The sequence below is a fragment of the Macaca nemestrina genome, chromosome 5 (assembly GCF_043159975.1).
Source record: "Macaca nemestrina isolate mMacNem1 chromosome 5, mMacNem.hap1, whole genome shotgun sequence".
In the NCBI taxonomy this organism is placed as follows: domain Eukaryota; kingdom Metazoa; phylum Chordata; class Mammalia; order Primates; family Cercopithecidae; genus Macaca; species Macaca nemestrina.
Window position 1 is genome coordinate 128,244,422 of NC_092129.1, and position 72,089 is coordinate 128,316,510.

Sequence of the window (72,089 nt, forward strand, 5' to 3'; positions counted from 1 at the left end):
AGTATATCTAGAAAGAATAATAAGATAACTCTAAAATAAGAGGTCAATTAAATGTTATTCTACCTTCTAGTTTAAAAGGACTAAAAGCTGTCCTTAACTTTGGAGGGGATTACAATTTATGCTATATTTTTAGACTGATAAGAATTTTGCTTAGGTATATATTCTCATAGGCTTTATTTCTAACTTCTATTCATTTTTTTTTGAATTTAGAATTCTTACCACCTTCTATTCCATAGAGCCAAGCATTCATGGAGAAGTGTGATGACCTGGGGTGAAGATGTGGTCCATATTCTTCATGTCTAATTCATGAGAGAAATCTACCCCTGCCATATACAGGTGTAGTATTTAGTCAGCTTCCATAAAGAGGTCTCTAAAACCTTTAGAAAGAACCTACATTACATTTTGGATAAAGTGAGGCAATATTCCAGAACTTTCAATATGTTTTACCCAGATCAAACTTGGAGAAACAAAAGAGAGCTTATAGAATCACCATACCTGGAAAATCTTCACTGGTGATTAAAATCTTAAGAATTTGGAGGGAGAAGGAATATTATTTTGATTAAAAATTTCAGATAGGAGGAGCACCAATGGCATCCTCCTGGTAATGAACATCCTAACTCCATTATCATTTACTACATAGTTAGAGAATCACCAGCTTGATTTTATTTTTAATTACTAAATATCCTTTCTAAGTATATACTCCTAAATTTGGGATATAACTACATAAAATATGTACCACTTGTCCCACCTATTGTGAGATAACCTCAGTCTCAATTCTTTATTGCTTAACAATATTAGCTTCCAGTGAGCCAGTGTGGTCAATATCTGAAAACTTTTAAAATGTTCTCTATAGAGTAATCATATTCTTTTATAATTTTTTGACCTTTTGAAGAAGACAAAGTAAATAAGTCAAGGTAGGTATAAAGCCATTATAGTAGTCTTTATCATGGGATCTTCATTTTCTGGCCTTCAATCTTCAGTCTGATTGTAACCAAGGAGACCAAGTGTCCTCATCATAACAACAAAACTTAATATTTCCTATTCTTAGAAGTTTCCTGAGTATTTTTTTACGCATTATCTTTAATCTCACAACAACTGTTTTGAGTAGTGTTCTTATCTTTTTTTCACAACTGAAGAATCTGAGATCCCAAATCCCACAAGTAGAAGATGGAGCCACACATGTGGCCTGAACCAATGCTGTGTGTCTACACTGCTGAGGTCATATCTTGTTAGTATGAGAGAAGCACAGCTCCCACTTTTATCAGTCATTGCAATTTCTCTCATACAGATCAAATAGAATCTTAAGGAATACTTTTTAATTTTCTTTTATGCTTTGTAAGTCATAACCAAATGTCTCCAGCATTGTCATTCCCCAAAACTGGATTATCTCCACTTTCTGCTTTTGCTGATAGTCACTATCTGTGTCTACTGACTGTGACCATTTCCACTATAATCAACAACTCTCTTGTGATTATAGCCTTCCCTGCAAGTGGAGAATGGACAAGAGGCCCATTTAGCTCTTCAGAGTCTTTCCTTTATAAGCCTCTCCTTCTAGCCACTAACAGGATGGAAACATTTTGGAGGAAACATAATGTGGCTCCAGCAGCTAGATTCAGTAATAAATCTACTATAGAAATCCTTTCCCCCAAACCATTGAATCTCTTTGCCCAAATTATGCCAAATGCTGGCTCTTCACAGTAGTCATGAACCAAGGCTTAGTATAATTGTACATCATTGCTTAAACCAGCAACCTGTTAAAACTCTCGAGATCTGCCAATTGTGTTTCAATATGTATTTCCGATGAGTCCAAAAAAAAATGCAGCATACTCCATATTACTCCAAATATGTGCTCTTGTCTCCTAGACAAAGCATCTTTAAAATCCAAGCCCATTCCATCTCTTCTAGCTTGTCAATATACTGACAGCTTGTACAACTCATCCTGGAAACATTTTCACTCCTTCTGAGTATGGTTTTGCACAGTGATTCTAAGGTCAGTGACAACCTTCCACTCTAGTTACGGGATATGTCTCATAACTGGGAAGATAATTATAACTGCAAAAAAGGAAGATACGGTGGTAGGTGGGGTTAGGTGGTAAAACAAATGATTAGAAATGTCCTGATGTGTCAGACATTTCAATCATAAATCTCACTTAAGGCTTCTAAAAGTTTATATTTAAGTGATCAAAATTCTAAATTTCTACCAGTCAGAGCCCTATCCATGAAAAGTTAAGGCAACTGGGAATTCAGCTTACCTGTACATGGCCCTCTATGCATTATGCTATTGCACTGCCTGGAGTACAGCAGTGCCAGCACTAAATTCAAGTTGAAAGTGTTTTCTTCCACAGAGTGACATGGTTGTACCAGTTAGGATACCTTTGAGTACAAAGGTCTGACACTTAACTAAATGAGCTTCCATAATGGGACTTTGCCTCTTTATACAACCAAGGTCTGGGGTAAGGGAGTTTCCAGTGTTGCTCCGAGAGCTCAGCAGCGTCACTGAGGAAGAAGTGTCTTCCCATCTTCCTTTGCTATCATACTCAGCACAGCTTTAAGCTTGCCCCTTAGGGTCAGAAGATTGTTCCTGCAGTTTCAAGCATCATGACAATCAATATAGCATTCCGTCTAAGGAAAGGGATATTAAGCATTTATATAATTGTGGATAAGAAACTTTCCCATAACCCAAACAGATAGCCCTTCACATCCCAAACCAGACTTTAGCTACAATGAGTTAAGATGCCTGGCCATAACCTAGTCACAGATAAAGCAGGCAAAATGATTCTCTCACATTTTAATCTTTGGCTAAAAATGTCCTAAAAATGTAAAAACAGAGAGGTTGTTTGTTGGGTAATCAATAAGCATATCTGACACAATAATGGTCCTCGATTTTGTTAGCTGTCTATAATTAGAATGTATTCATGTAGGTTACATAGAGTTACCATAAAATTTTAGTGTATCCTGTTATTCTTTCACATTATAATCTCTCCAAAGCATTCTAATATGTCAACTCTGTGGCCCAAAGCCTTGATTTTGTTGGGTATGTCCTCCTGAAACAACAGCATAATTAGGTGATAGCCTTATTTTTTATTTACTACCAAAACCTAAATTACGTATTTCCATTATTAATGGGATTACCTCATGTTCCCCATTTTGTTCCACCCAATCCCATTTCACATCTGAAGTCTATTCTTTAAAAACCTAACTACCTAAGTACTACATACCAATATGTTGCAAAAAGCTGTAAGGTAGAGAAGAGAGCAGGGTTTGGTACAGGACAACCATTATAAGAGTGCCCCCAAAATGTTTTATGGCTCTATGCTGTCATCCTGCATTCAGGTCTCAGTTTGGATGAGTGAAATATGCATCAAATTATGCAGGATGAGATCAAGTGACTTCCTTTCTCTTTATTTAGTATAGATCCTAAAAATGATGATTTTGTCACCATTCACTATGCAGACAGATGCTGGGCAGAGTTTTATCTTGGCCACATCAGCATGGATTGGCCTCTTTCCAGAGCAGATACTGGTGGTTATCTTCAGATCATGAATTTTAATTCTGATTCAATCAATTGTGTCTAGGCTGTCAGAGTTAGTTTTATTCAACATAGGTGGCATAATCTCATCAGTTTATTATTAAAACAATATTTTTAGAAGAATATGGTGAATTTCAAATGCACTTTAGACTTTATTTCTGAACCAATTCGAAGCACTAAGGGCAACCATTTAGTGAATAGTTGTTTTATACTAGACAACATGCTAAGTGTGTCACATAATTCATTAGCATGGAGGTAGTAATAGCACCACTGTACAGGTGAAGAAACAAAATGAGAGGAAGTGAATTCCCCAGGATCACATAACAGATGGACCTGTCTATACTCACTGAAATCTTTGAGTGGCTTGAAAGACAGTGAAAAGCTTAAAAAAAAAAAAAAAAAAAAAAAAGAGTCTTTTAAATTCAGCTACCCTTCAAATCAGAGGCATGTAAACACAAATACATGTAAGAGGCAGCAATGTATTCACCAGGTAGTAAATGTGTATGTTTAATATTGTTTCAAGCAGTCTTCAATTATTAAGTAAAAGAAAGTTAATATAAAATATGTCTAAACTTTAATAATCTCCCTCATAATAGAATTCTATCTATAACCTCTGCTTCTTAAACACATTTGGTGGTTGCTTTGGTTTTAGATGATTTTTGAAATGCTTTCTCCATCTGTTATACAAGAAGGAAATTAACTCTATTGTGACTACTGCATGATGGGCATGAGGTCAGGTGCTTTATGCAGTGGGATGCTGAGTCTTATATTTCTGTTTGAAATATGTACTTCTCCATTGATTAAAGAAGTGAATTACAATAGCATACATGAGATTTCTTAATATATGCCTTTAAATACACTGTATCATTTATCTGAGCCATCTCTGAAATATCTCCTAATCTATAAATTATGGTTTTCCTAAGCGATGCAGGTATTTGTCATTTTTATCATGAGTACGTGTAATTTTTTCTCTGATTAAAATCATGTCCTAAATGGAACATTAAAAACTAACCTGGATAATGGTTTTGATCTATATTCTGATGTTGTATAAATGCTTCCCATTTTTAATTTGTATTCAGATATTCACATCAGGAAGGAAGAATCTAATTGATTGTTCTGAAGACACAGTACATACCACATCTAAATAATTGGAAATTTGGGATGCCGCCTTGTATACATAATGCATTTTTCTCTAGTTAATATTTCTTTTGAATTTGAGGTTGTGCAGTCAAAATGCAAACATTTTGAAAATGATTAAACTATTATGAATCCTCTTTAGTTCATAAGCACATGTATTTGAAACACCAAAAAAGTATTAGGGGCTTGCTTTGTGGTATTGAACTAAATTAAACTTTGTCCAAAATTTACATTTTTCTTTACTAGACAAGTTAATGTGGATGACCTGAATTCAGATTCTCTCTCTTCTTCTGTGTGTTAGTTTAACCTCAAGCTCAAGCTCTTTAAGTCTCTTTTTTAATCTAGAAAAGACCCACGATAATTTAGAGTCCTTTTGTGAGGATTATATGAGATAACATATGAAAATGTCTACCTAAGATAGGCTTTTTTTCCATGTTAGTTTCTGCAAAGTATTAACCTGTTTAAATGCTATACAAACTCTGTAAATCACCAAGATCAAGGGAAATTAGAGTTTATGAACAAAACCTAACCTTTTTTTTTTTTTCACTCTGAATGTATAAAAATGGTAGATTTTGAGTTTAGAGGAGAATTATGGTAATCAAGTGGCAAGATACAGCTGTTACTCTACTCTCTCCTTATTTAATCAAGTATTCAAGTCTCTATGGAGTGAGAAGGACTAACCCCTTCCCACCAACCACTAAGGACATCTTACCCAGTAAAAAAGTCAATTTCCAATTGTTTTGCAATCACCCCCTTCAATCTAACCTCAACCTTGCAGCTCAGGTTTTCTTTCTCAACTGAAAATGTGAATGTTCTCACCCCCACACTTTTGAAATGCTATTCCGTTTGCCTTGAATCACCTATTATCCTACTACCTAATTCCTCCACTTCACATCTCAACCTAGATAATACTTGCTCTTGAAGGCCTTGCCTGAACATCATACCCTTCCTAAACAAAACTAAATGTTTTACAATTTTACTTTCTATTCTGTTATAACTGGGGAAAGTAGGTGCTCAGTAAATAAGAACATATATGTGGTACTCAACACTTATTAATTAAATCCATCCCTATAGTGCTATTGACCTCTTCCTCTGTTCTCCTTGTATGTTCGTAATGAAGGGAATATGCTAAGTCAGCAACCCAACTTGAAACCTTACCAGGATTAATCAATGTCATTTTACTAGTTCATCTGTATATTTTGGAGTCTAACTTAGCTGTCAAGTCTACAACACTGATAAGTTCAGAGTAGCAAAAAGAGAAGTTGGAGAAACAACTTGGTCTACATCATGAATTTACCTTGGTCTGCTCGTGAGTTTGGGGAGGAAAGAAGATGGAGTAGTTGGCAAAGGACAATGAACTACTAGAATTTTGCACCTGGAATTCAGTTCTCATCACACTCCTGATGTGTTATTGGGCACCAACCCTTGATATTCATGTTGGAATTATATCAAGCAATTTTGATTGAGCAATTTAAAGCCTTTATCCTACAGATCTCATAGTAATAAATACAAAAAGGAAATCAGAAAATTCCAAAAAGTATGAATACGACTAAATATTGTGATTACATTAAAAGTAAACATTAACTTGCAAGATATGTGTAATAGTGTCCCACATTTATTCATATTATATTCAGAAGCACAAAGAAAACACAGCTCTTTATTTTCAATGTACAGATATGATGTTCACCTAATCCCCTACCTCTGGGGCAGCTAGGAGGGGGAGAGTGGTGAAAACAAGTAGAGAAGAGCACATTCATTCCAATATAACACTGGTCCACTAGAATAAATTGGAAGTATTTTAAACGTTTCTTTTTTAGATAATTTAGTTTTCTCAGAATGCCCTGTTCTTTTGCTCCTCTCCAAATTTGGGGGCTCCTCTCCAAGACAGACCTAGAATGACTGGGAAAATCACATAAGTTTATGCCTCAGAATCTCTCTTTGCAGGGACTCTGGAATCTCTTCCAGTGATCTGAAATCTAGTCACAAGCTGATACAGCTCTATAAAATTTGCAAAATTAATATATATTAACCTCAACCGATGAAAATGACTGTCCATTTCCACTCTGATTTCCTCTCTGTCATAGTCTCCCTTTTGTTTAGTAGCACTGGAGTGGCCATGGGAAATTCTGCAATTAGCCTATGGGGACTTTTAGCTGAGAATATATGCAGTGTAAGTTTGGAGTAATATTTTTGTATTTTGCAGTCACTGCTGTGTAAGTTAAATTATTGCTGGCAGTCTTGAAAGGCTTCTAGGAATAATGTAGTCAGTGTAAAGAGTATTTAAGGAAACTTGAAATGTCCTGAAATTCTAAAGCTCACATAGGACAGAAGCTTCAGAGGGCCTTCCAGACTTGACAGCAATGGTAAAAATGCACATGGCATTACTAATTATAAGTTGTAAAGCTGAAAGAAACTTTTCCTAAACTGATAGTTTAAGAATTTTAAATTGATAATTTCATAAAAGATCTCTATTAACCTTGCCAGAGGAAAGACAGAGTTTCTTTTGCATTCTCTGTAGAGGGGTATTCCAAAGTCATGACAAAGCAATTAAAACGTAAGCATCCAGTAATGTAGAGAAAAAATATAGGGTTGAGTCAGGCAGCTAATTATAACAGTTAGTTATATCCATTCCCCCTCTATTTTCTAAAGCATTTGACAACTTTTGAAACCTAATTTTTTGTAAATTATTTTTTTCATGCTGAATGTGTGTTCATTTTCATTCCTAATTTTTTACCCCTAATGTTCTTATTTTTCTAAAAATGCTCCAAAAATCTTTACATTGCAGGCAACACAAAAGCTAAATTCATCCTGGATGTGGCTAATGTGAATTTGCAGCTCTAGTTGGGGTGGAGGCCTCAACTCTCTGTGGTGTTTTCAGGATGCTCTGCCACAGAGCTCCTGGGGGTGCATTGGTGTGAATGGCTCCAGCTGGCCTTTGGGAGCAACTTGCCCCCATGCAAGAGTATTTGTTCCTCAATACTGTGGCTGTTTTTCTCCCTTTGCTGCAACCTTAGGCCTCTGCTTCCCCACCAGCCATCTCTGCATCCCTCTGCATTTATCAGTGGGGTATGCAGTGCTTTGGGATCTGTACCACACACTAGCCCTGGGGAAGCAGGAGTGGTGCTCCAGAGTCTCTTGCATAGCTGCCTTCCTCTAATACCACTAAGTTCCTGCACAGAAATGGGAAGGACTCCCACCCAGGGCTTTGCCTGGAGGTTGTACCTCCCCATAGAAAATGCAGAGAAGTGTGCTTTTCAAATCACTCTTAACAATCTGTAAGTTTTTGGAGACCATTATCCTATAATTTAGCCCAAATGGTGATAATCCCAACATTTAACCAGTTTTTCTACTTTCTCAATCCATTGAGACCATGATTTTATTTTCTCTTTGACCATAACCTTCCTTACATAAAATTATGTTTCAAGTCTATTTCTTGATGTAATAGATGGGAAGTTGTACTCACAACCACGGAATCCAAGTCAATTTCTTGGAGGTTTGAAAACCCTATTTTGGGTGTCCGAAGCTGACAATGAATTATGTCTTTCGCTTTGCATTTTTCCTGAAATAAATTCTAGTTTCTATCCCCAATCCACTAACCACACAAAATAATGGGTCTCATGCTGATTAAGGAAAAGGTCATGTACACAGTAAAACAAAGGAACAAAAAACACAGGCATTACATGGTTTTTCCAGGCTTCTCCCCCTCACTTCACATGAGGAGATGAAAAATAAGGAAAATAATTTCGGAAGTAAAATCTCAGAAGGCATTACATGGTTTTTCCAGGCTTCTCCCCCTCACTTCACATGAGGAGATGAAAAATAAGGAAAATAATTTCAGAAGTAAAATCTCAGAGCTAGTAGGAAAAAGAAAGTGAGAAAGAAGAAACTCTAATACATTATAAGCACCAAACTTTCTTCCACTTGATCATATTTACTCTATTTTAAGGGCTTTTACCTGAACTACCCCTTTGATGAGAGAAAAAGAGGGGGAAGCATATAGAATCAGCTCTACCATAGGAGGTGACTTCCCTACATCCACTCATAGAGCTATGACACTGAGATTCTCCCCCTTGGAACAGAACAGAAAGTGCTACTTAAGGTTAGGATTTTAATGAGCACAGAAGATGCTTAAGGTTGTTTTTAATGGCAACAATACAAAAAATAGAATGAACATTCACTTGGATAATTTATCCTATTTGTATTTGTATCTTTTCCCTAGAGTAACTGGAGGAAACCCATGCATTATGAATTTTTAATTTCATAATTGCTAATAGCTTTTCTGACAGACGTGGCACAATCTGACCACTAGATTTCATTTATTTTTTATATTTGGCCAATTTGTCACAAGGCTGAAGAAACATATTTACAGTAAATATGAAAACCTAGAGAAAGTACAATCCAATTGGCCATGCTGTTTGTTGAAATATAAACTCAACCCCTAAAGTGTTGAAAGCTGTTTTCCCTGTCTATTGTTCATCTGTTTCATTTATCCAAACATTCCACAATGATCACTGAAGCACGCAATGCTGTGAACAGTTATTTTGCCACATTTCCAAAGATATTTCTAACCTGCTTAGCTTACCATATTTTAAATATTTCCATTTATTTTAAATTGGAATAAATGGACACTCTAAAAGGAATAAAGATCTTTTCTGAAAATGCACACCAACACAGTTGGAATTAGATGACCTATCTTGTGACTCTCAGTCTATCACCCTTCATAATATATAAGATCCTATTTCTGTATTTGGCTATACTTGAATGCATCCTTTCTATTTTACAAGAGACTCGTTAGGTAAAATCATAAAATTTTAGGTCTTGAGATATATCTCAATGGAAATACTGTTTATTTTTCTTATTTTACAAATAATAGAACCAAAATCCTGAGAAGGTAAATGTCTTACTGAAAGTTACATACCTAAATAGTGACAGATACAGAACTTCCCTATTACACATCATGTAATATAATCAGCTGAAACAAAGAGTTGTAATTTAGGATAATGAAGCTTGTATTTGACACTGAGTGAAGTAAAAATATTAAATTTAGAGCATTAAGATTTTGTTCAAGTAGACCGCATGGAGCAAAATATTGCTTTGTGCAAGTTTTCATATATTAAAATATGCCTAGGAAAGTTATCTTTAAAAAGGATCCCAAATAAGTTTCAGTTTAACCGAAAGGCAAAATTAAATGTAAAAAATCTGTTATTGGTGTATAGGAATGCTTGTGATTTTTGCCCATTGATTTTCTATCCTGAGACTGCTGAAGTAAGCAACTTAAGATTTTGGGCTGAGACAATGGGGTTTTCTAAATGTACAATCATGTCATCTGCAGACAGGGACTATTCGACTTCCTCTTTTCCTAATTGAATACAATTCTTTCTCTTGCCTGATTACCCTGGCCAGAATTTCCAACATTATTTTGAATAGGAGTTGTGAGAGAGGGCATCCCTGTCTTGTACCAGTTTCCAAAGGGAATGCTTCCAGCTCTTGCCCATTCAGTATGATATTGGGTGTGGGTTTGTCATAAATAGCTCTTATTATTTTGAGATATGTTCCATCAGTATGTAATTCATTGAGACTTTTTAGCATGAAAGCTGTTGAATTTTGTCAAAGGCCTTTTCTGCATCCATTGAGATAATCATGTAGTTTTTGTCATTGGTTCTGTTTATGTGATGGATTATGTTTATTGATTTACATATGTTGAACCAGCCTTGCATTCCAGGGATAATGCCGACTTGATCATGGTGGATAAGTTTTTGGATGTGCTGCTGGATTCAGTTTGCCAGTATTTTATTGAGGATTTTTGCATCAATGTTCATCAGGGATATTGGTCTAAAATTCTTTTTTTGTTGTGTTTCTGCCAGACTTTGGTATCAAGATGATGCTGGCCTCATAAAATGAGTTAGGGAGGATTCCCTCTTTTTCTATGGATTGGAATAGTTTCAGAAGGAATGGTACGAGCTCCTCCTTGTACCTCTGCCAGAATTCAGCTATGAATCCATCTGGTCCTGGACTTTTTTTCAGTTGGTAGGCTATCAATTATTGCCTCAATTTCAGAGCCTGATATTGGTCTATTCAGAGATTTGACTTCTTCCTGGTTTAGTCTTGGGAGGCTGTATGTATCCAGAAATTTATCCATTTCTTCTAGATTTTTTAGTTTATTTGCATAGAGGTGTTTATAGTATTCTCTGATGGTAGTTTGTATTTCTGTGGGATCGGTGGTGATACCCCCTTTACCATTTTCATTGCATCTATTTGATTCTTCTCTCTTTTCTTCTTTATTAGTCTTTCTAGTGGTCTATCAATTTTGTTGATCTTTTCAAAAAACCAGTTCCTGGATTCATTGATTTTCTGAAGTGTTTTTTATGTCTCTCTCTCCTTCAGTTCTACTCTGATCTTAGTTATCTCTTGCCTTCCACTAGCTTTTGATTTTGCTTGCTCTTGCTTCTCTAGTTCTCTTAATTGCGATGTTAGGCTGTCAATTTTAGATCTTTCCTGCTTTCTCTGGTGGGCATTTAGTGGTATAAATTTCCCTCTAACATTGCTTTATATTGTGTCCCCGAGATTCTGGTATGTTGTGTCTTTGTTCTCATTGGTTTCAAATAATATCTTTATTTCTGCCTTCATTTCATTATTTACCCAGTAGTCATTCAGGAGCAAGTTGTTCAGTTTCCATGTAGTTGTACAGTTTTGAGTGAGCTTCTTAATCCTGAGTTCTAATTTGATTGTGGTGTGGTGTGAGAGACAGTTTGTCGTGATTTCTTTTCTTTTACATTTGCTGAGGAGTGCTTCACTTCCAAATATGTGGTCAATTTTTGTGTGATGTGATGCTGAGAAGAATGTATATTCTGTTGATTTGGGGTGGAGAGTTCTGTAGATTTCTATTATATATGCTTGGAGCAGAGCTGCATTCAAGCTGGATATCCTTGTTAACCTTCTGTCTCATTGATCTGTCTAATATCGACAGTGGAGTGTTAAAGTTCCCATTATTATTGTGTGGAATTCTAACAGAGAGACAAATCATGAGTGAACTCCCATTCACAATTGCTACAAGGAGAATAAAATACCTAGGAATCCAACTTACAAGGGATGTGAAGGACCTCTTCAAGGAGAACTACAATCCACTGCTCAACAAAGTAAAAGAGGAAACAAACAAATGGAAGAACATTCCATGCTCATGGATAGGAAGAATCAATATCATGAAGATGGCCATACTGCCCAAGATAATTTATAGATTCAATGCCATCCCCATCAAGCTACCAATGACTTTCTTCACAGAATTGGAAAAAACTACTTTGAAGTTCATATGAAACCAAAAAAGAGCATGCATTGCCAAGACAATTCTAAGCAAAAAGAACAAAGCTGGAGGCATCACACTACCTGACTTCAAACTATACTACTACAAGGCTACTGTAACAAAAACAGCATGGTACTGGTACCAAAACAGATATATAGACCAATGGAACAGAACAGAGGTCTCAGAAATAACACCACACATTTACAACCATCTGATCTTTGACAAACCTAACAAAAACAAGAAATGGGGAAAGGATTCCCTATTTAATAAATGGTGCCGGGAAAACTGGCTAGCCATATGCAGAAAGCTGAAACTGGATGTAAGTCTGTTTAAATTAATTAATCTGCTCCACACCACTCTCCCAGCTTTCAGTGATTTGCTGGATTCAATGCCATCCCCTCAACAGAGACAAACATGTACACAAGGAAGACTCCATGTGAACACATAGGCACAGATGGAGGAGTGGAGGTGGTGATGTATCTTCAAGCCAAGTAACATCAAAGATTGCCAGCAAATCACTGAAAGCTAGGAGAGCGGTGTGGAACAGATCTTTCTTTCACAGCCCTTGGAAGGATCCAAACCTGCTTACAACTTGATCTTGGACCTGAAGCCTTCAGAAATGTGAAACAACAAAGTTCTCTGGCTTAGGCTGTCCAATCTGTAATAATTTGTTAGGCAGCCCTAGCAAACTAATATAGACTCCAAATCATAAATGGGCAAGCAGCAGATAAACTTTAAAATTAATTATATAGTTAATAAATGTTTTAAAATTAAAATTTACTGATAATTTGAAAATGTATGTTTAAGTAATACACTTTTATTTTTCCACAAAATAAATTGGCAATTAAAATGTTAATACTGAATGCTCTTGGGTGTGTATGAGGAAATAGCATTTTTCAATGTGAATTAAGGGACTTAAAAATGCTCATACATTTGACTATTTTCCATTTCTCTAAATATCCGTTTAATAGGCAAGCAAAAGTTCACGTACATGACAATACTTATAATAGCAAATAAAATTCAAATTTCCAAAAATAAGAATATTTTTCAGATGGCTGCTAAAAATCTTGTGCTGCAATGGGAAGCTATTCCAAAGGGATTGGCAAACTACAGCCTGTGGGCCAAATCCAACCTATGGCCTGCCTTCCAATAAAGTTTTGTTGTTAACACTCATACACGTGAATGAACACACACACACAACTGGTCCCCAAAGCATTTGAGATGCTCAATATTAATAAGCAATATTAAGATAAAATTGCTGACCTAAAAACTAGATGAATTTCAAAAGGCCATAAACTATAAGCTTTGAAATTATTTACTCTACCAGACAGAAATAATCTGATCTCTATAGGATAAAAATCAAAGTTAATATGTAACTTAGCTAAATGTCAGGCTTTTAATCAATAGTAAACAGTGAATTGAACTAAATACATTTCCCTAATACTTCTATAACACTGAAAACAATGAGTTGCATAACGAAAAGACGTACAATTTTATTTTTATTTTTCGTTGTTATTTTTGAGACAGGGTCTCTGTCGCCCAGGCTGGAGTGTAGTGGCCCAGTCTCGGCTCACTGCAACCTCTGCCTCCCAGGCTCAAGCAATTCTCACCTCAGCCTTCCAAGCAACTGGGACTACAGGCATGTGACACACCATGCCCAACTCATTTTGGTATTTTTAGTAGAGATAGCATTTCATCACGTCGTCCAGGCTGGTCTCGAACTCTTGAGCTCAAATCAATCTGCCCCACTGTGTATCTCAAAGTGCTGGAATTACAGGCATGAGCCACTGTGCCCGGCCAAGATATACATTTTTAAAAAGGAAAAATGTGTTATTGTGTACTGAAAAAATCCAAAAGTTGTAATGATATTATCAGAAAAAATTGGTCATAAAATAGTTAGAAGGTAGGATTGAAAGTGCCTACCATTTATTGTCAATATAACTAATGATTCCATATGTAATTTCAATAACAAGGATCTTGTGATTATACTGAAATTCTTGAGGTTATTTTGAGTAACAAAAAAGTACTATGAATCATTAATTTCTATTCAACAAAACTAAACTCAAGCTCATTTACACATCAGGGTTTTTTGTTTGTCTAAACGGTTCAATTATAAATAAAATTAAATGTTGACTGCATAATTTGTGAAGTAAGAGTTATATAAAAAATAAAACCATTAACACAATATTCCTTCTCTATATTACATATATAAATGTGTATTTTATGTATACATATATAACTATGAAGCTTTAAAATCATACACACACATATACACATATATAGGTATATAACTATATATGTAGCTTTTAAAGCTAGTTTTTTTATACCTGGTTTTTTAAAAGATGGGACAAAATCTGTCAATGATTAAAAAGTTTTCTTTGCTCAATAACCTTGTAGATTTTTTTTATAACTCAAACTAGGCACAGAAATTTTTCAAAATAATTTTGGCTATATATATGTGTGTTTCACTACAGGTTGTAATAACCTGCTTAGATTAAAAATGTTTGAATCTTTTGTTCCCCAAAGACTATCCAGATTTTTTTAATGAATACTTTTTCTTTCCGTTCTACTACAGTTATATTCACCTACAATGCCAATTTTCATTAACCAGTTCAGAGTGACGTATGTTTCGGTTGTACCTTAACCACTTCAATATAAAGTATGATTCACAAGTAGAGATCCGGAAAGAAGCCAAAAAAAATTTTTAAATAAACTCACTGGAATATATGTCAAAAACATTATTAAACTTCTTAATATTAACTACTTCATTTAAATACAAGCAAATAACAATTGAGTATCTTAATGAGCCTGGTACTTGTTGGATACTTTAGGAGAAATGAAAGTTATACTCACTTTTAGAGCTTTCTGTTTCCACTACTGTAAAATTCTCTCAGCCTGAAAGAGCTGCTAATTATATTATCTTCTCTGGCTACTACCTGGAAAGCTGTTTGTTTTTTGTTAGTTCACAACCTAAGAGCCTGAATGATACGTCAGGATTAGTACATCAAGGTTGACATCAAAAAGAAAAAGCAATCTGGCTGGGCACAGTGGCTCATACCTGAAATCCCAGCACTTTGGGAGGCCGAGGCAGGTGGATCATCTGAGGTCAGGAGTTCAAGACCAGCCTGGCCAACATGGTGAAACCCAATCTCCACTTAAAAAATACAAAAATTAACCAGGCGATGGCACGCACCTATAATCCCAGGTACTTGGGAGACTGAGGCAGGAGAATCACTTGAACCCAGTAGGCAGAGGTTGCAGTGAGCTGAGATTACACCACTGCACTTTGGTCTGGGTGATGGAGTGAGACTCTCTCAGTTAAAAAAACCAAAAAACAAACAAACAAAAAACAAATATCATTCATCCGTTTAGCAAGTAATTACAGTGTCTACAAAGTGCCACACACTGTGTTAGGAGATTGAGGCCAATCCTATTGAGTCCTCTCTTTCAGGATGCTAGCTATATCATTACAGATAAATATCTATTCACATAAAACAATTTGAATTCTATAAAAGAGCATATAACCAAGTACTAAAGCAATGTTAGGATTTGCAATCTGTTGCTGAAACATTGGAGCCATTTTTGACATCTTTTTTTTTTTCAAATTCCATATCCAATCATCAGGAAATCCTGCATGCTCTTCTTTCAAAATACCTAAAATCCAAGTGCTTCTTGTGACTTCTCTTGTCTGAGCTAGCATCTTCCCTAGTCTGGGTACAGCAGTAGAATCTATCCAGTCACCTAGCCATCATCTTTGTCTTCCTGTTGCCTATTCTCAACACAGCTATGACAGTGATCTGCATAAAATTTAATGTAGGTCCTATAATTCTCCCACTAAAAACCTTCCAGTAACTTCCCATTTCATTCACAATAAAAGCCAACATGTTTACAACGGTCTTTAAAGCCCTGTGTGATCTTTCCTTGGCCACCTCTCTGATGTGTCTTTTATGGCTCTCCCTCCCACCACTGGGCCAGTCATTCTATAGTTCATTATTTTTCAAACATGACAAACTTATATCAAAGATTTTATATTTGTTCTGCCTTGAGTCTATTAAATGAGTGTTCCTGAATGTCTCCCTCTCTTCCTTCTTTTTAGGTCTCTACTCACACATCAGTTTATTAGAGACTTCTTCACTGACTACAGTATATAAAATAATAAAGTACCTCTGCCCCATTCCACCTTACCTTGTTTGTTATTCTTCATAGATGTCAATTGCTATTGATTGCTCTAGATGTTGACTTTTTTTGTGTGTGTGTGGTTTGCTAAAGAAGAGGGAAGAGCATCCTGAACATGAGAAAGTGGAAGTGTAAAGACTTTCAGTCAGCACAGATCTGCGTTCTGGGCCAGTGAAGCTGGAATGCAGTGTGTGTATGTGTGTGTGTGTGTGTGTGTGTGTTCGCAAGCATGTGAAAAGAGAGGGAGAATGGACAGATTTAAATGAAAGAGAAGCACAAGGTGGCATGGTAAAATATTTAATTTCATTGTAATTGCAATGAGATTTTTAGGTATTTGATTCACAAGTTCTGAACGGTATTTTTTTAATTGCATGTTTTTAATTTATAGGAAAAGGATTGTGGTAGAGTATGTTGGATATTCCTGGCCTTCCCAATCTACTTTCCCCCTTTATCCATCCAGGGAGGCTGATCATTTTAGACGGTATCAGACACCCTAGCCATGTCTCTTACCATTGGATTTGGCCAATGGCAGAATTCACAGAGTGAAAGGAGAAAGAAATGGAAGCAACTTTTCCTTTTAAGAACACATCTGCTGAGCTGAGGTTTGACATTACTCATGCTCCCATAACTAAGGCCTCAGATGCTATCAGTGGCCCAAGTTGGGAGGACTTCCTATCATCACTGCTCATGCCAGATTTCAGTAACTACCTCTTTGCCTTGCTCCATATGGCCTTGGGCTGGCCCAGACACAGTTTTCTCATCCCTTGTTCATTCCTCAACCACGTCCTCATCTTGTGATGTACCATCTATTTCTTACCAGGACCCTGACAGCAAATAAGTGGAGGAGTTACGAAGCAGCTGCAGGTGTCCAGAAGAGAGGTGACTTGAATTCGCATGGCATCAGCAGAGATAAATAGGTAAGAGATGTATTTTGAAGGTAAAATTAGAGGACTTTGCTATATGATTGTCACTAGGAGATAAGAAAAAGGAATAAATGAGAATGACTCCTGTGTTTGTGCTTGAGCCTCCAGCTAGATCAAGGTGTTGTGTAAAGAGTCAGAGAAGAACAGGGATGGTAGAGAACGGTATAGAATATGAAAATATCAAGATATCTTTTCTTGACATGTTGAGTTGAAGTTGCTTCCTTGGTTAAAACTTGATTATGAGGCTGGATACCAGGGAGATACAAGGGATGGCCACAAGTGTGGAAAGTCATGTGCTCAGAGGTGGTATTTAGTATCACATACTGGATGAGGGAATCATGTAGAAAGCAATAATTTAATTGAAAAAATATCCTGGGCATACCCCTTCCAAAGGTGAGAAACTTAAATGTTTAGAAACTTAATAGAGAAGGAGGAGTCAGCAGAAATGACTGGGAAATATGGGATGTAGCATGTGTGTGCATAGGAAGGAAAGAAGCAGGATAGAGTGTCCCAAAGGCAGGAAGGCGTGATAGTCATCGTCTTGAGAGCACTTTTGGTGTAAGTGTGGAGTAGGAGTGGAAGTTAAATGAAACAAAGGTTTTCATTAGAATTCAACATCGCTCATTAGAGATCTATTCTGAGGATAAAAGTTAGAATATCAGCTGGTAATAAAATGTTCTTTCTTTATTTGACAGCTGAGGATATATTTTTCTTGGCACCATTTAGATAGACTTTGTTACTCATTGGCAGGATTCAGGTGATCAGTTCCTTGCCCCAGTTGCTATATGTCCATTCTATTACTACCCAATCTTAATTGAATTATAAAGCTTTACAAACAGAATAACAACAATAACAGCAAAACAAATATGTTTAGGTTAGTATAATAATGAACTATCATCCAGAATTCTACTTGCAAAATTTTGATTATATCAAAGATCTTTATTAACATTAAAAGACATTAAAAGAGACTTTCAAATTTTAACTTATAAAACTACACTAATTATACGATTTATTTATTATTATTATTTACTGAGACAGAGTCTCCCTCTCCCACGCTAGAGTGCAGTGGTGCGATCTCGGCTCACTGCAACCTCCACCTCTGTGTTCAAGCAATTCTCATGCCTCAGTCTCTGAAGTAGCTGGGATTACAGGTGGCTGCCACCATGCCCAGCTAATTTTTGTATTTTTAGGAGAGACAGGGTTTCACCACATTGGCCAGGCTTGTCTCAAACTCATGACCTCAAGTAATCTGCCCGCCTCGGCCTCCCAAAGTGCTGAGATTACAGACATGAGCCACCACACCTGGCCATTATTCACTTTATTGATGGGTTCCATGAAATGTACTGATATGAAAAAGAATTCCACTGCAATAAGGTGACTATACAGGTAATTTTGAGAAAAAAAGTGGCAGACTTACTTTTCAATAACTCTACTTTTTTTCATTTTTGAAATTGCATTGTTACTCCAAATATTTTTTTGCCAATATTAACATTTTCTTTGCTATTTCTCTTGCAAATATTACATGTTCTAATAAATAAGATGATCCTACCTCAGCATTAAGGTAGACTTTATATTGTCAAAAAACATGATAAAAGCTTTAAAAAAAGCATGAATTACAGAATGCACTTTAAATTTTAAACTAGAATTTATTATATATGAAATATCCATATTTGTTACTAGTTATCCTATTTTTAGATGACATTTTAAACATGACATTCTATAAAGTACTGTAAATAAGAACACAAATGTGTAAAATAATCATTAAGCTGGCCTCTAATTTTTCCATTCTGTATTTTAAGACTTCTAATGTGCCAATTCTCTTATCTTTTTTAAAAAAAATAGAATGCAAACTAAGATTTTTAATCTAATATGAAAATGAATCTTTCAAGCCAAGATATGGACAGATGGGTAATGTAGTAATAAATTGAAACATGGATCTTTGTTTCACAGTTAGATAAACAATTCAACAAATAACCTCATTTTATACTTAAAGATAGCTGTATTCCTTAAACTGCCTTCCCAGCTTCAAAATTATATTTTAAAAACCAAAATATAAGCAGATTAAAAGTGGATGTCTACAACTGCACATAGTTGTTACGATTATTATATTCAAGATAGGATATTGAAATGGAACAAAACCAACTCAGAACAAGAAGAAAGGAACAGAAGACTGGATTTAACACAAGACTTTACCTACTGGCTCTTGGGAAAGTCAAATTTCTCTTATGTTAACTTCCTTATGAGTAAAATGAAGGGAATACTGCTCCAGTTTCAGGGGAGATTTTTGTGTGTGGGGGGGTCGGGGGGGAAGATAGTTTTTTTCTTTTTTAGTTAGGCAAAACTCCTGTGGAAATAAGAGATATAAACACAGCTTATAGTCGTAAGATAAGTGATTACATTTATTATTTGAATAAATGCGTCCTTAAAAGATTCATCCTTGATGAAAGATTACATGCCTAAATTTTAACAAGGTGTCAAATTTTCATGCTGTGGATTTGGTTTCTCTGTGAAGGAAAAAATTAATGAATGTTTGATAAATTGATATTACTTAATATAGACTATGTGGATGACTGTTATAGTAGCAACTACTATTTTGAGCAGGTTATCAATTGTACATAAGTTTAGAAAGGGTTTCCCATTTGATATTACTCTAGTGACAAATGTCAGGAATGACATGTACCTGGTATCTATCTATTTTTTTGTAATCTAAATGCAACTTTTTGTATTCTACTGTTTGCCTAAAATTTATTCATTAGAGAAAGTTTTTCTCTGCTGAAAGACCAAACTGACAGGATCTATGATTTTCTGGAGACTTGCAGGTAATAGAAAACTCTGTGGTTTGAGTTATGAACAATCTTGATGAAGAAATTATATTGTCAAGACTAATATATTAAGCAATACTTCAATCTGTACTCAGAGGATGTACCTTTGCCAGCCTCTTCACTTAGAATCTGTAGTAGGCAGGCTACTTGCTTTCAGGAGAGGATGGTGAAGAAAGCTGACTTTTTTTTTTTTTTTTTTTTTTGTAACAGATATCAAATGTACAAAAAAGTTACAATAGTACAATAGTATAAAAATTTTCCTGTGTCCTTCACTCAGGTTTCACAAATGCTAACATGACTATTTTATCATATCTCTTTTATTCTGTTTTCTCTATCCGTATCTATATTATTTCTTTCTGAGCTATTGAGACTGACTTGCAGCCATGATGCCTCTTTATTCTTAAATTTCTCAGCCTGGTTTTCCTAAAAACAAGGTCTTTCTCATATAGTTAACAGAATTATGTTCAAAATCAGGATAATACTATTGATACAATCCTATTATCTAATCTGTAAACCTTACTCTGAATTTTCTGATTGTCTCAATAACATCTTTTATAGCAAAAGAAAATATCAGGTCCCACATTACATTCAGTTGTCATGTTTTTTAGACTGCTAAATTAATCTTGAACCGTTCAGCAGTCATTTAGTGTGTTTCAAGACACAGGCCAGTAATTTTGTAGAATGTACTTCAATTTCAATTTGTCCGATGTTTCCTCATTAGTAGCATCAGGCATTTGGCAGATATCCTGCAAAAGTGATCTGATGTTCTCAGTGCATGCTATCAAGAGGCAAATGATGTTGATTTATCCCATTTACTGGTGATGTTAACTTTGATCACTTGGTTAAGATAATGTTTGCCAGTTATTTTTACTATAATGGTACTACTAATTCCTTTTGTAACTAGTAAGAACTGTGTGAAAAGATACTTTGAGATTATGGAAATCCGTGTTACTCAAACTTTCAATCTAATTAAACCATCTGCTGATGATCCTTGCCTGAATAGATGTTTGCTAAATGGTGATTTTTAATTCCATAGTTTTGCACATTTACTTTTGCCATTGTACTGTAACAAAAGGTTTTACCTGCCTTCCTTCCCACCCTTCCTTCTTCCCTTCCTCCCTTCCTCTCTTCCTCCCTTCCATCTATTCTTTCTATCTATGTGGACTTATGAATTCTTATTTGGTGAGTTATATTTTTAAAATATTATTTATTATATGCTCAAATTATCCAAGATTTGGCAAGTGGGAATTCCCTGAAACTGAATCATAAATGCTTTTACATCTCTTCATCATTCTTTAAACATTTTGCTCTGTTCTGGCAAATGAAAATATTCCAGGTTCATCATGAACTTCCCATTTGCCAGCACTAGAATCAGCCATTTCTCCTAAGAGTCTCGTTTTTTTTTTTTTTTTTTTTTTTTTAATAGAAAATGATGTTTGGAAACTAGGTCTGAGATCCAGGTAAATTGTACTCATTGCTTCTGGAGCATTATTGTTTCTAAATCCTCTCCACAGAGCACCTGTAAAACACACACACACACACACGCACACACACACACACGATACAAACAGACATACATATCTATGTCTACATTTATGTGTCTGTTAAAAGTTATGAGTAGATTTTGATATCTCTAATTTTAATCTATCATCACTGGGTTCACTCTATCTTCTCCTTTCCATGTTTGTAAATCCTTTTACCAACAATGAGAAAACTGTCTTCTAGTCTCAAGATATCCACTTGTTTAATTCCAAAGTATATGGAAAATAGTTCCACAATTACTAATCCAGGCCTCTGCATAAAAAGAAGCCTACCAGTTAGACTCCAATAATTGTTTAGAGTTCTTTTTTCTTTAACCTGAGAGAATATAACCCCAATATTGTGTTAAAATTTCCTAAATGTTAGTTCTTTTTTTCAGCTTTTCAGCGTCAGAGTGGCTATACTATTCATTTGTTTATACAGCCCAATTTATTTGTTTCTATTTGTAGAAACAGAGTTACTGTAGCCCAAAAGTAATGACTACTTTACATCCAGCCTAACAACTCAAATGACGTTCAGAGAGATCAAGCGTATCCATCAGTAAAATAAAGGGTTACACATCTGACCACAAGATGTCCATGCATCCCTTCTTCAAACCTGTAGAAATCTCTTCCCAGCAAGAAAAGTCATGCATATTCTCATCCTGTCTCTGAACCCAGTTCAAATCCTAGATCTCTGGGTGATGTCAAATGTTAGCCCTGAGGTCTAGATATGGTGATCTATGTATTATATATACATTTAATTATATTATTTAATTAAATGTGTATGTTTAATATAAATATATGTGTGTGTGTGTGCGTGCATGTGCATGTGCGTGTGTGTATTTTTTAATCTTTGTGTGGTTCTTAGCTCCATTATCTGGAAGATATTTTTGTTTGTTGTTCATTTTTCTGTTTGACCACAATTGCAACAATCATTGGGAATATGATTTTTTTAATCCTTGCTCATGTAAATATGGGGGCCTCTGTGTTGCTTTGATGCTAGAATAGTTAGAGATTTTTTGATGTTATTGTTATCTAGTTTGGTTTAGTTTGGTGTTTACCTAGGCTTGTGATTTCTTTAGCAAAATGATTCTCTAAAAAATTTAGTAGGCTTTTACTCTATTTGCTTCCAATAAGTTTCTGGTGCCAGCAGACATACTGAAAATATTTTTCTTAGACATCATCTGCAAATTTGATTTATTCCTTTTGCTTCCTCGCCTCATACCTCTTTTTCTCAATTATAGCAGCCTTAGGCTGACACTGTGAAACATGTAACTATTCCACTATTAGACTGCAAACAAATCACTGACTTCATGTTTTCCTTTTGCATGCACACTAAAATTCTCCCTCCCTATAGAGATTGTACGGATCATATTTCTATCTCTTGTCTATTTTATTAAGGAAATACTATGAGTACTATTGATTATCACCTGATAAGAGCATTTTTTCTAACAAAATATACTCAGTTTTTTCCTTGACCCCGGTCATCTTTATCAGCACTTACCTACTTTGGATTTTTAGTTATTCATTTTCAACCCTACAAGTTTCCTGCTGCCCCCCAAAATGTAAATAGCATGAGGGAAGAGCCAAGCACAATGTCTAGTATATGGGAATCCATCAATGATTATGAACCAAATTGACTTACGGAGAAGTGAGCAAGCATATACTTCAGTTAAAATGTGTGGTACAACATTTTAGAATTACAGTGTTTAATGCCTCTTGAGTCATTACTTTTCAATGGTTCACAAGCACAATACACACAAAAAATGGGAAGAAAATTCTAACCAGACCCAAAGTTATATATTTACTTTGAGTCATGCAAGAACACTTAACATAGAACAGAGCACCCTCTGTGTAAAGATAAGCATTACGTTGATGAATATCTTGCCCCCACATTTCGCCTGGTAAGCCAATTTCAAATGAAGTTCAAGAGTCTCCTTAATTTGCTGGTTCTAGTTTACCATACCTTCCCTGATGTCTGAGAATAATCTGAAATAACAGTTCATTCTACTACTGTCAACAATATAAGGAATTCAGAAGTGGCCTTCCTTCATATGAAAAGTTGGCAAAAATATATGAACTCCTTAGCATTTTTACAATTTTATAGGGTGTTGTCAGAATTAATAATGAAGCAAACCTAGAAATCCAAAGAAAACAGTAAATTAAAAAAAAAAAAAAGTATGTTACACTTTTAGCAAGTTCAGTGGAACAGAAAAGTTGATATATTATCTAAATGTAAAGTTCAAGACATTGATTATGTGACACACTGTTGTGACACATCTGGTGACCTTAAAATTACTATCTTAAATTTAAATTATTATAAAAGCAGAAGCGAGAGATCCTTCAGGTTCTTTGTTCATGGTTTAAAATATTTGACATGCTAATACACTCTTACCCTACAGGGATGACACTTAAATTTTACTGAGCCATGGAATATAGAGTGAGTTCAAGGCTGAGGGAAGCTGCCGTTTTCAAAACGATGCCAATTCTGGGCAAGTAGTCAATTTCTGGGTAAGTTGTCACAGGGAGTCACCTGGAGTGAGCAATGGAAACCTGAGAACCTCCTACTATGCTTATCTCTCTATATATGTATCATCAATCTGGATATATATGAGAAATATTTCAGACATTTTATATAATCAGACATTTTTATATATGAACGTATATATGAATATATGATTTTTAATATTTTATGCATTTCTCTAAAATATATTTCTAGATATCTATATATTATCTTAAGGAGTCAGATAACTTCTGAAATGATGAAGTCGGTCAATCATTCACTCCTTTGTAAATTATAATATTTTCAGTCGATTTTTCACAGGAAATGAGAGGATGCCTTATGTGTGTGTTTGTGAGGGTCTACGGGTAAGCATTCATGTGTGTCTTTCTAACAAAAGAGCCACTCTCTCACTTAACTATAGAAGTTATTTCTCAATTTGATTTAACATTTATATTTTCCCTAATCTCTTGCTAATTGGAAAAATGTATCTATGCTTTTCAATGCTCCAGTTCAATACTTCATCCCACAGAGTTCTCAAGATAACTGTTAGGATTCAATGAAAGATATAGTTTTTCCCCAAAAAGCCGGCACTTTCTTCAAACTGGATTCAGACAGCAGGTAAGGTCAAGGAGTCAACCAATACTTAGTTCTGGAGCCTCCATCAACCTAATCCAACCATATAAGAAAATGCTCATGCTGGCCTTGCACGGTGGCTCACACCTGTAATCCTAGCACTTTGGGAGGGTGAGGCAAGTGGATCACTTGAGGTCAGGAGTTTAAGACCAGCCTGGCCAATATGGTGAAACCCCATCTCTACTAGAAATACAAAATTAGCCAGGCATAGTGGCATGCATCTGTAATCCCAGCTACTCAGGATGTTGATGCAGGAGAATTGCTTGAACCCAGAAGGCAAAAGTTGCAGTGAGCTGAGATCACACCACTGCACTCCAGCCTGGGCAACAGAGCAGGACTCTGTCAAAAAAAAAAAAAAAAAAAAAAAAAAGGAAAGGAAAAGAAAAGAAAAATCTCATACTAATAATAAAACTGCAGGTAAGTTCAAGACTGATAACTGTGGGCAAAAATGTTGGAATTGAAATAATTCTACCAACACCTTCCAGTTTTACATACAGAAAATGTGGTTTGCTATATAATCTGTATTACAAACATCTTCCCTCTTCCATTCCGCTGCTTAGAGCCTGAGGGATACTGGAACCATGAACTAGAAGGAGCTCACCTCCCAGAGAGCTTTTCAGATCAGAGCTCGAATTCTTTCCTTGGATTGTGTACCTCCACACTTTTATGTGAGAGAAAATTGAACTTTGGATTTAGCCACAGATACTTAGATTTGCATCACATGAAGAAAAATGTAATTCCAAATGAAACATCATCCCACTTGGAGTAAAATCCAAAGCCTTACACAGCCCCAGTGATCTGGTTACTAGCTTCATAGACCCATGAGTCTCCCTTCTCTGTCTACTCTAAGGTTACCCAGACAGACACTGCTGGCTCAGGTCCTTAGACATTTCCTCAGTCTACATTATTTCTTCCCCAGAGAATTGGATGGCTCTTTCTCTCCCTTAATTGAGTTTGTTCCTCAAATATCATTTTATTAGAATGGCCTTCCCTGATCTATATACTAATATTAACTCTACCCTCCCTCTTTTCCTTTTCCTGCCTTTTCTGCCTGGTTGTTCCCCTTAATCCTTAACATCTAAAATGCTAACTATTCACACTCTTGTTTGTTCATTTTCTGTCTCTCTTCACTAGCAAGTAAGCTCCATGAGTTCACAGTGCCTTTTTACCCACTGCTGTATCTCCACCACCTTGAATAATGCCTAGCTTATTGTAGTTCAGTGAATGAATAAATGTGAATGCACATGATACAGACCATGAGAATACAACATCTAATTGATATTACTATGTGCCTGAGACCCCCAACATATTGTAGGGTTTATGGTTTTCAAAAGTTAGCCTTACATAGAAAAAAAAAATCAAGACTGTTCCTTCTTTCCTAGAAAGCTATGGATATTGAATCCTATTCTTTTAAACAATACAGTTAATATGGAAGAAAATTGATGACTACTAGAAATCCTACAGAATAGAAATGTCATCGCTATGAAGTAGATAGCTTTAGCTGGAAGTAGGCAAACATTTTTTCTTGAAAAAACAAAGTAGAAATTCAGTATCAATTTAGAAAACAGTTAAAAATGTCAGTGTAAATTCATAATTTAATTGTGTAGCATTGCTATAGACTTAGAATCAGGGTTAAAATGTCAATTTTCATCATGTTTGATAGCAATGCAATAAGGCTTGAAAGCAAAATAACACAAAGCTATCAGAGATAGGGAAACCAAATTAGCACATGCAGGCTATGTTATTTTACATCTACAAAGTCTAAGGAAATAAATAAAATTGGAGTAGATAAATACATAGTGAAGCAACTGAGAACAAAATAAATGTTAAAAAAAATAGTGTTTAAAAATAGTTGAAGCTTGTAATATAGTATTTAGTGTTCTTTTTTTCCCTGTCTAAAGTTGAAGTTATCTTTTAAAAGGTTATTTATAACAGAAATAAGGATAAATACTTAGGTAACAATTCATGAAATATAGAGCATGCAATGAAGAAAAGAATGATGTAAAACTCTACTGAAGTCAGGTAATTAAAAAGAATATATAATTGCTGGAGGGAAGACAATATTATAAAAATGTTGATTCTTCACAAATTACTTTTCTAGTTTAGTTAAATTTAATTCAATCCTATATCCTAATGGGGTTTTATTATAGAAATATGTTAAAGTTCATTTAGCATATTAAATAGGTATGAATATCTAAAAGTTTTTATTTTTAAAAAGTCTAGTACACGTACATGTCAAAAAGCTAAAAGAGGCCCGGCATAGTAGCTCACGCCTGTAATCCCAGCACTTTGGGAGGCTGAGGCAGGCAGATCATCTGAGGTCAGAAGTTCAAACCAGCCTGGCCAACATGGTGAAACCCCATCTCTACTAAAAATATAAAAAATTAGCGGGGCATAGTGGCATGCACCTGTAGTCCCAGCTACTCAGGAGACTAAGGGAGGAGAATTGCTAGAACCTGGCAGAGAGAGACTGCGGTGAGCCGAAATTGCGCCACTACCCTCCAGCCTGGGAAACGGAGCGGGACTCCGTCTCAAACAAACAAAACAAAGCTATAAGAGTATTAAGTGTTGTACTATACAAAATAGCAGTCTTTGACAGTTAAGAATCTAGTAATTCTACAAACATAAATCAACCTACCATCCTCTGTCATTTAACCTAATATAGTAATAGTTCATTTATAATAGTCATAATTTGAGATACAATAAACTTGGTGTTTATATCATGAGTAAGTAAATATTGTCTTTATATGTGTTGTGCTTAGATTTTTCTTCCTACTTTTGCTTTTTCATAAGCTTAATTATTTATTTCCCCACATGTATACTTTTCTTTAAGCTGTTCTATAAAATTTTCAAGCTGCTCCATTGGATCCACCATAAAAAGAATATCAATTTGTTCTTCAGAATTCTCATATTTATCTGAGAATCTATGAATTCTCTCTTTCCTATTTTCATGATCCAGGCCTACTGTACAAGTCTTTTTTCTAAAACTTTCTTTTAACACTTTCTAGGTTGGAACGAATGTTTTCTAGATCCCATGTGCTCCTCTTTTTCTTTTACGTTGTGCTACTAGATTTGCTGAGAGAATCCCCTCACAACTTCCTAAGAGATCTGAACTTCCATTCTGTAGGTGGAAAAGAGAGGGAATCATCTGTTAGTACAGGATGTGGCTGATATTCTGCTCCACAGTGAAATGCCTTTGACCAGTTCCTTTCATTTTCTGCCCTGTGCCTCCACCCTACCTTCACTAAACTAATACATCCAAATATTGAGTATCTCATGAATTCTGCAGAGTTAATTAGTTGTCATAGTATTACCTTACCATTCATTTAAGACTGAGATTCCTGCCTTGCCATATTGATAATCATTTTTTCACTTTATTTATGATGTTGTGTTCACTTCCGTTGCCATATGGATTTTTTTTTTACTCTTGAGTTTATACCATTTTTATTCTTTCACAGTTATTTTAGTTTGGATCTCGGGAAATCAAAGTAATAAACTCAAAGTGCCATATTTAAATGAATTTTTAATACAATTATTTGAACAAAAAAGAGGAATAAGGAAATTCTACCATAAGACATGTTAAATACAAGTAACAAATAATTAAGTTAATTGGGTACTGATTAGAAGTAGAATGTTATCAGTAGTATGGAAAAATATCCCAAAAAATATATCTTGGCATATATAGAAATTAAATAAATATAAAGTTAGCATGAGATTAGTAAGGAAAAAATCAAAACCATTTTACAACTGATTAGCTATTTGGATAAATTAATGGATTAGATAGATTGATCAGTTATTCTTAACTATTTTTGTTCATCTACATTACCTGTATAACACATTATACTCAGTAAGAGCTCTCATAATCTGCTATAATTCACATCAAGAGAAGCAGGACCAACACATTCTCTGGAAGACATATGAAAATATCTAGGGAAAGGCTAATATAGTTTTTAAAATTTATATTCCCCAGCTAACCTGATACACTCTCCCTTTCTCTACTAGAGGAAAGAAGTGTACTTCTTTGCAGATTTCTATTACTGTTCTAAATAAAAATCAAGATATTAAAAACCAGAAGAAAATATGAGAGCTATTTCTCAGATACCTAGTTTGGGAAAAAAATAGATTTAGAATAAAGTATTTTGGGAAAATTGTCAAGTATTACAACAAAATTAAACTATGTAAAACTAGATAAAAGATACTATAAACTAAAAGCTTCTTTCTGTGGGGAAAAAAAGACTTAAAGATAACCAACACACTTGAAAAATTTATAAAATCTACAGAATAAATAATACACAAATAATTTTTATGTCAAAGCAAGGAAAATATATCTCCCAGTAGAAAATGGAGCACAGATATGAGCAGACAATTTAAAGAAGATTCAAAAAGATAATATTTGAAAAAATCTGGGCAATAATTAAAAAATAAAATTTCAAATTGAATGACTGAATTTTTAGATCCAGAAAAGTTGGAATAGATTCACTTTTCCCTGTTCCTCCTTTCTAAACACAACTAAATAACCTAGGAAGTATTCAACATACCACAGTAAAACGATTCTGACAGTGAGGCAGACAAAGGCAAACTGGCTAGGGGCCTCTTAAGTGAAGATAATATGGCGAATTCTTAGGGAAAGGGAGTCCTTTTATTATATTTGCAAACATTAAGGGTGACTCTTTGTGCTGCAGAGCTGTGTTTTGATAAATGCATAATGTTAATTAAACACAATTACAGTATCATACAGAGTAGTTTTACCCTAAAATTCTTTTGCGTCATTTATTAAAACTTCTCCCCATCCCCTCACCCCCAGCCCCCACATTCCTTCCCAGTCTCTGGCAATCACTCTTTTATCCTGTCTGCCTAGCTTTGCTATTTCAGGAATGTCATAAATACAATCATCTACTAAGTAACTTTTTCAGACTACCTTTTCTCACTAAGTAAAATTCAATTTCTTTTTATTGCTGGATAACATTACATTTTATACATGTAGTACCTTTTCTTTTTAATTAATTTATCAGTTTTGTTAAGCTATTATTGACAAAAACCAAATACTTTCAAGGTGTCCAATGTAATTATATATGTATACACTGTTGCCACAATTAAATTAATTAACACATCTATCAGCACATAGTTACCATTGTGTGTGTGTGGTGAGGGCAGTTAATTTTCTACTCTCTTAGAAAATTTCAAGTAAATAATACAGTACTATTAATGATAGTCACCATGGTCACTAGATCTCCAGAACTTATTCATCTTAAAATTGGAAGTCTGATCCTTTGACTAACATCTCCCTGTTTCCTCAATCCTCTAGCTCCTGGCAAACACTTTTCTACTCTCGGCTTTTATGAGTGTGACTGTTTTAGATTCTACGTATATACTAGATCATAAAATATTTGTCTATTCAACCACTGTGCTACCCTCAGTTTTTATGAGTTTGAGTGTTTTAGATTCTATGTGTACGTTAGATAGTAGAATATTTGTCTGTCTGCTTGGCTTATTTCATTTAGTATAATGTCCTTCAGTTTCATCTGCATTGCCGAAATGGCAGAATTTGCTTTTTATTAGGCTGGTAATATTCAATCACATACACACACAAATTTATCCATTTGTCTAGGAGCATGAACTAGGCTGTTTTCATATACTAGCGACTGAATAATGTTAAAATGAACTTGTGATTGCACATGTCTCTTCAAGACATAATTTAATTTTCTTTGGATATATACATAGAAGTAGGGTTGAAGGACTCTGGTTATTTTTTGTTGTTGTTGTTGTTGTTGGAACCTCCGTACTGTTTTCCATAATGACTGGACCATTTTATATTCCCACCAAGAGTCTACGAAGCTTCCCTTATATCCATCCACATCCTCAACTCTTGTTATCCTTTTCTTGATTATAACCAGAATGACAGAAGTGTTATTCCATATGCATTTCCCTGATGACTAGTGATATTGAGCCCCTTTTCGTATATAGCCATACCTCATTTTATTGATCTTCACTTTGAATTTTACAGATATTGCATTTTTTATAAATCTAAGGTTTATGGCAACCCTGCATCAAGCAAGTGTATTCGTGCCATTTTCCAACAACATATGCTCACATTGTGTCTGTGTCACGTTTTGCTAATTCTTGCAATATTTCAGACATTTCATTATTATTATATCTTTTATGATGACTTGTGATCACTGATCATTGATGTTACTACTGGAATTGTTTTGGGGCTCCACAAACTAGTCCCAGATAAGTCAGCAAACTTAATAGATGAATGTTGTGTGTGTTATGACTGCTCCAACAACAAGCCAACCAGACATTCCTGTGTCTCTGTTGCCTTGGGGCTTCCTATTCCCAGAGACACGTCAATTAGGCCAATTAATAACCCTACAATGGCCTCTAAGTAGTAAACTGAAAGGAAGAGTCCCATGTCTCTAAGTAATAAGCAAGAAATAATTAAGATTAGCAAGGAAGGCATGTCTAAAGCCAAGATAGGTCAAAAGCTTAGGCCTCTTCTGCCGAACAGCCAAGTTCTGAATGCAAAGGAAAAGTTCTTGAAGGAATTAAAAGTGTTGTTCCAGTGAACACACAAATGACAAGAAAGTGAAAAACCTTATTGCTGATATGAAGTAAGTTTTAGTGGTCTGAATATAACGTCAAACTAGCCATGACATTCCTTTAAACTAAAGCCTAATCCAGAATAAGACTGTAACTCTCTTCAATTCTATGAAGGTTGCAAGAGGTAAGGAAGCTGCAAAGTTTGAAGCTAGCAGAAGGTGGTTCATGAGGTTTAAGGGAAGAAGACATCTCCATAAAATAAAAGTTTAAAGTTATCCAGACAATCTAAGGTAATTGATAAAGATAGCTACACTAAATGGATTTTTAATGTAGACAAAAAAATCTTCTGTTTCAAAGATTTGCCATTTTTTTATTTCATAGCTAGAGAGGAGAAGTCACTGTGCCTGGCTTTAAGCTTCAAATACTACAAAACAAACAAACAAACAGGCTGACCCTCTTATTAGGGGATAATGCAACTGGTAACTAAGTTGAAGCCAATGCTCATTTACCATTCTGAAAATCTCAGGGCCCTTAAGAATTATGCTAAATCTACTCTGCCTGTGTTCTATCAATGAAACAACAAAGCCTGAATGGCAGCATATCTTGTTACAGTATGTTTTACTGAATATTTTAAGACTACTGTTGTGACCTGCTGCTTAGAACACAAAAATTCCTTTCAAAATATTACTTCTCATCAACAATGCACCTAGTTATTCAAGACGTTTGCTGGAGATGTACAAGGAGATTATTTTCATTCATGCTAACATGACATCCACTCCAACTCATGAATCAAGAAGTAATTTCAAAAAAAGAAGTAATTTCAACTTTTAAGTTTTATTATTCAATACATTCATTTTGTAAGGCTATAGCTGCCATAGATAGTAATTCCTCTGATGGATTTGGGAAAAGTCAATTGAAAATCTGAAAAGGATTCACCATTCTAGATGCCATTAAGAGTATTTGTGACTCATGAGAGGTGGTCAAAATATCAACATTAATAGGAACCTGGAAGAAGTTGATCCCAACCACATAGATAACTTTGAGGGGTTCAAGACTTCTGTGGAAGAAATAACTGCAGATATATTGGAAATAGCAAGAGAACTAGAATTAAAACTGGATCCCAAGGATGTGACTGAATTTCTGCAATCTAATGATAGATAAAACTTGAATAAATGAGGAATTGCTTTTTATGGATGAACAAAGGAAGTTTTGCTTTTGTTTTTTTGGGATGGAATCTACTCCCAGTGATGATTTGGACATTATTGAAATGGCAACAAAGAATTTAGAATATTGTATAAACTTAATTGATAAAGCAGTAGCGGAGTTTGAGAGAATTGACTCCCAATTTTGAAAGAGGTTCTACTTTGGGTAAAAATGTTATCAAACACCATGACATGCTACAGAGAAGTCTTTTGTAATAGAAAAATTCAATCAATGTGACAAACTCCAGTGTTGTCTTATTATAAGAAGTTGCTGCAACCTTAATCTTCAACAACCTCAACTGACATCAGCATGGAGGCAAGACTCTATACCAGCAAAAGATAATGATATGCTGAAGGCTCAGATGATGGATAGCATTTTTTTTTAGTAATAAAGTATTTTTAATTAAGGTAGGTATATTGTCTTTCTAGACATAATGCTATGCACACTTAATGGACTAAATTATAATGTAAATATAACATATGCACAAGAAAACAAAACATATCTTGTAATTTGCTTTATTGCAATATTCACTTTAGTGTGGTGGTCTGGAATAAAACCTGCAACATCTAAGGTAAGTCTATCTGTTGGCCATGTGTATGTCTTTTTGGGGAAAAGAAAGCCTATTCAGATTCTGTCCTCATTTGTTAATCAGTCTATATGTTTTTCTTTTCCTATGGAGTTTTATGAATTCCTTATTTTGATACTAACTCATTACTGGATATATAGTTTACAAATATTTTATCTTATTCTGTGGGCTGTCTTTCCATTATGTTATTTCTTTTGTTGTGCAGAAAGTTTTAGTTTGATGTAGTCAAACTTGTTTATATTTGCTTTTGTTGCTTGTGCTTTTGGTGTCAAATCCAAAACCTGAGAAAACCAGTATGTCAAGGAGATCTCCCCTTATGTCTTCTAGGCATAGGTCTTACCTCATTTTCAGGTCTTACTTTTAAGTCTTTAATCCAGTGCATAACATTACATTTAAGGTGTTTTTTTTTCTTGTTTTTTTTTCTTTTTTGTATATGGTGATAAATTATCCAATTTCATTCTTTTGCATGTGGATATCTATTTTTCCTAACACTATCATTGAAGAGACTATCCTTTCCCTGTCGGATATTATTGCAGCCCTTGTCAAAGATTGGTTAACTAATGTATGTGTTTATTTCTGGGCTTTCTATTCTGTTCTATTGGTCTAATGTATCTGTTTTATACTACTTTTGATTACTATAGTTTTGAAACATAGTTTGAAATTAGGAAATGTGATGTCTCCAGTTTTATTCTATTTGTTCGAGATTGCTTTGGCTTTTGAATTTTTTGTTTCCTTATGAATTTTACATTTTTTCTATTTCTGTGAAAAATAACAATTGAATTTTGATAAACTTTACACTTAATCTCTAGATCATGTATGGTAGTATGGACATTTTGACATTAATTCTTCTGATCCATGAACACATGACGTCATTCCATTTATTTGGGTCTTCCATTTCTTTCATTAAAGTTGTGTAATTTTTAGTGACTAGATTTTTACCTCTTTAAATTTATTCCTAAGATTTTATTCTTAAATTTTATATTTTTAGATGCTATTGTAAATAGATTGCTTTCTTTGTTTTTCAGATTGTTTATAGTGAGTACATAGAAATGCAACTGATTTTTATATGTTGATTTTGTATTCTGCAGCTTTACTAGTTCTAACAGTTTAGTGGAGTCTTCAGGGTATTCTATATGTTTGCAGATGATGTCATTCACAAACAGACACTTTTACTTGTTCCTTTCTGATTTGGAAGACTTTTATTTCTTTTTCTTGCCTAATTACATCAAAAGATAATGTGGCTGAATGGATTTAAAAAAAAAGATTCGACAATATGATACACAGGAGACTTTAGCCTTAAAGACAGATGTAGGCTTAAAGTGAAGGGATGGGAAAAGGTATTCCATGTAAATAGTAACTAAAAGAGAGCAGGGATGGTTGTATTTATATCAGATAAGATGAGCTTTCAGTCAAAATCTGTCATAGGAAACAAATAAGGTGACTAACGATAAAGGAATCAATTCATCAATAAGATGTAACAATTGTAAATATATATGCACTCAACATTAGGGCACCTAAATATATAAAGCAAATATTGCCAAAATGAAGGGAGATTTCTATACTAGATTTAAATTTATACACCACCATTACAGTATTGTTCTGAATTTGACTACATATATTTACCTTCACCAGTGAGTAAAGGTAAACACTTGCATTTGTTTTATGTTGTTACTTAGTATCTTTTTGTTTAAACTGAAATAATTTTCTTTAGCATTTCCTATAAGGCAGATCTAATGGTATGAACTCCCCCAGCTTTGATTTATCTGGAAATGTCTTTATCTCTTTTATTTATTTTTTTTAATTATACTTTAAGTTCTAGGGTACATGTGTACAATGTACAGGTTTGTTACATAGGTATACATGTGCTGTGTTGGTTTGCTGCATCCATCAACTGATCATTTACATCAGGTATTTCTCCTAATGCTATTCCTACCCCAGTCCCCCCACCCCTGACAGGCCCTGGTGTGTGATGTTCCCCACCCTGTGTCCATGAGTTCTCATTGTTCAACTGCCATCTATGAGTGAGAACATGTGGTGTTTGGTTTTCTGTCCTTGCAATAGTTTGCTCAGAATGATGGTTTCCAGTTTCATCCATGTCCCTGCAAAGGACATGAACTCACCCTTTTTTATGACTGCATAGTATTCCATGGTGTATGCGTGCCACATTTTCTTAATCCAGACTATCATTGATGGGCATTTGGGTTGGTTCCAAATCTTTGCCATTGTGAAGAGTGCCACAATAAACATATGTGTGCATGTGTCTTTATAGTAGCATGATTTATAATCCTTTGGGTTTATACCCAGTAATGGAATTGCTGAGTCAAATGGCATTTCTAGTTCTAGATCCTTGAGGAATCGTCACACAGTCTTCCACAATGGTTGAACTAATTTACACTCCCACCAACAGTGTAAAAGCATTGCTATTTCTCCACATCCTCGCCAGCATCTGTTGTTTCCTGACTTTTTAATGATCCAACAGACATTAAAAAATGCTCATCACTGGTCAGAGAAATGCAAATCAAAACCACAATGAGATACCATCTCATGCCAGTTGGAATGGCGATCATTAAAAAGTCCTTTATTTTTAAAGAACAACTTTTCCAGGTATAATATTCTTATATTGCAGTTCTGTGAGCTTTTTTCAGTACTTTTAATATGTCATCCCACCTCTTCCTAGTCTGCAAGGTTTCTGCTGAGAAATATTTTGATAGTTTTATAGATGTTCCTCTATATAACTTATCTTACTGCTTTCAAAATTTCGTCTTTGACTATTGACAATTTGATTCTTATGTGTCATAGGGTAACCTTTGGGATTATCTTGCTTAGAGACCTATGAACTTCATGAATGAGAATGTCCGTATTCTTCCCAACATTTGAGGAGTTTCCAATCATTACTTCTTTAAATAAGCTTTCTGCTCCTTTCTTTGTATCTTTTCCTTCTGTCACTTCCATGATGTATAAATTTATTTGATGATGTTTCATAGGTCTCTATATGCTTTAAAAAAATTTTTTTCCTATTTTTCTAGCTGGCTAATTTCAAATGACCAGTTTTCACACATTCATTGTCCTCTTATTCTGCATGATCAAGTTCACTCTTGAAGATCTCTATTAAAATTTTCAGTTCTACATGTATATTCCTCAGCTCCAAGGTTTCTATTTGGTTCCTTTCTATGATTTCTATTTCTTTATTAAACTCCTCTCTATGTTCATTTACTGTTTTTCTGATTTTAGTTTTTTAAGTGTTTTTTTCTTGCATCTCATTGCGTTTTTAGATGATTATTTTGACGTTTTTGTCAGGCAATTTATAGATCTCCATTTCTTTTGGGTTTGTTATTGGAGCTTTGTTTCCTTTAGTGGTATCGTGTTTGCCTGATTGTAGTCTGTGTAGCCTTATATTTGTGTCGATGTATTTGAAGCACAAACACCTCTTCCTGTCTTTATGACTTGATTGACTGATAGGTAAAAACCTTCTCCTGTCCGGTCTCTAGAATGATGGGATTGCCTCTAGACTCAGAGCCAAGCAGGGTCACATGACATCTTTACACGTGGATCCACAGTGTGGTTCATTATGGGGTTAGTGTTTGGCAGGACTATTACAGAGGCAGGCATGAATCCTGATTGACTCCTGGTCAGATGAAACTGCCTCCAGGACGTTGGTTAGTAGGGGTGGTTCTGGGATAAAGTCCTTTTCAGGATATGCAGTTGGGTCAATAGATGATGGGCCTGTTTCCTGTGGATAAATGTTACCCCATCTGGGTCCCTTGGAAGACTCCTGCTCATTCACTGTTTGTAACTCTGGCCAGGCAAGATTGGCTCAGGAGTATGGTTGAAGAGGACAGGATCTGAATCACAGGGCTGTTTCCATTACAAAGCTGAATCCAAGATCTGTAGGTATGCCTCTGTGGGCATAAATGGGTGATCATCCTATCCCATACTGGGGTGGGTAGGACTACTTGGACAATGACTGAGCAGGGCTTTTGTGGGGTCATTGGTCTGCTTAAGGATTTGCAGTCAGTCTGAGATCAAGAGGCCTGCCTTTAGGGGCATGGATGGTCATATCTTTTGCAGGTCCCTGGGCAGCAGGACTGCTCTCAGACCATAGCTGAATGGTAGAGTTGAGTTACAAGGTCATTTTAGGATAATTTGTGAGACTGAGGCTCTAAGGCCTACTCTGGAAAAACAGAAGGGCATACCACAGATTTTATCAATTCACCTATTGAAGGATACCTGAGTTGACTACAATATTTTGCAATTATAAATAAAGTTGTCATAAAATTTCATGTGTAAGTTGTAGTGTGGGTATAATTTTTTAGGTTGGCTGGATAATATCCCAAATAAATAAAAATATTTTCATGCAAAACTTTATACACACAGGTTAATAGAAACTTTATTCTTAATAGCCAAAAACTAGATACTAAATACTACCATTCAGTGAGTAAATGGCTAAATAAAGAGAAGTAAATTCATACCATGGACTACTACTCAGCAATAAAAAGGAATAAACTATTGATACATGCAACATCTTAGATAAACCTCAACGAAATTATGCTGAGTGAAAAAAGTCAATCATAAAACGATACTTGTAGTGTTCCCTAATTCTTCCTACTTTCTACGTCCTGACTAAAAATCCCAGAGTACCTTGACTGCTTTGTGACCTAGACAGTGGCAGGTATCTCCCAGCAAGCTTGAACCCAAACCAAGGCCTTGAACATTCTCAAACACTCATAAAGGTATCTAGGTTGTTGCCCCAAACATTGAAAGATATTGGTTTTGCCCCTGAGCCAAATTCCTTAAACCTTCATAAAAATTCCACACCCAGCCTTCTTGATGCAAACGTATCTAGGTATGTAGCCATTTACCTGCTGAATGGTAGTATCTAGTACCTAGATAGTATCTAGGTAGAACATCCCTTTTCTTTTGCTCTCTGTCATGTGGATTGCTATAGCACTCTAAGTTCTCCTAATAAATGCTTTGGACTGCTTACTCTGGTGTTTAGTGCTTCTTTCTTCGGAGTCTCAGCCACATCACGGGACAGTTCAAAGCATCTTTTGTGGAAACATATCTCCCACCACTTTTGTGGTGATTTTAGCTGCATTTCAGTGGAACAAAATGGAGACACTACATGATGCCATTTGTTCAACATTCATTAAACATCATAATTACAGAGATGGAGAATAGATTAATGGTTTCCAGGGAGTATGAATTTGAGGGGTAGGAGAAATGTGTGGTAATAAAGTGGTAGTATGAGAGATAATTTTTATGAAGTACAATAGTCTTGATTGTAGTGGTGGTTATATAATGAAATTACACTGAGCTAAACCCCTCCAAACACACACATAAGCAAGCACATGTACAACTAGTAAAATCTGAATAAATTCTGTGGTATAGCAAATTCATTTTTCTGATTTTGATGGTATACTATAGTTGTACAAAATGTTAATATTAGGGCAGTCTGATGAAGGGTGTTGGGATCACCTTGTATGTTTCTTTATACCTTTGTGAAAATCTATGTAATTATTTCAAAATACGATGTTTAAGAAATAAGTAGTCTGGACGCGGTGGCTCACACCTGTTTTCCCAGCACTTTGAGAGGCCGAGGAGGGCTGATCACAAGGTCAGGAGATTGAGACCATCCTGGCCAACATGGTGAAACTTGGTCTCTACTAAAAATACAAAAACTAGCTGGGTGGCGCCTGTAAATTTCAGCTACTTGGGAGGCTGAGGCAGGAGAATCGCTTGAACCCGGGAGGTGGAGATTGCAGTGAGCCAAGATCACAGCACTGCACTCCAACCTGGTGATAGAGCAAGACTGTCTCAAAAAAAAAAAAAAAGAAAGAAAGAAAGAAAATTACTGAATTATAAATCTCCCCACGTCCTACAAAGTCAACAAGGAGTATTAATAGTCACTTAACATTTATAATTCCATTAGGAGAAAATATAATATTACAAATTTCCATTTCCATTTGAAATTTGTTTTATTGGAAACTCAAAAGCAGCAGAGCCAGCTCAGAAGCCGATTCCAAAGCAAAAATTTAGAAGAAAACTACACAGTAAAGATGAGAATACAGCAAAAGTCTAGCAGTGGTAAGCTAAAGATAATCACACTCAGAGTTCCACAGTGATTAGGAAAAACACTGAGTCATTGTGAACCAGAATTGTCTGCTAGGAAATCAAAGGATAGGAGCTTGCACATGCAAGAGCAGAGAAACAGTCTTGGAAAGGCATCACCTCTGAGGAGAGAGGGAAGTTATAAGGTCAAGGTATTATGGAAATGAGAAATAAAAAAATCAAATGGCAGAAATTAAGGATCCTAATGAAACAAAAGAGTATCATGGTATTAAAACACTCTCTTAAAGATGCTATCTTTTACTGTACCAATAGAAACATCATTTTCTAGAAAAAGAAAATGTAGTAAGCCACACAAATAGCTCACACCTTTTCCACCCCATGCAGAAATGCCAGTTATTTCTGGTCCATAAAAAATAAAACCACTTAAAATAAGCATAAAACCACAGGAAAATCTGTAAGATGCTCCTATTAAAACTACTGAAGTATTGAGAAAACTTTCCAACTGATTAAAATAATCTCTGCAAAAGCAACCATTAAGGCAAAGGTAGACTATAAAACAAAATATTGGCATAATGAAACGTCATTAAAGAATTTTTACTAAAAATATACCTGGAGTAAGAAGTTCACATGCTTAAGAGTAGGAATGGACAGAAAATACAGGTATAAGATATAAAAACAAATTTGAAGAAAAAGAAAAAATGAAAGTCTAAAAATCTAAATATTAGTATTAGAAGCATATTATGAAAAAATAGGAATAAAGAATTCCAAAGTGTTACTACAGAGGATATTTAAGCATTAAACAAGAAGGCTGGGTAAAGTAGCTAGATGTGAAGCTAAATTAGGACTCAGTCTATAGAGAAAGCATTTTAGCTTGGACTGAATATAGTCATAGGGGTATGTATGCCCTAAACAGTTTGTGCGCTTGGGGGAGGTAGAGACAGCATTTGTGGGACTTTGCATTGGAGTACAATGCTGCTATGGCACAGCAGAAAGCAACACTGGACAGAACTCAGTTGGAACCTAGAGTATTCTGACCTGCTCTAGCCAGAGGGGAATCACCCATCCCAGCAATCAGAACTTGAATTTGGGCAAGCCTCACCACAATGGGAAAAAGTGCTCTGGGGTCTTAAATAAATCTGAAAGACAATCTAGGCTATAAGGACTGCAAATTCTAGGCAAGATCAAGTGTAGTGCTGGGCTTTGAGCCACTCGACTTCGGGGGGCACACATGCCTAGTGAGACAGGAGCCAAGGCAACTAATGGACTGCTTGCATGACTCGCTCCCAACCCCAGGCATTGCAGCCTACAGCTCCGAAAGAGACTTCTTCCTTCTGCTTGAGAGGAGAAGGAAGAATAAATAGGACTTTTTCTTGAAAATTGGATACTAGCTCATCCACAGTAGGGTAGGGAACCAGGGAGAGTCATGAGGCCCCTATTTCAGGCCCTAGCTCCTGAATGACATTTCTAGACAGACCCTGGGGCAGCAGAGAACCTGTTTCCTTAAAGGGAAGGACAGAGTCCTAGCAGAATTTATCACCTGCTGACCAAAGAGCACTTAGGCTCTAAACAATCCGCAGCAGTAAGCAGGCAGTGCATACTGTGGGTCTTGGATGAAAATCTGAGTCATGCTGGCTTCAGGTGTGACCCAGCACAGTCCCAGCTGTGATGGCTACAGAGAAAGGCCCTTTCTGCTTGAGAAAAGCAGAGAGAAGAAAAAAGAAGGCTTTGTTCTGCAGCAGAGGTTTCAGTTCTGCCACAGTGCGGAAGAGCACCAAGCAGGCCCCTGAGGTCCCTGATTCTTCCCTTGGCTCTTGAACAGCCAAGGGACTGCCTTCTCTCTGGCCTACCTTGGGCCAGAGAGAAGCCCACTATCCTGAAAAGTGAGTCCGAGACATGGCAGCATTTACCACAAGTTGACTGAAGAGATCTTGGACCCTAAGTGAATATCAGTGGTATCCTGGCAGTACTTACTCCCCATGGGCCTGTAGTGGTAGCAGACACGGGGAGAGACTCCTCTGCCTGGGGAAAGGGAAGGGAAGAGTGTGAAGGACTTTGTCTCGTGGTTTGGGTGCCATCTCAGCCACAGTAAAATAGATCACCAGGTAGATTTATATGGTTTCTGACTCCTTGTCCTGTTTCCTGGACAGCATCCCTGGACTCACCTGGGACTAGGGGAACTTGCCACCCTCAAGGGAAAAACACAGTCTGGCTGGCTTCACTACCTGCTGATTATAGAGCCCTAGAGCCTTGAGTAAACCTAAGTGCTAGTCAGGTAGTAGTTACAGTGGGCCTTGGGCAAAACCCAGTGCTATGCTAGCTTCAGGTCTGACCCAGTGCAGTTCCAGTATTGATGGCCACAAGGGTGCTTGTGTCACCCTTCCCCCAGCTCCAGGCAGCTCAGCATGGAGAGAGAAACTCCATTTGTTTGAGAGAAAGTAAGGAAAGAAAACAAGAGTCTCTGCCTGGTAATCCAGAGAATTCTTCCAGATCTTATCCAAGACCACCAAGGCAATACCCCTGTGAGTCTGCAAGAACCATAGCATTATTGGGCTTGGGGTCCCCTCTAATTCAGATATGGCTACAGTAACCAAAAGCATAGATGAAAACACTCAAGTCCCTTCAAATACCTGGAAAGGCTTCCCAAGGAGTACAGGTACAAACAAACCTAGACTATGACGACTATAATAAATACCTCACTCTTCAATGCCCAGACACCAATGAACATCCACAAGCATCAGGAGTATCCAGGAAAACATGACCTCACCTAAGGCACCAGGGACCAATAGAGAGACAGATGTGTGATCTTTCAAACAGATAATTCAAAATAGTTGTTTTGAGGAAACAAAGGAATTACAGATAACACACAGAAAGAATTCAGGATATTATCAGATACATTTAGCAAAGAAATTGAAATAATTAGGTGGAATCCAGTAGAAATTCTGGAGCTGAAAATATAACTGACATACTAAAAATGCATTACAGTCTCTTAGTAGCAGAACTGATCAAGCAGAAGAAAGAATTAGTGAGCCTGAAGACAGGCTATTTGAAAATACACAGAGCAGACCAAAGAACAAAACAGAATGTGGCACATTTAAGGTCTAGAAAATAGCCTCCAAAAGGCAAATCTAAGAGTTATTGGCCTTAAAGAAGAGGCAGAGAGAGAGAGTACTAGGGGTAGAAAGTTTATTCAAAGGGATGATACAGAACTTCTCAAACCTAGAGGAAGATTATCAATACTCAAATACAAGAAGGTTACAGAACACCAATCAGATTTAACCCAAAGATGACTACCTCAAATCATTCAATAATCAAACCCCAAAAGGTCAAGGATAAGGGATTCTAAAAGTAACAAAGGAAAGGAATAAATTACAAACAATAAAGTTCCAATATGTCTGGCAGCAGACTTCTCAGTGGAAACCTCATAGACCAGGAGAGAGTAGCATGACATTTAAATTGCTGACAGAAAAAAACAAAAAAAGCTTCTACCTGAGAATAGTATGTCCCGTGACAATACCCTTCAAACATGAATAGACAAAGAACATTATTACATGATGATAAAGGAGTCAATTTAGCAAGAAGACATAATGATTTAAAATATATATGCACCCAACATGAAGCACTATGATATATATAGTAAATATTATTAGAGCTGGAGAGAGACTAATACAATAATAGCTGGAGACTTCAACACCCCACTATCCGCAGTGGACAGGTTATTTAAGACAGAAAATTAACAAATAAATATTGGACTTAATATGCACCATGGAACAAATAGACCTAATATATATTTACAGGGCATTGTATCCAACACCTGCAGAATAAACATTTTTCTCCTCAGCACATGAATTATTCTCAAGGATAGACTATATGCTAAGCCACAAAACAAGACTTAAACATTCAAAATGTTGAAATTATATCAAACCTTATCTGATGACAAGGGAATAAAACAATTGATAAGAGGAATTTTTGGAAACTGTACAAACACATGAAAATTAAACATTATATTCCTGAATGATGAGTGGGTCAATGAACAAATTAAATAAATTGAAAAGTATTTTGAAACAAATGATTATGGAAACACAACATACCAAAACCTATGGGGTACGGTAAAAGCAGTACTGAGAAGGAAGTTTATAGCTAACCACATTAGAAAAGAAGATACACTTCACATAAAGAACCTAATGAGGCATCTTAAAGAACTAGGAAAGCAGGAACAAACTAAATCCAAATTTAGAAGAATAGACACAGTAAAAATTAGAACGTAAATTTGAATGAACAAAACAATACAAAAGATTAATGAAACTAAAAGTTGCTTTCTGAAAAGAAACTTGACTAACCTTTAGATAAAGAATAAACTTGACAAATGTTTAGACAGACTCAAATAACATCAAAAATGAAAAAGGAGACATTACAACCAATAACTCAAAAATTTGAGGCTACTATGAGCAACTCTATGCCAATAAGTTGGAAAACCTAGAAGAAATGGATAAATTTTTAGACACATACCATCTACCAACATTGAACCATGAAGAAATAAAAAACCTAAACAGATGAATAACAAGTAATGAAATCAAAGCTGTAAGAAATAGTCTCCAAAGTAAAACCTGGGACCCAATGGCTTCACTGCTCAATTTTGCCAAACATTAAAAAAATAAAATAACACTCATACAATCCCAAACTATCCCAAAATTTAGAGAAGTGAGTACTTCCAAACTCATCCTACAGGGCCAGTAGTACCCTGACACCAAGACCAAAGATAAATCAAAGAAAAAAAAAAAAAAAAAAAAAAAACTACAAGCCAATATCCCTGATGAATATTAATGTAAAAACCTTATAAAATATTAGCAAACCAAATTCAACAACACATTAAAAAGATCATTTGTCATGATCTTTGGGATTTATCGCAAGGACACAAGGATGACTCAACATATGCAAACCAATGTGATACATTATATCAACAGAATGAAGGACAAAAGCCATAGAATCATTTCAATTGATGCTGAAAAATAATGAAGTTTAATATCCCCTCTTGATAAATACAGTAAGAAATGGGTATACAAGAAACATACTTCAACATAATAAAAGCCATGTATGACAAATCCACAGCTAGTATCATAATAGAAAAACAAACAAACAATAACAACAACAACAAAAACCACTGAAATACATTTCCTTGAATATCTGGAACATGACAAGGATGCCCAGAAGCACTACAGTTATCCAACACAGCACTGAAAGTTCCAGCTAGATCAAACAGACAAAAGAAATAAAAAGACATCCAAATTGGAAAGGAAGAGGTCAAATTATCCTTGTTTCCAAATGATATGATCTCATATTTGGAAAAAGCTAAAGATTTCACAAAAAAAAAAAAAACTATTAGAACTGATAAATTCAGTAAATTTGCAGTATTCAAAATCAATATAGAAAAATCAGGAGTATTTTTATATGCCAAAAGCAAATAATCTGAAAAAGAAACTTAAAAAGTAATCCCATTTACAATAGGTACAAAGCAAGTTAAATACCTGGAAATTAACCAAAGATGTGAAAGATCCAATGAAAACTATAAAAAAAATTTGATGCAAGAAACTGAAGAGGACACAGTAAAATGAGAAGGCATTTCATGTTCATGGATTGGAATAATCAATATTGTCAAAATTTCCATACTACCCAAAGCAATCTACAGATTCAATTCAATCCCTGTCAAAATACAAACTACATTCTTCCCAGAAATAGAAAAAAATCCTAAAATTTATACAGAATTACAAAAGACCCAGAATAGTCACAGCTATCTTGAGCAAAAAGAGCGAGACTGGAGGAATCACATTATCTGACTTCAAATAATACTACACAGCTATAGCAACCAAAAACGCATGACACTGGCATAAAAACAGACACATAGACCAGTAGAACAGAATAGAGAACCCAGAAACAAATCTATACATACACAGTGAACTTATTTTTGACACAGGTGCCAGGAACATACAGTTGGAGAAGGAGAGTTTCTTCAAAAATGGTGCTGGGAAAACTGGATATCCACAGGCAGAAGAATAAAACTAGTTCCCAATCTCTTGCCATATACAAAAATCCAACTAGAGGTCATTATGTTAAGTGATAAAAGCCTGGTACAAAAAGACAAACTTTGTATGTTCTCACTTATTTGTGAGAGGTAAAAATTAGAACCATGGAACTCATGGAGATAGTGGGTAGAATGACAGTTACCAGAGGCTGGGAAGTAGAGTGGGGCAAGGGAAGTGGGGATAGCCAATGGGTACCAAAAAGTAGTTAGAAAGAATGAAAAAGATCCAGTATTTGATAGAACATGATAACTATAATTAATTTAATCATACATTTTAAAATAGCCAAAAGAGTGTAATTGGATCATTTGTAATATGAAGTATAAATGCTTGGGGTGATGGATATCTAATTTACCCTGATGTGATTATTATACATTGCATGCTCCTGTCAAAATATATCCCATACCTACTATGTGCCCACAACAACTTAAAAATTTTAAAAATTATCAGAAATTTTAATTTGTATCAGATACCATGCTAGATATGAAGATAAGACAAAGTCCTTGTCCTCAAAAAATTTGTAGTCTGGTGGGCAATAAATTGTAAATTGTCAACTGCAATATGGTATATGAAATGTTAGGATGATTATGAATGGGTAGCCATATGAACTCACTGAAGAAACAGTTAACCTATACTCTGGATGTAGAAATAGGGTTATATAAAATTTCATCAAAGCCCTGACAGATTATAGGGAGCTTTTGAGGAAAAAGAAGTTGTTAAAAGGATGCTCTAGGCATTCTGATGCATGGTTAATGAGTTCAAACTGGGGACCAGATGAAGATGAAGGGTAAAGGCTAGCAAGAGAGATCCATGAGTGCATTTGACTTTTATCCTAGAGAGGGTATAGAGCCCACTAAAATTGTTTAAGCATGGGAGTAATTTGGTGGTCTAATTAACATAGAAGTATTACTCTTACAGCAATGTAGATGATTAATTTGAGGAAGACTGGGAGAAGGAAAACCACTGAGAATTGTTTCAATAATCCATATTACAAATGAAAAAGGCTTAAGTTAGTGAGATGAAATATTAATACATTTCATAGAAATTAATATGTCAAGTGAAACTAAACAAATATGCACAACTGAAGTCCTACAAATACTAGTACATAGTCAGCAAAGAAAATGGAGGGCCTAGTGTGGGGAGGACAACACAAAGGTCATAGGAATACTTTGAGATAGCTGCCCATAGTAGCTAAGAGGGAGAAGTATTTGAAGACAAAAGTCATAGTAAACTCTTTTAAATACTGCAGAAAAATGAAACCAGATATGTTATAAAAGTAACCATTGGATTTTGCAGTGAGGTTTCTGTTGACCTGAGTTGGAGTTTTGGTGGTGTAATGCTAACATTGCGGTACACTGAGAAATATATGCCGAAATCGTTTCCTGCTACCTGAGCTGGCAGAGGGGCATCTGCGGCAGCAGCCAGACACCAAGGCTGTGCTGAAAAGGAAGGGCCTCCGCATCGGTACCCTTTACATCGCTGAGAGCCACCTGTCTTGGTTAGATGGCTCTGGATTAGGATTCTCACTGGACTATCCCACCATTAGTTTATGTGCATTATCCAGGGACCGACCTGACTGTCTAGGAGAACATTTGTATGTTACAGTGAATGACAAATTTGAAGAATCCAAAGAATCTGTCGCTGATGAAGAAGAGGAAGACAGTGATGATTATGTTGAACTTATTCTGAATTTATATTTGTACCTAGTGATAAATCAGCATTGGAGGCAATGTTCACTGCAATGTGTGAATGCCAGATCCTGAGGATGAGGATTCAGATGACTACGATGGAAAGAATATGGTGTGGAAACACATGAATGAGGACAAGGGGACATCCCTACATTTTACACCTATGAAGATGGATTATTCCATTAACAGAAGAAGTCCAACCCACATTGGAGAGATTAGAAGAAAAGGTTTCTCAGTCTGTGAACAGCCAGTATAATATGGCTGGGGTCAGGAGAGAAGATTCAATTAGATTATGAAGATGGGATGGAGGTGGATATCACACCAACAGTTGCTGGACAGTTTGAGGATGCAGATGTTGATCACTGAAAATAATTTATGCAGGTTTGAGATTCTGCTCCTATTGCGGTGAGCAGAGATCATGCCATTGCACTTCAGCCTGGGCAACAAGAATGAAACTCCATCTCATACAAACAAACAAAAACAAAAAGCAACAACAACAAAAAATTCTGCTCCTAACTGTAGGAGAGACTTGATGCCTTTTCCACTCTGGAGCAAAGTTGATGAAAGTCTTTTTCCTTTTCCAAAACCCAACCTGAACCAGTTCTTTCTTGAGACAGACTGTGCTGAGATAACAAGTTGTCACTAGCAGAAGAGATACTATGACCTTTACTAACTTGATGAATTAACTTAACCAAGAGGGTATTTGTAGTTTATTCGTTACCCCAAAACTTTATGTGTTTGAGTACCCTCTGAGTAGGTCTATAATTCCTGCCTTCATTGTATGCATCTTCTGTAAGCTAGCAGACCTATGTGGTGAAAATGCACGGGAGCTTGGAGTTACAGGTAGACTGGGAAAGAGAGGGTTCCTTTCACCATGTTTTACCAGGCTGCTCTGTTATAACCTCTTTGGTTATGTTTTTTTAATTTCCAGCCTTTTAGATCAGTTTCTGTAACAGAACCAGTGAGTGAGTCTGGGCTGAAGTCCTCAAAGTATTTCAAATGGTAATTATTTTGTTTTTGTAATAGCTTAACAAACCTAGGTTTTCTATATTTAAAAAAAGAAAAATAAATGCCAGACTCATATACAAGATAAAAACAAAGCTCTTTTGAGAGCCTTGATGGATGGGGAAATTATGGGAAACTTGAAAGGCGATCAAAAAGTACCCTGAGTTCCTGGGAAAAAAATAAGATGTTTGGGGCATCAATTTAGGTAAAACTTGGAATAAGTTTAACTCTTCTACGTCCCCTCTAATACATAAGAAGGAACACGGTAAGGGCCAATGATTAAGTTGCAAGCAGGAAACAAGAAGTTTAGAGTTTTACTCCTATATGATAGCTTTTATTTTCTCAGTGATATAAATTATGATATAGCCATCTAGGTAAGAAAATATTATACAGCCATTAAAATGCTTCTGAATGGTCTAAATAATGTATACCCTGGGTACAACACTGTTTACTTCAAGGCAAATGAGATTATGAGTAAATCATTTTTCTGCTTTTAAGTAAATCATTTTTCTGCTTTTCACTTTTGCATATTTCAAAACTTTCTTCATTGAATCTACATATTTTTATTATCATAAGTGAATACTGTGGCAGGATAAGCTATCTTCATCCCATTTATAGACAAGGAAAAGACAAAAGAATGAGTGTTTTTAACAATATAAACTTGGGAAGAGGAACAGATAATTCTGTACCATAATTTCAAGAAGCTATGGAAATACGGAGAAGTTAACTCTAGAGTGTAAGATGCTTTAATTTTTTAAATAAAAATATTTAGATTTCTCATGAAAGAAAGGCAAGCTGCCATTCAAGGTCAAGCTGACATTATTGACCTTCATTTTTCCTGCTCCCCGGACTGTAAACACCCTCACTCCTACCTGCATTCTACACAAGGGTCCAAAAAAAAAAAAATCATGGCTGTGACAAAGTCTTCAAGGTTTTTATTTCTAAAGCGAATAGGGGAAAGTTGACAGGGAATTGGGACATAGGTTGGGGGATATTTGTGGAGGAGGCAAGACAAAAATGGAAGGAATCAAAGGTCTCAGCATTGGGGAAAGGGAACAGATGTTCTCATTGGAGGTGAGGAAATGATTGCTGCCATTTTAGAGGAGTATCTTTAAGAGATGGCTGAATGGCCTTGTGTTTGATGACTTAGCTGGACATCATTTACTCTAACTAGAATTTTACCCAGCATCCCGTTTGACTTTGGTTAAAGGGGGCAGGGAGGCAGATTTTGTTGGGGTCCGCGTGTTTCCTTAACAAAGGAATGAACACACAAGACAACACAAGACAAGACAAACATGGCGGCCGCCTCGAATGGCGCAGTCCGCTTTATTTTATACAGTCGTTTGTGGAATGTTGCCAAGTCACAAGACACATTGTTTTTTTCTGACCTTTCCCTGACTTTCTGGATTTTCAAGATGTTTACATATAAACAGGCCCCCAACGCCCTACTTCCTTTGCAAGAGCAGGACTTATTGGGAACGCCCTGCTTTGTTTTCGAGAGCAGGACTTGTTGGGAACTCCCTGCTTCGTTTGCGAGAGCAGGACTTATGGGGAACACCCTGTTTGTGAGCACATAGTCCTCTACAGATTTTGCCTGTTTTTAGAGCTATCACAAAAAAATACTGAAAACTTGGTGACCTAACACAATATAAATTTATTCTGAGTTACAGAGGCAGAAGTAAAATAAAACAAAACAAAAAAATGAAAGTGTGGGACAGGACTGTCCTTCTCAAGGGAAGAATTCTTCCCTGCCTCTTTCTAGCGCCTGGTGGCTCCCAGCAACTCTTTGTGTTCCTTGGTTTGTAGCTGCATCACTCCTATCCCTATCTCTATGGTCACATGTCTTTCTCTGTGTATCTTTGTGTCCTCTGTTCTTCACATAAGGATACTAACATTCATTATAGGGCCCACCTGGATATAGGGCCCACCCTAATCCAATATGACATCTTCTTAACCTAATTACATCTACAGTCTATTTCCAAATGAGGTTGCATTTATAGGTATTAGAAATTAGAACTTGAATGAATCTTTTTAAAAGACATAATTGAACCCACTACAGACCAGAAAAAGAAACAGGGTATGTCGTCTACCTAAAGTTGGACCATCAGAAGCGTGAGGATAAAATCAGGTAGCTTAAGCAGGGAAATCTACTGTGCTCAGTTTCTACAGCAGCTCTTTTCCTAATTCCTTGATGAAGGCGATGAGGTAACAAATACTTGTTGCCCTCCTGAACACACCATCAGAAAATCCATAGCCACCTTCTGTACCCTTTAGGTCAGTGGTTCTCAAACTTGAGCATGCATTAGAATCACCAGAAGGGCTTATTAGAACACAGATTGTTGGGCTCTACCTCAGAGTTTGATTCAGTAGGTCTGTAGTGAGGTTCCACAATTTGCATACCTAACAAATGTTTAAGTGATAATGCTACCAGGAACCATATTTTTGGGGCCGGAATTTCCCAAATTTTAAAGTGTATATTTATTATGTTGAATTTATGTTAAAATAATCCATGTGATATTTTAGGAAGTGGCAACAACTATCAATGATAAATATGGATTAATTTAATCCTACATTTAATCATATTGATGGAAAATACAAAATTAACTTGAGGAAAAAATCTACATGAGAGAATAGTAAGATGCTAAATTTTTAAAATGTACTTCCTCAAGAAAATAGAGGATATGCAGAAAAAAGGATATGACTTCTTTTTATCTGTATTTGTTACCCACAGAATGATATCCAAAGAAATTTGCATCCATGAAATAAGTAATTTACTAGGTAGAGAGAAGATTCAGAACAAAAACATTAAATATGTTTATTAAAAAAACCAAGAGGGATAAAATAATAAAAACTCCACTCAAATTAGTTATCTGAAATGACAAGTTGAATTATTTCTGAATGTAAAACAAAAAGGAAAAAGGAATTAGTGAAAATGTGACATGGAAGCGTGATCCAAGGGTATATTTATAAAATTGAATATGTAAAGGCAAAAATGTGAAAGTAGAAGCAACAATCAAGAAAATAAAATGAATTTTTCCTTAAGGTGACTAAAGAGTCAAGTTTTAAGTTTATAAGAGGGTAAAAGAGGAAGACATGAAAAGAATATTTCTTTTTTAGAAAGTAATTTTATTAAATTTCAGGAGGGCAACTGTAATATAAGTTTCCAGAGAGAGCAAACAAGTTAACGACAAACTGAATAAAATTAGATTATCTTCAAAATAGACTATATTAAAATTCCTACCTGTTATTGATACAGGAATGCTGGGAAGGGAAGAGCATGGTCCTTTAAATAATATGGAAGCAAGGGAAGGGAAATGCTAGGTACAGGAGAGCATGGTCCCTGGGTAGGGCTCCACCCCCACAGACCTAGGTGAGGACAGGCATTTCCTGCCCAAATGTTGCATTTCCCAAGACCACCCTGGCCCACCATACCCCCATCCTGGGCCTATAAAAACCCAAAACCCTAGTTGGCAGACACACAAGTGGCCAGATGTCCAGAGGAATAGTCAGAAGAAGAAAAGCTGCTGGTCGTGGAGAGTAGCACCCCAGCAGAAGAGCACACCAACACCACTAGCACTCCGGCAGGCCATTGACCAGGTGGAGTTTGGCCAGGGCAGTTGGAGGAGAGCCAGGGCAGTGGGGCTGCTGAGAGGCCCAACTCCAGAGGAAGACCTTCTCCATGCTGGCTCCCCCATCAGCTGAGAGCTACTTCAACTCAATAAAACTTGGCGCTCATTCTCCCAGCCCATGTGTGATCTGATTCTTCTGGTATACCAAGGCAAGAACCTGGGACACAGAAAGCCCTCTGCCCTTGTGACAAGGTGGAGACTGTAATTGAGCTAGTTAACACAAGCCACCTATAGACGGCAAACTAAGAGCACCCTGTAACACACACCTACTGGGGCTTCAGGAGCTGTAAACATTCACCCCTAGAACCTGCTGTGGGGTCAGAGCCGGAGCCCCACAGCCTGCCTGTCTGTATGCTCCCCTAGAGGTTTGAGAAGCCAGGCACTGAAGAAGCGAGTCACACCCCCATTGCACACCCTGCAAGCAAGGGGAACAAGGGAACTTTTCCGTTTCATTATCAAGAGACAATAATTGTGATGTAAGAAATCCCATTACTGGGTATATACCCAAAGGATTATAAATCATTCTGCTAGAAAGACACATGCACATGTATGTTTATTACAGCACTGTTCACAATAGCAATGACTTGGAACTAACCCAAATGCCCATCAATGATAGACTGGATAAAGAAAATGTGGCATGTATACACCATGGAATACTATGCAGCCATAAAAAAAGGATGAGTTCATGTCCTTTTTGGGAACATGGGTGAAGCTGGAAACCATCATTCTAAGCAACTAACACAAGAAGAGAAAACCAAACACCTCATGTTCTCACTCATAAGTGGGAGATGAACAATGAGAACACATGGACACAGAGGGAAACATCACACACTGGGGCCTGTCAAGGGATGGGAGGCTAGGGGAAGGATAGAATTAGGAGGAATACTTAATGTAGATGACGGGTTGATGGGTGCAGCAAATTACCATGGCACATGTATACCTATGTAACAAACCTGCACATTCTGCACATGTACCCCAGATCTTAAAGTATAATTTAAAAAAAAAGAATTATATTCAAACAAGTAAATAAACAAAAATCACTGAAGTGTGAGAACCAATTAGCTAAATTATTAAATGAGGAAAGAATCAAGTATATAACACTGAAATGTACTTTAAGGGAAAAAAAATTTTGAAAGACTCAGCACAATAAGAAATAAGAATATTTTTAAATGGGAAATGACAAAAAGCTGGGATAAGAAAAGAAGTTAGTAAAGCGTTTTTATGTATAATTGTTAATGTAAAATATGTATTAGTAAATAAAACTATTTTGAAGAGGTTATAAAATGAAAAAATGTAGTATAATACCATCAACTATTATCTGAAATAAAACTCCAATTATTTCAAGAAATCTTAGGATATGAGAAATGAAGCAACCATAAAAACATGAAAAATGAAAGTGAACTGAAGTCATAGTTGATGAGCCACACACAAAAATCTACATATGTATTATGGCTGAAACAGTACTCACTAGAAAAATTCTAGTCTCAAGAAATTTCATTAGAGAGGGAATGGAGAGAATGCATTAACTATGCATTTAACCAAATTCAGAGGAATATAGATTTAAAAATGGGGTTAAAATATGTGTTAAAATTTATGAGTAACTAGACATAAAATTTAAATAGGGTATGGAATTTCCAATCCAATAGAGGAAGAAACAACAACAAATTCGTCATCTATTGCTGCATAACAAATTACCTCAAAAGTCTGCAGCTTAAAATAACATTCTCTCAGATTCCATGGCTCACAAATCCAGGTATGGTTTAGTTGAGTGGTTCTGGCTCAGAAGCTCTGAGGCTGTAGTCAAACTGTCAACCAGTGCTGAATCACCTGATATGGGACAGAAGCTCCATTTCCAGGCTCAACAACTTGGTTGCTTGGAAGCCTCAGTTCTTCACTGGCTGTTGGACAGATATTTCAATTATTTGACATATCTACTGCGTTGACTGCCTGAGTGTCTTTAGCACATGGCATTTGGATTCTTCCAGTGAGTGATAAAAGAGAAAGAACAAAGATCGGGGTCTGGGGAGAGAGAGAGAGAAGAGTGCCCAACCTATTATTGGAGGTGATATGCTGTCCATTCTCCCTTGTTCTATTCACCCCACAGACTGATCCTGGTTCACTGTGGGAAGGAACCAAACAAGGTTGTAAACACCAGGAGGAATCATTGGGATCTTATGGGTTTACTACCACAATAAGCAACCACAGAAGTTTAGTAATTACTGTAAAAATGGGAAATAATGAAAAGGAGACAATAGACCTAAGACACGGAAAGCAAAAAGGAAGGAGACAATAGACCTAAGACACAGAAAGCAAAAAGGAGGGAGGGGAAAAGAAAATGTTGATTAACCACAGAATATGTGAATAATTGAATTTTTCCAATGAAAGACAAACAGTTCCTAATGGATTAAAAAAGAACATTCAGCTATGGGTTGCTTACAATAGAAAAATTGAAACTAAAATGACACAGAAAAGTTGTAAATGAAAGGATAAATCTACGTATACCAGGCATATGTTAAGCAAGCAAACAAAAAAGACAGGAAAATGTAAACATTAGGCCTTTAGACAAGGCTGAACTTAAGCATTAAAAAAGATAATATTTTATATTGGTAAAAGGTTTAGTCCTCAGATAATATATAATAATGGTAATATTAATCTGAATACATAGAATTCACATAAATATTACTCCTAACATAATAGTTCATCTTGGTACTTCTACCATAAATCTTGTAAGTACAAAGAAAGCCAGATGAAGTTATAATTAGAGTGAAATATATTAATGCACTTCTCCCAGTACAGAGCTAGACCTCAATAACAAATGACACCAATATCTAACACCTTAGAAAGTTAAAACATGAGTGTAAACTGAAAGTGAACTGAAATCATAGTTGATGAACCACACACAAAAATCTACATATGTATTATGGCTAAAATAGTACTCACTAGAAAAATTGTAGTCTCAAGACATTTCATTAGAGAGGGAATAGAGAGAATGCATTAACCATGCATTAACATAATCTTAAATGCAAACAGTAGAAAGAAAACTGTAAAATAAACAAAAGAGGGTAGATTATAACCTCTACGAGGACAGGGATTTATTTTCTATCTTATTTGTTACTGTATCTCCTGCACCTAGAACTATGTCCAGCACACTCAAAATAGATGGAATAATGAAACACATAGAAATTAATTAGTTTTAAAAGTTTACCTTAATAGAATCAACCAGAAACCAATATAATAAACAATCTTTCTGCAAAGGAAAGAATCCAAATATCAGAGGTGTAAATAAGAATTGAATACATATAAACATATCACAATCGGCTTTTAAATTTTAAAAAACACTATGTGAAATAAACATGTACAAGAAAATAGAGGCTGTTATGTTTAAAGTTTGTTTGTTAAACATCTGTATTCAGAATCATTAGGAGAGCTTGGAAATCTCTTCCTGAAGATTCTTATTCACTGGGTGTATGGTGGGACTTAGGATTCAGTATTTCAGTAAACTTGCCTTCTACCCCAAGAAATTCCTATGCACATTTAAGTTTAGGAATGTTTAAATCTGTGTGGATGTTGAAAACCTGAAAGGGAGAGGAACAGCCACCACAAGAATGGAAAACAATCTACTGTGACGATGTCCAGTCCAAGAAGAGTCAACAAATGTCAGCATAGGCAAGAGATTGCTCACAAAAGGGGAAAGAAAGATATGCAAATTGGCTGTAAACATGGAAAGAGACTCAACATCATTAGTCATAAAGAAAAATGCAAACTGAATCACAGTGAAACACTGCCACCAACCAGAATGGCAAAAACTGACAAAACCAAGTGTTGGTAAATATATAAAATACTTGGAATGCTCATACATTACTGGTGGGACTATAAAATGTTTATAAGCACTTTAGAAAACTGTCAGTGTCTAATAAAGCTAAATATATGCCTGCTATACAACTAAAAAAACTTTAATTCTAAAGATATACTCAAAGGAAATGAATCTATGTCCCATAAAAGGCACAAAAAATATTCAAAGTTTCATTCATAACATTCAAACATTGAAAATAGTCATCTAGAAAGAAATGGATAAAGTGTGGTGTATTTATACAACCAAAAATTAGAGTAACTTTTTTAAATGAACAACTGCTGCATGTAATACGGATGAATCTCAGAGACATAATGTTGGACAAAAGCCACATACAAGAACATGTATATGAAGTTCAAATACAAGCAAAACTAATCTATAGTGATTAGTGTATAGTCTGGGTACAGTGTATAGTGTATAGTCTGGGTGTAAAATTATATATAGTACTTAAGATTTATATACATTACTATAGATATGATATATAATTCAATGAAATTTATATTTTAATCCACAAATAGTACATGTATTAACTAAAAATTGCTTGTTAATGCTGTTTCAAGGTACTTAATTTGTATTGCCATTAAGTAGTTTTCTATCTATATTTAACAAACATTGCCAGTTTCTTCTCTTTCTAGCCAGGTAAGTGTAGGAAACCTACTTACTGATTATCTGCTAATTCATTACCCTGATCTGTTTTCTCTGGGAATTTTTTTCTGATTCTCAACAGCTTAATGAGCATTTAGAGTTTTAAATAGTCTGAATAAATTTGCCTAAACCAAGGCATCACTTTGAAGTTCAAAAATCCATTGAATGACTAAGCATTTCTATATCATCCAAAGAGTGTGATTTAAATTACAGCAGAAATGGCAATCAAATCTAGTAAAGCAATGTGACAGAGAGAAAACGAATCTATTATCTTCTCATCACTCTTTCTAGCAGTACCAGATTAAAGTGCTCTCTAATGCCTTCATTACACAAGACTCTCCCATACTCTGAGGAGCCCAGGAAACCAAGGATGTTGGCCTAATCTTTTGTCATAAGTGAGAATGTTGTGTGCCCTTTGCCATTACTTCACTGAAGACAAATATACAGAAAGTAATATACCAATTTCATTCAAGAAGATTGCCAAAAATATAATTAGTATGATAGATTCCCCTATAATATACATTTTAGGATAAAACAGTCGTTTTACTTAGACTGCCATAACACTACCATAGACTCTGACTTAAACAGATTTTTTTTCCGCATTCTGAAGGCTGAAAGTTTGAGATCAGAGTGCCAGCAAGGTGGGATTCTCTGCCTCCTTGCTGTGTACCCACATAGTCTTTCCTAGATGCATGTGGGAAGACAGATCTCTTTCCCTCTACATTCTTATAAGGGCCACCAATTCCATTAGATTGGTACCCTACCCTTATGACCTCATTTAACCTTAATTACCTCCCCAAAGCCCTCTCTCCAAGTACAGTCACGTTGGAGATTAAGGCTCCAATATACGAATGGATTTTGAGGAGACATATTTAGTCCATAGCAACAGTGTAGTAGTTAAAAGAGGGCGCTCTGGAGTTAACCAGATTCAGACCAGCAATCGACCATCTCTTAACTGTAGGACCCTAAATTCTCTATGATACACTTTTCTTACCTGTAAAGTAAGATAATAGTACCAGCCTCATAGAATTATGTAATTAAATGAATACATATACAACTACATAGCACATGGTAATTATTTTTATTTAAAAAAAATTAAAAATCTCAAAAGCTTTTGGCATATCAGTGGTTTTTTTTGTTACATGAATAAATTATACAGTGGTGAATTCTGATATTTCAGTGTACCCATCATCAGATTAGTGGATGTTGTACCAAATGTGTAGCTTTTTATCCCTAGCCTCCCTCTCACTTTTCCCTTTCTGAGTCTCTAAAGTCCATTATATCACTCTGCATGCCTTTGCATACTCATAGCCTGTCTCCCACTTGTGAGTACAGTTTTTGATTTTCCACTCCTGTGTTACTTCACTTAGAATAATAGCCTCCAGCTGCATCCAAGTTGCTGCAAAAGACATTTCATTCCTTTTAATGGCTAAGTAGTAATCTATGGTGTATATATGCCACATTTTCTTTATCCACTCATTAACTGCTGGGCACTTAAGTTGGTTCCACATCTTTGCAATTGTGAATCAGGCTGCGATAAATATACATAGCAGGTGGTACTTTTTCAATAAATATTAGCTTGTGTTATTAGGGTAATCTACATCATGTAGGAAAATATCTTAAAAATATATTTGAGGTCTCAAAAAATATATATTTGAGGTGTCAGATAGACTTGATTGTATTGTTATGTAAAACGTGTTTTAAAAATATTACCTTGTAGCAATGCAGTGAAGTTAATATAGCAATGGTTTTCGTTTTTATGTCAAATCAGCAGCATCCGCAAATATGTTATAAATGCAAATTATTGAGTCCCACCCAGACCTATTTAAGCAGCTCTCTGGGGGTGAGGCCCAACAGTCAGCATTTTAACAAGCCCTCTAGGTAATAGTGCTGCACACCAATATTTGAGAAACACAGTAAAAATGTGAGGCAGTCTTCATAGAGAAGCACTATTTGGTAAATCCTTGGCATAGAACATTGAGCTTCCTATGACTTAGCAACTTGATGTACCATTCAAATTAAAATGAATACAGGAATGATACAGAAATGATAAACCACAAAATAACTGGAACATAATTTCATGCTACTGATGAATAATGAAGAAACAGACATCTATAGGCAAATAAATAAAGCAAATTTGCTTAAAATAAAGGCTTTTGTTTTGGTTCCCAGCAATTTAAAAGTGAAATCTACTTCAGAGATGATAGTATAACTTCTGGTATCTCCCTCAAATCTTTAGGGCTTATTATTAAAAAAAGGAAATGTCACATGAAAAACTATACCTCTACAAGATTTTTGCAAGCCATTTATGTTCCAGGCTAACCTCTCACTTAAGGGCAACCACATTTGATAATACAGTTGCGCAAAGCACTTAAGAACTAAAACTTACTTTTGCACGATCCTACTTTATCTCTGTATTTGGCTTTGTAAACGTGCTTCGCTTTGCTTTCAAATGGCATTATGTCATTTTTCACTTGGAGAGTTGATAGTGATTGACGGAAAGCATTAAATTAGAAAGACCTGGCTAGAGTCCAAGTTGTCATCCACAGCAGCATCTCCAAGGCATTAAAAAATGAATTTTAAAAAAGTCAAAGCCATGAGTCTGTTTCATAGATAAAATGAAATGGATCAAAGATTTCAATGGCCTATGGCTTGCCACAATTCAGCATGAAAGTAAAGAAGTGATTCATTGTTTATATTAATCTTATATCGAGTTATTCAAAAAAACCCTCTTATGACCAGCATATCAAGAGGCTTCATTGTTTTTTATTGTTTTTCTCACTGAATATACTGGAGAAAACTACTCACCATTAATTCAAGATTTGTTTCTTAGTTATTCATACCTAACCTAGGGCCCTGGTAGTAAAAAGACTTTTCAAAATTATGGGTGGGGATAAATGAGTGAGTGGGTAAAGGGGTATAAGAAAAGTTGAGGGAGCAAAAGAAGAGTGAAGGTGGGTGGAAACCTTGATGTGAACCATCTTTAATATTCTACAATTGCAGAGAATAATTTATTCTGTGCAAATGCGATAGAATCTTCTTGTCATAAACTAATGGAGATACCAGTTTATGCACTTTCCACCCATCCAATGAGTCTTTGCCAAAAAGCAGCAAAATATTATGATATGCAAAGAGTGGATATTCAAAAAAGGCTTGGTTATGAATTCAATAAGCAGGAGACCAGGAAAAAAACTCTATCATCAAATTACCTCCCTCTACTGATGTCTGAAGAGATATCTTATATATCTCAATTGGGTTTCTATAGTATTGTAAAGGGTTTCCTAAGTGAGTTACTGTCTTATTACTACAGTACATTTGGTGACTTGTAATAACCACTTCATTTACATAGGAAGCAAGGTATCCTACAAATGCTTAATTAAAATTTTATTACAAATGGAACTGAGGTTAGTGGTTTATCAAAAATGTATTAAGTTAGTAGTTAACTAGATTATGGCTTTAAACACATGTGCATTATGTAACATTTGTACCAGGATTTTGGAGTTACTCTGTCATGCTAATGGATTGATCATCCTAACCATTCTAATTCTAAAGTCTGGTGGTTGAAACATCAGGTTTTTTTTAAATAAAATTCACTAACCATAAATATCACATATAAATCAAAATGGTTTGCTTTAGTTAACAACTTAACACAAAAACATTACTTAGATATTAAACTCACAAGAAAGAAATTCATAGTGGAAGTAAAACTGCTCACAGCCTATCATTTTACAATAGATCATTTAATTTTAATCAACTAAGACTTTCAATAATATATCAAAAGACATAAAGATGGCTCTTTCCATTTTTAAATATGAGGGGATTTTAAACGTCCAGAACAATCCTTTGTGAAACTCAACTTCCCTTGAAAACTTTACAATTTAAAAATACTGTAGTAGTAGTTAACTCTTTCATTCCCAAATAAACCTCTTTCTTAACCTTGAAGTTTTTGCCACAAATATTTCTATTTGAAAAAATAAAATTTTTATTCCATTATATAAAACAGAGTTTTAAACAAAGCATGTACTAATTTTACTAAAACTGTCCAAATGAAATTCTATATATGGAAAGAAAGTATTCTGAGAAAATGAAGGTCTAAGAATACGATTTAATTAGCAACAGGTAATGTACAGAATATTCTAAGTCACAATAATTTGCAATCAGGAAAACCTTGATTACAGTGCTCAGAATTTTAGATGATTTCTTACTCCTCAAAATGATTTCCCATGGAGGCTTTACTATTTGATACAAAAATTTTAGGCCGGGCGCGGTGGCTCAAGCCTGTAATCCCAGCACTTTGGGAGGCCGAGACAGGTGGATCACGAGGTCAGGAGATCGAGACCATCCTGGCTAACACAGTGAAACCCCATCTCTACTAAAAAATACAAAAAACTAGCCGGGCGAGGTGGCGGGCGCCTATAGTCCCAGCTACTCGGGAGGCTGAGGCAGGAGAATGGCGTGAACCCAGGAGGCGGAGCTTGCAGTGAGCTGAGATCCGGCCACTGCACTCCAGCCTGGGCGACAGAGCGAGACTCCGTCTCAAAAAAAAAAAAAAAATTTTAAGTACGCATTATACATTCAATATTGTAGGTTTCACATTGCTATTGATGTTGCCTTTTGAGTCCTCAACCAATTTTCCAATAAGTAATAAAAGTGATTATCCACGCAGCTCTGGATTCAGGCTGCCTGGGATTGAATCACGTTTTTTTCCCAATGAACCAGCTACACTGCAGTGCAGGTTATTTCTTTAGTTTCCTTATCCGAAAAGTAGGGGCATATTGGTTATCTATTACTATATAAGAAGTTACCATAAACATAATGGCTTAAAACAATGCACATTTATTATCTCATAGTTTCAGTGGGTCAGTAGTCTGGGCACGGTTTACCAAGATCTTCTGCTTAGGGTCCTATTAGGCTAAAATGAAGGCATTGGCCAGGCTTCGTTCTCTCCTGGAGCTCAGAGTCCTCTTTGAAGCTTACTTAAGTTATTGGCAAAATTTTGTTTTTGGAGGTTGTATTAGTTTGTTTTCACAGTCCCGTAAAGATACCACTGGGTAATTTATAAAGGAAAGAGGTTTAATTGACTCACAGTTACGCATGACTTGAGGCAGGCCTCAGGAAACTTACAATCACGGCAGAAGGCACCCTCTTCGCAAGGTGGCAGGAGGGAGAATGAATGCAAGAGGAACTACCAAACACTTATAAAACCATCAGATCCCGTGAGAACTCACTATCGGGAGACCAGCATGGGAGAAACTGCTACCGTGATTCCATTACGTCCACCTGACTTCTCCCTTGACATGTGGGGATTATCGGGGTTAATGGGGATTACAATTCAAGGTGAGATTTTGGATGGGGACACAGCCAAACCATATTAGAGGTTGTAGGACTGAAATCCTCAGCATCTATAGACTGCCCCTCTACATAGGCAGTACACAGTGGATATTTGTTTCAAGGCCAGCATAAGAGCACATCTCCTACTTCCAGCTTCTTCTCTCAGGCACAGCATAAGTCCTCTTTTAAAGGGCTCACCTGATAAAAGTCAGGACCACCCAAAATATTCTTTTTTATTAACTCAGAGTCAATTGATTAGAGGCCTTAATTGCCTCCTGAAAATCCTTTCACCTTTGCCGTATTCTATTGGTTTGTTGACAAAAAAAAAACTCTGTAAAATATTTGAAGAGATTTATTCTGAGCCAAATATGAGTTACCATGGCCCATGACACAGCTTTCAGGAGACCATGAGAATATGTGCCCAAGGTGGTTGGGGAACAGCCTAGTTTTATACAGTTTAGGAAGACATGAGACATCAATCATGTAAGTTGTACATTGTTTTGGTCTGGAAAGGCAGGACAACTTGAAGCAGGGGCTTCCAGGTTTAAGTAGATTTAAACATTTTCTGATTGGCCATTGGTTGAGCTAAGCTGTTGTCTAAGACCTGTAATCAATAGAAAGGAATGTCTGGGATGGTAAAGGGATATGGAGACCAAAGTTTTATCATGCACATGAAGCCTCCAAGTAGCAGGCTTCAGAGAGAATAGATTGTAAATGTTTCCCTTCAGACTTAAGGTCTGCATTAATGTTAATGTTGGTCAGCTTTTCCTGAACTCCAAAAGGGAGGGGGCTATAATGAGTCATTTCTGACCCTCCTTTCATGACCCGAACCAGTTTTTCAGGTTAGCTTTGGAATGCTTGGCCAAAAGGAGGGGTTCATTCGAATGGTTGCAGGAAGCTTAGAATTTTATTTTTGGTTTACAGGTTAAAAGTTATAGGTTCAGGTGATGGGCGCCTGTAATCCCAGCTACTCAGGAGGCTGAGGCAGGAGAATGGCGTAAACCCGGGAGGCGGGGCTTGCAGTGAGCTTGAGATCCGGCCACTGCACTCCAGCCTGGGAGACAGAGGGAGACTCCATCTCAAAAAAAAAAAAAAAAAAAAAAAAAAAAAAAAAAGTTATAGGTTCTAGATTGGGCGCAGTGGCTCACACCTATAATCCTAGCACTTTGGGAGGCCAAGGCAGGCAGATTACCTGAGGTCAGGAGTTCAAGACCAGCCTGGCCAACATGGTGAAATCCTGTCTCTACTAAAAATTTTAAAAATTAGCTGGGTGTGGTGGCATGTGCCTGTAATCTCAGTTACCTGGGAGGTTGAGGCAGGAGAATTGCTGGAACTAGGGAGGCAGAGGCTACAGTGAGCCAAGATCACATTATTGCACTCCAGCCTGGGTGACAGAGCGAGACCCCATCTCAAAAAGAAAAAAAAAAAAGAAGGACAAAAAAGTTACAGGTTCTACCTGCAATCAATGAGAAGGGGGTTACACAAAAGTGTGGATACCAGAAAGCAGAAATTACAGGGGGCATCTTATAATTCTGCCTATCGCTCTCAATAAAAACAATACATTCCTCTTTGGGCTGATTTTTTAAAAAGCTTATTTGTATAAAGTAAGTAGAATAGTTCATGATGCATAATAAATATTACTTATTACTCTTTTTAGTTTGCTAGTCATTTTTGCACAAGCTTTGGGTGACTAAAATGGTGGTGTTATTGGGGGAGAATATAAGCTGAGTGGAAATGATAGGTTGTGAGAGAGCCTCCAGTATTCATTGTACTCCATTTGTAACTTGATGGTAAGTGTGTTCTGTTACCTTGCTCATACAAGTAGTGGAAACAACTGTCAAATTCCCATAGCATTGTTGCCAAAACCTGTGATGTTCCATGGTCTATCATATCTTGAATATTGTAAATATTTTGCCTACCAAATATTGAGATATTCAGTGAAAGTTGAAGTTAGGTAGGTTATAATATGGGTTATTCTATATCCTTCACATCTGTGTTCTTCTCATTGTTTTTATGTAGGATTCAGAAAATTTTTCTAAGGAAATACTTGCTGATAATATGAATAATAAACAATGCTTTATTAAAGAAAGTGTACTAAAAGCAACAACAGTATTTCTGATTATCTTGCTTTTTCTCCTACATATTCCTCAGAAAAATCTTCTAATTATTTACACAAATGCATCATTTAACTGGCATAGAATAAACAAGCTATGGTGATGTCAATTTTTGCTTTGAACAAAAGGAAAGTGTTTTTCTTTCACTTAAGGCCACAGACAGGTGAGATGGAGATAGAGGGGGAGTGGATGTCACATTCTCATATTACATGAATTAAGTATAAATAATTTTTTTAAAACTTCTCTGGATGTACCTGAAAACAGAGCTCATAATTATTTTGGTTAACTTTATCCAGCTCTCCACTTCAACACCTAGAGAACTCAGAGGAAGGCAGGAGTACACCAAAACACAGTCCCTATTATTTTTTAATAATAGTCACCAAAAGAGCTTCACAGTTCTTTTCGCATTAATTCTTAGAAAATCTAGTGGAAAAAGGTAATTCTTGAAAATGAACAGCAGAATGTTTAATGATTCCAAAAGGTAATCAGAGAGAGGAGGCATTTTTCTTTGTTTTTATAAGTCATTGACATTTTGGCTTAATTTACAAAATGTTTTATGGGAACTTCAGGAGCATTCTGTCTTCAACATCCAACACCAGAAGAACCCTTTGTGTACTTCCTCTAGCATATGAGTTACTGGTTACTCCCCTTTGATCTTTCCCACAAGCTTCTTTCCTATGATTACTTGAGGAATAACTCAACTTGTTTGTGAATGCTGCCAAATAAATTGATCAGTTTCATATTCTAGTCAAAATTATAAGTTCAGTTTTTAAACTGCAGAATAGGCAAATATGTTGATCCAAGTGAAGAGAGAAATTGTTTCGTGATTATCATTTTTTAACAGACCTTTGTCGTATTTATCAAACTTTGTCTCTACTTTTTAAAATTATTCCACTTTTTTCATTACCTAGTGTCTGCTAATAGTTTGGTTTCAATTTCTTGATGATATAATTTTAATATTGTTTTGTTGATTTGTTCTGGACATAGGAAAATATTTTAAAAATAAAGTATTATTTTATGTAAACATGCCCATCTTCATATACATATAACCACATAAGTTTAGTTTCTAGGAGAGATTTATGTGTGTGTACCTACCCATGTGGTATGTTTTCAGGTCTTTTGAAGCCATTCTATCCCATATTTACAACTTTCCACCCATTCTCTCATATGCAAAATTGCATAATGAGAGTCTCAGTTTTTTAGTTAACAATATTGATTCCTAAAAAGCAGGTTTAGGATGAGAACTGCAGTTTGATATTTGTTTGGCAGGCAGCTAATGTTCCTCTGAAATACTTAGGAAGTTATACACACACACACACACACACACACACACACACACACACACACACAAAATTTGAAAACAGATGCCTATATAAAGTGGGACTGACTATCCATTCTCTCACAGAATCATGGCAAAATTTCCACTAACTTAAGAAAAAAAAAGAGAAATGGATTAGAAAGCCTAGTCAATAGAAACCGTGATATAATGCCAGTAAATCTATTATTGCCTTCGAATATATTGAAAGATCCTGTAAGCTTCTCTCATTCCTTTGGACTCAGGTTTGGATAAACCAGAAAAAAAGACCTCTATTATTTTACTTTGTGGCCACTTGTTTAAGGCAGCTAGTAGATTCCTCCTCTTTCCTCTAATCAATTGTCTTTTCCTATGCCATTGAGAGGCAGAAATGCTTGAAAAAACAAAAGAAAACAACAATAAAACAACTTCGTTGAACTTGGTGGGGAGTAGATTGGAATTGGCACATTGCTTAATGGGGATAATGTTTCTTACAGTGGAAAGCAGACTTGGCAGAAAGAGGAAAAGTTCTCAAATGCATGGGCATTCTGGGAGTTGAAATTATTCATGTACTTCTTTCCTTTACTTCGATCTTTCATGGCTCCAGAAAATGAGCATAAATGAAGGCCCATTTTAACATAGATGCCAAAAGAGAAAGTCTTTTGGATACAGAGAATTGGCTGAGTCGATAGTTTTCCAAGTATTTATGTTCTAAATAACTACCATAGATATTACATAATGCACACAAATGAGTAAGATACAGGATTTTGTGCTCAAGTGACTGAAAAAATAAGTTATTTTTAAAAAGCAATTTTCTTAATAAGATTTATCATATTTTTATTATGCTAATATGCATTGTAATCAGGATTATGGGGACAGCAAGCTGCATAGTTTGCAGTATGTTTACCATAAACTGCAACACCTTCTTCCCTGGACATTTTGTGGGATTAGTATTCCCAACAGAGAATACAATTATTAGAAACTACATATGTCACACACCCTTAGTCTGCAAATCTAAGAAATTGTACAAATTAAACTCCTTAAAAATAAAGATTTCTTGCATGAATAAATGAAATGGGCAAGGCTTTGATAAATGAGGCAGACCTGGGAACAACAAACTTTCTTTAGTGGAATGCATAGTGTCTCTCTTAATTACCCATCTCCCCTCTCACTAGTAGCTAGCTAACCCTGTTCCAACAGACATCTTGATCTTCTTTATTTTCTGATCTAAATTTGAGAGGAGCAAATACGTATAGCCTGACTAATTGGTATCCCTTCATATTGTGCTGAGGTCTTAGCACCTTGCCAGGTCATGTGTCTCTGACATCTGGTGGGGTCACCCTTGGCACAGGGCCTACCCATGCTCTTACCCTTTGCCTTTTATGTTTTCTGACATAAGGGCTATTGGAAAAGAAAACTGAGCATGACCAAAATCCTGACTGGTCATTTTACACTTATGAAATAAAATTACAAAATTAAGGTGAAAAGTAATCATCATTCAGAAAATAAGCAAATATCTGAAAATAACCTTCTCAAATAAGCACAAGATGATTAAAATACTTGAAAATCTTTATATGATTCCAGAAGACATAACCTGTGGATAAAACCAGATACTTTTAAGAGGTAAAAATGTCGAATGAGGGAAAAGCAGAATCAAATGAAAAGACATTGTATCAAAGAATAAAAATAAATGTTTAAAAATTCTAAGGCGCAATAACATTGTAAAGAGCTTACTTGAGTAAGAAGTAATTCATGAATTGGAGAACATCAGACTGAAAGGGTTTTGGTGACAAATAGTTCTGATGACAAATAGTCAGGGACAGGTATTTATAGGATAAGTACAAAAACAAAATAAAAATATTTGATTGGTTACCCTTATACAGTGTCTTATTTGGTGTATCCCATTGGGAAGTCCCTAATTATATAATATAAATTTATTGGCTACTTCTGATTAGTTGAGCTTAATTTCTGTTTTTCATTAATATAGGCATTTACAAGAAATAGCTCAAGTTAAGTGTCATTTATATTTGCAAATCAAGCAAGGTTGGGGTCACTTATGAAGCCTAAGTAGTTTTGTCTGCTCAGATTCTTCAGGTCTGGTCTCCATTTTAATGTACCATAACACATACAATAGCAGAATTCAAAGATACTACAATGAATAAAAAGAAGAATTAATGCCATAGAAATTTAAACATTTGATGTGAAAGTCAAACTTCAAAATGATAGAAACAGAAGAATATGGTATTCATGTAAAGTAGAAAACACTGGCTCAAGCCCAAGTCCTCCCAGATCTTCTCACTATGCCCTCTGGAATTCATGCTCTGTAACCAACATCTTCCTTATATTTAGTCCTTATTGAAATATGTCCTGAGGATGACACTTTTTTTTTTTCTTTTTCAATAGACAGGGCAGACATCTCTTTATTGCATTTTATTTTTTTAACTTTTATTTTAAGTTCAGGGTTACATGTGCAGGTTTGTTTTATAGGTAAACTTCTGTTATGGGGGTTTGTTGTATTAAGCCTGAGTGATAACCCATTAGTTATTTTTCCTTTTCCTTCTTCCAAATCCCACCCTCCACCCTCCAATAGGCCCCAGTGTCTGTTGTTCCCCTCTATGTGTCCATGAGTTCTGTCCTTTAGCTCCTACTTATATGTGAGAACATGTATTTGATTTTCTGTTCCTGCATTAGTTTGCTGAGGATAATGGCCTCCAGCTCCATCCATGTCCCTGCAAAGGACATGAATGTATTCTTTTTTATGCCTGCATAGTATTTCATGATGTATATGTACCATATTTTCTTTCTCAAGTCTATCATTGATGGGAATTTAGCTTGATTTCATGTCTTGTGAATAGTGCTGTGTTAAATATGTCTGCATGTGCCTTTATGGGGAAAAATTAATACTCCTTTGGGTATATACTCAGTAATGGGATTGCTGGATTGAATGGTAGTTCTGTTTGAAATTCTTTGAAGAATATCCAAATTGCTTTCCACAGTGATTGAATTAATCTACATTCCCACCAGCAGTGTATAAACTGTGTTAGTCTGTTTTCACACTGCTGATAAAGACATACCTGAGGCTGAGAAGAAAAAGAGGTTTAATTGAACTTACAGTTTCATATGGCTGGGGAGGTCTCAGAATCACGGCAGGAGGTGAAAGCCACCTCTTACGTGGCAGCAGCAAGAGAAAATAAGAAAGAAGCAAAAGCAGAAACCCCTGATAAACCCCAGACTTACTCACCATAACGAGAATAGCACAGAAAAGACTGACCCCCATGATTCAATTACCTCCCCCTAGGTCCCTCCCACAACTCGTGGGAATTCTGGAAGATATAATTCAAGTTGAGATTTGTGTAGGGACACAGCCAAACCATATTGTAAACTATTCCCTTTTCTTCCCAGCCTCATCAGCAACAGTTATTTTTTGACTTCTTTGTAATAGCCATTCTGAGTGGTGTGAGATGGTATTTCATTATGGTTTTGATTTGCATTCCTCTAATGATCAGTGACATTGGGCTTTCCCCTTTGCTTGTTTTTGTCAGGTTTGTCAGAGAACAGACAGTTTTAGGCGTGGGGTCTTATTTCTGAGTTCTCTATTCTGTTCTATTGGTCTATATTTCTGTTTTTTGTTTGTTTGTTTTTGTTTTTTTTTCCCGAGGGTGATACTTTCTTTACAACTTTCTTATGTCAAAGTTGCTTCTTATTTTATTCACCGTGTGAATCAGTTTGTAAATATGGATCAAGGTTCTCTTTGTCCCTCTTTGCTATTTTCAAACCATTTTTTGGTCTTTTTGTCCCCCCACAAATCTCAACCTGTTTGGAAGTCAAGCTCTGAGACTCTGCCATTTCCCACCCTCACTTATATGTCATCCATATATTTTTTGCAAAAGGCACAGTATCTTCCTCTTTACCTGTACTTTCACAACCTTTCCTGATGACATCAATGCTCATTTGGATAATTCCTCTGGCCTCTCAGTTCTTTGACCTTCCAAACTCCAGTGGTCATTTCTTTTATCCCATAGTAGTCAAGCACATGGTTATACCCTTGATTTTGTTTTAGCAACAAGTGGCCCACCTTCAAACTCACAGTAACAAGTATCCTTTCTTCTAATGATCACCTCTAATTCTTCCAGTTCACCTAAGCTAGAATTCCCATACTATCATTCCCTCAAGGGCCCTGAGAGTTTTAATCCATTGACCCAACTACATTTTCAATATTGGTCATACTTTCATCTTCTCTCATCACTCTGCTCCATCTCTTACCTATATTCCAGAAGTCTTCTTTCTCCACCTACCCAAACTTTTACTTCTGCTAGTCTCTATTAGCCATGCCTTTCTACAAATAAACAACCAGAAGCATTTTTTAAAAGTTCTTTCCTCAACCATCATAATCAATCTATCAGCAAGTGTTGTCAATTCTGATGTCCCAAATCCACCCACTGCCCTCTCTCTGCCTATCACCACCCTGGTTCAAGCTACCATTGGCTCTCACCTGAAGTGCTGTATGAGATCCTTAACTGGATTTCCTGCTTCTCTTATCTCTTATAATCATTTGTGAAATAATAACAAGGGAAAATATTTTGAAAAAGTAGACCAAATCATATCTTTTCACTTTGTAAAACCTTTCAATCCTACCTCTTTGACTTCAGCTCCTACCACTTTTTGCCACATTCGCTATGCTGTCAACATTCTGTTTCTCATTTATCTGAATGGTCCCCAGGCCTCCAATCAAATGTTACCACTTCAGAGAGGTCCTTTCTTATCACTCTATTCAAAATTGACCAGCTCCCTCTCTTCTCTCACCAGCACTTTCTATCAACTTACCTTTTTTTTTCTTTTTCCTTGTTTATTATTCATCTCTCCCTGCTAAAATTTAAGATCCATGAAAATGAGACCCTTTCTATCTCACTCACTGTGGCATCTCTTAATCTCCAAAAGCCAGACCAGTGCCTGGTATGTAGTGATTGCTACTCAGTAAGAGACCAGAAAAAATAGAATACAAACTATAAGTAAATATATAGTTAAGAAAACTTTCCAGAGTTGAAAAATAATCTGGTTATTCAGACTGAAAGTTCGAGAGAGAGAGAGAGAAAAGGAAAGAAGGAAGGAAGGAAGGAAGGAAGGAAGGAAGGAAGGAAGGAAGGAAGGAAGGAAGGAAGGAAGGAAGGAAAGAAGGAAGGAAGGAAGGAAGGAAGGAAGGAAGGAAGGAAGGAAGGAAGGAAGGAAGGAAGGAAGGAAGGAAGGAAAAGAAAGAAAGAAAGAAAAGAAAGAAAGAAAGAGAGAGAGAAAGAAAGAAAGAAAGAAAGAAAGAAAGAAAGAAAGAAAGAAAGAAAGAAAGAAAAAGAAAGGAAGGAAGGAAGGAAGGAAGGAAGGGAAGAAAAAGAGAGTGAGAAAGATCAGCAAAGAATAAAGACAGGCCTTTTTCAGTCTTTTCAACTGCAACAGGAGCCCAACAACTGTGGAACACTATGGATAGACTAAAAAGAGATGGTGGTGTTTTAAGGAATTTATAACGAGCTTAATTTTCTTTAATATATCAAGGCTACTGAAAGAAACTCTCAAATAGGTAGTGGCTCAGGAAAGTTACCACGATTTCTCTTTAAATGAAAAAAAATAATAAAATGAATGACTAAAAAATCAGAACCTAAAAATAAAAAAAAGACTTATTTTTTTGTTTTTAATTTTTTACCTTCAGAAAGCCTGTTGAACTACATGTTGTAATGTACATTTTGTGGCTTCCTAAAATATGACCTAAAGTACTTTTCTCAGTATTTTATCTTTTCCCGCAACTTCTTTTGCAACCAAGAATTTCTCATTATACAAACTTTGTTTCAAATGTAATATATTGCCAACCATGGCAACCAATTAAAACAATAATTGGTTGTATATAGTTCCAAACTTGAACTATTTTTGCCATTGTGACATTAGTGGAGGGAATAAAATCTCTGTTTCTCTCTTTCTTCTTCCTCCACATTAAGAAGAGATAGATAGAGCTCAGTAATGGCGATTTTCATTATCTAAAAATTTAAGTGATAATTTTCGTTATCTTTGAATGACTTTAAACACAAAGATTTTTCATTTTAACTCGGGAAGACTTATAAATTACACTGCGACAGACTCTTTGTGTCATCAACAAGCCTTTGTAAGGAAATTCACCAAACTGTTAGCGTTATTGCTAAATGACAAAATTATTCATGTTTTTCCCCTTTACAAATTGTTTAATTTTTATACTCTGTGATTATCCTTGCATTTATGTTCAGTTGAAAGGCCTTATAAATGGTATAATTTTATAGATACTATTTTATCATCGTTAGGTAGAAAATGCACCACAAGAGACTTGATAGAAAAGGTACCAAAGTGTTAACAGTAGTCAACTCTGGTTGTATAAATAACTGACTTTTTTCTTTCTTTTAATCTAATTTTTTTTTACATTTGTTTTCTTCATGAACACATGTGTTAACTTTGTATTAAGAATGATTAAACCTTGATTTTAAAATCCAGGCATCGCTGAAAAAGTTAACATAGCAATCTGCAATCAGCTGCTTTATATCCCAGTGAGAATGAAGAAACCAAGAATGGAATTAATAAGGGCAGAAGTGGGGAAGTAGCAAGGAAGGTAACCAGAAGGGAGAGAAGGACATTAAGCCACAGGAAGTTTCTATAAGGTAGGGAAAAGGATACGGAGTGCAAATAATAAATATTTGCATATTTACCATAACCCCATCCCCCAGAGACATTTTTCTTTGCATTATTTTAAACATGATGAGCTATTTGCTATTAAATACTTTTCAATTTTGGTTAAGGCTGACTTGATTTTTCTGTAAGTCAAAACAACATGAGCTGCAACCACTGTCAGATTAATATTTTAGAAATAAATGCATTTTATAAATAAATATCCATAAATGAATGAATGAATGGACAGTTGTTAAAGAGATTTCACAGTTCATTCATTTATAGCCCAGGCATTTAATACTTACTATTTGGCACTGGAGTACAATATTAAACAATATAGATGTATATTTTAAATACTAGTATAAGTGTTTGAGTGGAGGACTAGATAATAAAAGATAAGCAAATAATGAGAATAGTTTTATATATTGATAAACTCTATGAAGAAAATAAAACAGATTAATACAAGATGCAAAATGGAGGAAATTGGAATTTGATAGGAATCTAGGGGCCATCTATATGACTCCTGAGTTACATGTTTAGTAAATACTGATTTGGTGAGAATTGATTATATTCAATGCAGCATACTAGGTGAGAGGAGGGGTGATGAGAAAAAGTTACTGCTCTGTGAGGGCCCACAACCTAACAATCTAGTGGATTCACAGAGCATGTATTTTTTAATGTGGTGGTTCCTAAAGTGTGGGTCTCCAGACCAACACAATCAGAATCACCTGGTGCTTATTACAAATGCAAATTCTTGAGCCTTACCCTAGAACCACTGAATCAGAAATTCTAGGGATGGCCCAGTTGTCTGTATTTTAACAGCCCTCCAAGTGATTCTGATGCACACTA

At 35.8% G+C, this 72,089-nt stretch overlaps 1 pseudogene; it reads left to right on the forward strand.

Annotated features, from left to right (window-relative positions):
• The first annotated feature begins 17,033 nt into the window (after nt 1-17,033).
• LOC105490931 (methylosome subunit pICln-like) lies at nt 17,034-47,094 on the forward strand (annotated as a pseudogene).
• Nucleotides 47,095-72,089: the final 24,995 nt, after the last annotated feature.